The sequence below is a fragment of the Pyrgilauda ruficollis genome, unplaced genomic scaffold (genome assembly GCF_017590135.1).
Source record: "Pyrgilauda ruficollis isolate IOZ18807 unplaced genomic scaffold, ASM1759013v1 scaffold64, whole genome shotgun sequence".
In the NCBI taxonomy this organism is placed as follows: Eukaryota; Metazoa; Chordata; class Aves; order Passeriformes; family Passeridae; genus Pyrgilauda; species Pyrgilauda ruficollis.
In genome coordinates, this window is record NW_024528155.1 from 3,171,446 (window position 1) to 3,243,534 (window position 72,089).

The following is a 72,089-nucleotide window of genomic DNA, read 5'->3' on the forward strand; positions in this document are numbered from 1 at the left end:
TGGGACCTGTTTTTCTGCCACAGTTGTATATAGGCACGTTGTATCCATCTCATCCCCAAAAGTTTCATCAGGCCTGGGATGAAGGAGATGACAGGAAGATTTCCTCCTGTTTGAGTTACCCCGCAAACACATCACCAGTCAAGTGCAAACACACGAGAGAGATCATGTATGCAATTATGCACACTAGTAGGTGTTCTCTGTTTAGACACGATTTGTCATTTAAACATAAGCTTAGAATTTAAGAAAACCAGATGGACCCTGGGAACAAGTGCATCATGCTGTTCCTCAGCATACACAGACTACAAGCTGTGGTTTGAAAGGAGGCATGCCCACCTTGGGTGTTGCCCTGGGGGGCATGCACAGGCACCAGCCCAATGCCACAGGCTCAGCGACTGCTGCAGCATCGCTCAGTTTTGATGAGACCTCCAGGAGGTGTAACTTTAACACAGCACCTGAGCAGAGGCGGTGCTCCTGGGCACCTCCAGGTGCCTGGCAGTCCTGCCGCGACGCTCCGGGATGCGACATTCCCACGAGCATCCCGAGTGCCGGCAGCGGGTGGGCGGGCGGAGCACCAGTGGCCCCAGGGCGGCCCTCCCCCGCAGAGCACCGGGAGCGCGGGGGCGGCCTGATCCCGCCGGGAGCGCTGGGCCATGGAGGCGGCCGCGGTCAGCGCCCGGTTCGACTACATCTTGGAGCTGCTGAAGCGGGGCAAGGTAGGGACGGCGAGCGGCACCCGGACACCGCGGGGCGGGCGGGCAGAGCCCGCGGGGAGAGACGGCTCCCTTCGCAAGCGGTTTGTCGCGGTTTTTTAGGGGAATGTTGGGGCAGGAATGACTCGTCGTTACAGCTAATGCACTCTGGAGGTTCGACTAATACTTGCCACACGCTTCCGAGGCTGCGAGGTGAAAAAGTTCAACAATAATTTCCAGGCGAAGTGTCCCCCCGCCCAGCAGAGCTGCGGCGTCTGCAGCCCGGCGCCCGCTCCGAGCGCGGCGGGATGCCCCGCTCCAGGGGATGGGATGCGCCCTGCCCGGGGGCTGTGCTGCTAGCCACCGGCTGCGGGCAACGCTGGAGAGCGAGCTGTCTTCCCCAGGCACTGATTCAGTTGGCAAGTGTTTTGAGGAAAAGTTGTGCATGAGACCACCTTCCAAAGTCATTAACTTAAATTAAAAAAAAAAAAAAGAAAAAAGGAGGAAATCCAACTTGTTGTACTTTTGAGCTGCTGATGTGTGTTTAAAACCAGGGAGTACCAAAGATTCACGGGTAGCATGCTTTTTTCAAAAAATGAAGCGGCCACAATATTTTTAAACTTAAAAATAATTGTGGCAAACAATGGCGCTATCAGAAATATTGCTTGTTCCAGACTCATGTTGATGGCTTTCCGGCATATCTCCAAACGCTGCCTTCACAGCCAGTTCTTTGTGCACATCCTTCTCCCCCTCCCTCTCCTCCACTCCCTCTTCTAAAAGTTCTGGAAGAACCTTTAAAGCAGGTGAATGAGGAGTTTCCTGGGTGATTTTCTGCTTCTCCTTGCCTGAGTATAATCATGCCAGGGCTGTAAAGGAAAATTCAGTCTTGTTCTGTCCATTTTACACACCAAAGAAAATCATAAAATGTTTCAGGCCAGAAACTCCTTGTGCCTGGAATGTCCCTGTCATGGGGGGCTACATCTGTCCCTTATCCCACAGTTAAGCAGTTTGTGCTTAATTCAGACACCCTCTGCAACAGCATATGGCTCGATAGACAGCAGAGTTGGCACAGTAGTGTGAAATATGCATGTTTATTACAAACAGTGCTGTTGTTTATACATAGACAATGACATTGCCAAGACCCATCATCACAGACACTTGATGTACACGAAGAAAAGGGGAGCAACACCAGTTGTGTGACCGCCACAGACTTCCCGTAGTGACAGTCACTGCTTGAGCTTCTCCAGCTCCCTGCTCTGAGACCTTTTGCTCTCCACATTTTCCTTTTGCATTTTTTGAACCTTCAGACCAGGGTTTTAGATTACAACCTCTTTGTAATTTATTGATGCTATCCAGCAGCTTGGAGATATTCTGCTGGGATAATTAAACTGCTTTCTCAGATGACATAAATCATGCCAGCAACAGGACTCTTCTCCATGCTAAACTGTATTTGCTTGGGGTCAGGGTATTGCTGCTTAGAGGTTTCAGCACTCCAGTCTTCCTGTTCCCACTTCCCTCCCCATCAATAAAGCTTTTTCAATAAAGCCTGGAAGCACTAGCATTAACATTCTCTGAGTTAACTGCTAAGCATCTGGCTTTCACAAAGGTCTGAACAAAGACCTATGAGAAAATCAGGACACAATAAGAATACTTTACACTTGCACACTCACCTCTCAATAGACAGGGTCCCAGCAGGTAGGATGCATCAGCTCTTGAACCCTGGGCACATGACCCCTTTTGGCAAGCACGCTGTTTTTCCACTTAGCTGGCAACCTCCATCAGACCTCTCAAACAGGGCAAATCATTATATATCACTTTTCCCCGGGGGAATGTCACTTCAAAAACCTGTTATCTCTTTTAATGATCTGTACTCGTTATTCTCCTGCCACTCCCCTTCACACGTACAACTTGCACGTAGCACCTAGAACAGAAAGATGCATGTAGCACTTTTAGTTCCAATAAGACACTCCTTGTGTAATCCATATATCCACAACATCTGTTTAGGCTCACTACAATACTCTCTGAGATATTCTGGGCCTCCGTGGCACCTGTCACAAATGTCACAGTAGCATCTGAGAACTTCAAAATACCCCTGAGAGACAGATTAACAACTAGCTGCATTTTGTATCAGAGGCACTGGTGCAGAAGGAGATTGTATGACCTTCTTTCAGTCTCTGAAATCTCAGTTCAAACCGCAGCAAGGACACTCATCTCTCTCAAAATGATGTATCATTCCAGAAATGGTCTCGGGCTTCTTCCAATCCTGCCCCAGATTATTACCAAAAGTTTACTTTTGCAGTAGTCAAAACACACACACTCCTACCCCAGTTATTTACCCAAACTCCAAATTGTTTTACTTTCATAGGCGTATGTTTTCTTCTTTTGAAATGCATAGGATTCTCTTGTAGTATTAACTCCAAAGAATTTTTGGATGCTGTAAAGAAACAATCATATCTTATGGGCTAAATGATACCAATACTTGCCATTTTTTCCGTAAAACCATTTTTGAGCATTTTTCTGTAAGCGGAATAAAATCAATAAGCTGATACAAACCAATGGGAGCTTCAGAGGGAAGCTAACAACACCAACACTGTCACTGAAATCTCCTTATTTAATTGAAATAAGGATCTTAGCATGCTCTATTTTTTAATCAAGGTTCTCACTCTCTCTTTTTTTCCTCGCTTGTTTGCTTTGTTTTGCCATCTATTCCAACACTCTGCATGGTTTGCAGAAACCGACAGTTTGTGGTTTATAAGAAACAGCTTTATTCTCCAGAAAAAGCATTTAGAGAAATAGATACTGCTGAAAACAAGCTGCAAACCCCATATGATATGAATATGAGAAATACATAAAAATAATTTTAAGAACATTTCAAGTTCTGCATGCTCTCTACCTGCAACCTGCAGGTGACACTGATTTCTTTCCCTGCCTTCTGCCTGGTTTCATGAAATACTAATGTAAAATTTTCTTGTGGTAGCATTTCAGCTTTTGTCCAGGCAACAAAAAGAGATAGAGCTATACAGGGATTCAAACTGAAATCACAATGAGGAGCCAGAGAGGAGAAATGCAACATTTACAAGTGGCTGTGGTGGCTGGCAGGTGTCTCTGGGCTGCCTGACTCAGCCAAACTGGCGCTCTGCTCCTCGTGCGAAAGAAGATCAGGCTTCACATATTTCTTGCTTATGTGCAGGAAAGTGCTTCTTTGGGGTTTGGGTCCCTATCAGGAGGGATCAGTTTTAATCCGTTACTTGGCTGGTTTAGTCAGCCTGTATGACAAAGGTGTGTTTCCACATCTTAGACATGTCCTCATCTCTCCAACAGTTTCCCTGAAGCACCTAGAAGCACATGGGATGTGACATGGCAGGGGTGAGCTGACAGCTTTTGCTTCTGTGAGAGGGTATCTGAAGTCTGAAGTGAAGGAGAGAAGCTCCCTTTGTGTTCCATGTCTACTGTACTATTTATTGTGTCATACCCTTATAGTGTCACAAGCTGAGCCTATTTTTTTTAATGTAAATGGTTTATATTCTAAATCCTTTTCAAAAATAACCTTACATTTTCTTTCTGCTAAACAGTAATAATTTCTTTAGAGGTAGGACTGTCTCTTAATTAAGAGCTGGGAGATATTTTGATTTGAATGTATTTTATTTTTGGAAAGCTTTTTCATTTGAATTCTTCCATTTGCTTGGCAAGTGATTGCAATATATGGAGGGAAAGAGCAGAGTCCTGTGTGTGGACTATTGTATGTAGCTGCTCCTTGGATCCTCTGCTGCTTTCCAGGTGTCCTGGAAGTGAAGCAGAGTACTGTACCTTTGGCAATAAGTTAAAAAGTAAAGACACACTGAACCAGTTTAGCACACTTTGAAACAAGCTAGCTACAAATCCTACCCAAAGCTAATTGCAGACCCAGTATTCTGGCAGTTCAATGAGTACAGTCTTTACTGACTCAGTGCTCTGTGCATAGCAGTGGCACATGAGACCTTCTCAACCTGTCCAGTCCTGCTGATCAGGTTATGGGATCTGTTAGGAAACCTGTCCTGCCTTGAGGATTATGGACCTGTGGCACTTCTGTGCAGAGAAGACAAACAACCCTGAACTAAGGGATTAGGGACTGATATTTTTGTTTTATGACAAGATACTCAGGCCATAGTTATGTTCACTTTGAAACACCCAAGGTCTACAGATCCTTGCTAGCTCTTCAAGTCACACAGTTGAAGGGCAGCCGTTGTGAAGACAAAACTGAGCCTCTGCTCCTGAGCCAAAACAGGCACATTTCTCTCAGGCAGAATAAATTCCTGCCTTATTGATGCCTCATTTTTTAGCCTGCATGACTGGAAGAATCCTGTGGGTAAAAGTGATCCTCATTAGGTTCAACTCTTTAGAAATAAGTAGAGAAGCAAATTGCATCACTGACAATTTACAGAGAGCAGGATGAGGGTTAACGCCCCTCTGAATTCATCCTGGAAGAAAACACATTGCACAGGGAGAAAAATGTTTATGTGACAGCTCAGTCCCCAGGTCAGTCATACTAGCTCAGGAAAAGTTCTATTCTCATCCTGCAAATCTCCACAGTGATGCAGTGGCTCTAATATTTCAGAAGAAGAGAGACCAGCAGAAAACTGATTCAGTCTCAAGCTGTGGTTGCAAAAACAGCACGAAAATATCTTGAAAATCTTCGGTTTGAGGACCTACTGAAGGCAGGGGAGGTGTTGGCAGAACCTTTCTGGTGCTTTGGGCCAGGCTTGTGTTTTTTCCTGCAGTAGGACTTCAGCTGCACTGTTTAATAAGTGTAGGACTTTACAGCTTGTTGGAAAGCAGTGCTGCATCCTTCTTGAAACTACCTTAATAGTTAATGCAAATGAGCACTTGGGAGATTTCTGCATATCAATTATTTAATTAACAAGCATATTTAAACTGAGGTAGGGCAGAAAAGAGCATGGCAATGTCCATCCATCCTAGTTACTGTTTTCTTCTGCTTACTTGGGAGTTCATGGCATGCTGTAAATCCTGGTCAGACCCTGTCTGCTGAAGCAACTGGGCTGAATTTTGAAGGACGCGTAGAGCTACTTAAACAGTACCCAGGCATTGCTCCATGCAAAAAGAGTCCCTTGTGAGCACAACGGGTGTCCAGTTGATGCACATTTTTGGCTGGAAACAAAGCAGAAGGGTGGGTCGGACTTCTGTAGTCATACTGATCTTATTAACACCCTTTTCAGAAGCAAGGACAGGAGTCTTTTCTGACATTGGTTTGTGCTCTTATTTTTTAATGTATCAGTCATTCCTAGCTGTTGCTTTTCCTCCCAGTACTTGAAGCTGATGAGAATTTTGGCAGGGCAAATTTAGTAATCCTGAGTTGGGGGAGGATCAAAAGACTAGTAAAAAGGTGAGAGTGCAGAAGAGGGAGTTTTGCCCCTTGGAGACCTTCAAGGACATTTTCTTCGATGTAATAACTTAATGTGATGGAGGTGGTAATTAAAATCTTGCTCCAAACTACCCTGAAGCCAGAGCAAACAGGTACACAAACAAGATAATACCTTAACAATCTATTAAGAGATTGAACAAAGAATAATTCACAAGTCCTGGCAGTAACAGTAGCTGGCACTGTGGTCCATGTGAAGACCTCAGGAGGACAGGGGAAAATGTGTGCTCCGTGTTTGCCCGCACTGGCAATATCCACCTGCACGGCCATCTACACCTTTGGCATGGAGTGCAGAACGGTTTTCCTTGCTGAGGCACCAAAGACAAAAGTTCTTCCGACTGTTTCAAAGGCCTTAGAGCCCAGGGGTCTTTGTTCTAGTCTGAGGCTGATTGTTTATTTGGCCCGGCATCAACCACAATCCAGCGTCGGTGGTGGGTAGCGTGCTAGTGCAGACAAGTGCTTATTAAAAGCTGCCTGCTGGTAAGGAAAGATGGAATCAGGAAAGCTGGGGAATAGCAGAGGCGGGTAAGAGATAATATCCTTATTCAGAGGCTTGCAAATCATTATTCAAAGCATAGTTGGAAGGCTGACAACATATGACCTTACCAACCTGTTCTCCCCACGCCCAGTTAAGTGACATGTTTCAGTTTGAATACACATACTGTACATTTACTGGCATTATCAGAATAATTTCAACCAGAGCACTTTGTATTTTTATGACACTAGTTACTAAAGTAAATGCTAAATAATATCTTTATAAGTCTTCTGTAGAAAGTTCTTCTTTGTTGTACTGGACATATAAAAAAATCACCTCTGTCTTCATGATTTCTGAGTGTAAATTTCCATTCAAGTTTCACATCCAGGCCCTGAAACCCAGGTGTAAATAATGCCCAAGCAAGGCATTTCAACAGTGTTTGTTTTATTGACTCATATGAAAACTAGTTTTCAGGGGAAAAGGGAACTCCTTATCCTGGTGTTTTTCTTCAAATAAGCAAGTAGGTCAAATTTGGTGTTTGTCAAACTGACAACATTTCATCATTCACATAAGCCAGGTTTCATGTATTTTAATTAACTAAACCTCCTTCCCCTGTGTAATGTGAGGACAGTGCATGCTTTCACTCGAAGCTTGCTAACTGGTTCTTTCTCCCCTAGCTTAAGCTATGTTAACTATTGCCACTGCAATGGTTCTGTGTGCACCCTTTCCAAAACCTGAAGGTGCTGGAAATTTAAAAGTATTTTTACCTTGTTCTGGTGGATGGTGAAAAGGGTATTTACTATCCCTTTTCCAATGGAAATGTGCTGTAAGGGAAGGGTAGGAGGTGCTGGCCATCATAACCACTTCCCCACCTCTTTTTCAGCCTAGCTGCCACAAAAGCAGCCTGGTGCATGCCTCCTGCATGATATTTGAGAACACATGGCAGTCAGGCAAAGCCCCTAGTGACAGGAAAAGGGGAAACACCATACCTGATTTTGATTAGGGGAAGAAAGAAGGTCTGGGTAATTATGGACTTGTGAGCCCTACCTCAGTGCCTGGGAAGATCATCGAACAGGTCCTCATGGAAAAAAGTTGAGGCACATGAAAAACAAGGAGGTAGTCTGAGACAGCCAGCACAGCTTCAATAAGGGCAAATTGTGCCTGACCAAACTGGTCACCTTCTGTGATGGGGTGACTGTAAAAGTTTACAAGGCAAGACCAAGAGATGACCTCTCTAAGGTCTTTGACAAAGTCCCACATGGCATCCTTATCTCCAAATTGGAGAGACATGGATTTCATTGATGGACTATTCAGTGGATAAGGAATTGGCCGGAGAGTTGTGGTCAATGGCTCTGTGTCCAGATGAAGGCCAGTGATGAGTGGTTTTCCTTAGGGTTCTCTCTTGGGACTGGTGTTCTTCAGTATCTTTATAAATGACATGAGCACTGAGATCCAGGACAGCCTCAGCAAATCTGCATATGGCAACAGAGCTGAGCAGGGCAGCTGACACAAAAGAAGGAAGGAATGGCATCCAGGGGGACCTGGACAAACCAGGGAAGTGGGCCTACAAGAATCTTATGAAGTTCAACAAGTGCAAGTGCAAGGAGCTGCACCTGGATTGAGGCAATTCCAAATGTGAGGACAGACTGGGAGAAGGAGTCATTGAGAGCAGCCCTGAGGAGAAGGACTTGGGGGTTCTCATGGAAGAAAAGTTGGATATCAGGCAGCAGTGTGCACTTGCAGCCCAGAGAGCCAATTGTATCCTGGGCTGCATCAAAAGAAGTGTGGCCAGCAGCTTGAGGGAGGAGACTGTCCCCTCTACTCTGCCCTTACTCTATCCACCCGGAGCACTGCATCCAGGTCTGCAATTCTCAGCACAAGACAGACACAGATCTGTTGGAGTGAGTCCAAAAGAGGGCCATAAAAATGATCAGAAGGCTATAGCACCTCTCCTGTGAAGACAGGCTGAGAGGGTTGGGACTATTGAGCATGGAGAAGAGAAGGTTCCATGGAAACCTTATTGCGGTCTTTCAGTACGTAAAGGGGGCTTATGAAAAAGAGGGAGAGGGAAGCCAGGTAGTGTAAAAAGGCATAATTGATATAAACTTAAGGCAGGTTTAGATTGTATATTAGGAAGAAATTCTTGACTGAAAGGGTGATGAGACACTGGCACAGGCTGCACAGGTTGTTGGTGCTCCAGTCCTCGAGTAAGGCCAGGTTGAAGAAGGCTTGAGCAATCCATTCTGGAAGATGTCCCGGGCCACAGTGGGGGGGCATTGGAATTAGATGTTTAGGATGAGAGGACACCATCTGAAGCTGCATCAGGGGAAATTTAGGTTGGACATGAAAGAGAATTTTTTCAAAGCCCAGGGAGGTGGTGAAGGTATTTCAGGAAAGACTGGATGTTGCTCTTAGTACCAAGGTCTAGTTGACAAGATGGCTCTAGGACACAGAGTGGACTCGATGGTCTCAGAGGTCTTTTCCAACCTGACTGATCCTGTGATTCTGTGATCTTCGAGATCCCTTCCAACCCAAACCGTTCTACGACTCAGCCATTCAATCACACGGATACCACGGGAGGTGATCAATGGCAGGGGCTGAGCGGGAAAGACTCAATACTGCCGGCCGCCGGGACGGGCGGCATTTCCGGTACCGCGTGGCGAAAGAGAAGGACCAAAACAATAGCAGAGCGAGGCAGCCGGTGTCCCGTCCCTCGCCCGCTCGCCATTTTGCGCCGGGCGCCGCCGCGGGCGCTGCACGGTCCGCGTCCCGGCCGGGCTGACGGCGCCCCGGCGCAGGAGGAGGAAGAGGAAGAGGAGGAAGGGGCGCAGGGATGGAGAGCGATCGTCTGGAGAGCCCGGTGAGCGCGGGGGGAGCCGGCGGGGCGCGGCCGCCGGGGCGGGGTGCGTCGCTCCTCTTCTTGTGCTGCGGGGGGCTGTAGGGTGTGTGCCTGCCTGCCTGTCCGTCTGCCTGCCTGCCTGTCAGTCAGTCTGTCCGTCCCCCGCGGTGTGCGCCGACAGGTTCGTCGCTGGGCGGCTGTCGGCGCAGCCGGGACGGCGGGCAGGGCTCGCAGGGAGCTCCGACGGCGCGGGGCGCGGAGGGGAAGCGCTCCGGAGGGCGCCGGGCGGAGCGGGCGCTGCCGCTGCCGCTGCCTGCGCCCGCCCCACAGCCGCTGCTCGGCGGGGCGCGCTGCCAGGGCCGGCCGCGGGGGTCGCGGAATTGCTGGAGAGCCGCACCGATCCACAGGCGGCTCTTTGTGCGACAGATGAAAGACGTAAATAAGCATGTAAATTAATTAATAAATGATGTTCCTGACTCGGAACTATTGCCCTAATGAAGTCAAGACAGTTTCAGCCCTTAAACGTGAATTACACGTCAGGAAAGCCTGTTGTTTGACCAGTCTGACACTTAAATTTCTCTTTTTTTTTCCCCTTCTCCCTCTTCGTAAGCCAGCGAGCAAGCTAAACATATGGACTCCTATTGTTAAGAAGTACGGTTGCGTTCGGTTGCATTTCACTAGGTCCTTGAGTGGAATTAAGACTACTCCCCTCCTTTCCTCCCCTGCAATGCAGACATGACCTAAAGATGAACTGAGTTTGCCTAGTGGCAATGTTCACTTCAGTTGAAATGAATGCTGTCAGTACTTTCATAAATGTTAATTGATATTTGTTTTAGCCAAAGAAGTGCCTCAAACCAGATAAAATTGTGTGCATTTATTCTGCAGAGCTGAATATTCATAGAGCGGTAAGAGCCATAAATCTTGGTGGCTCCTGTTTTCCTGCGCTTACACTTGTTTCTCCCTCTTTCTCTCATGAAGGTTGCCATCAAGGGTATTGAAAGAGAGCTTATCTGCCCAGCATGCAAGGAATTGTTTACCCATCCACTGATCCTTCCCTGCCAGCACAATGTCTGTCACAAATGTGTGAAAGAAATACTTTTTGCATTTGAAGACTCCTTTGCTGATGGAGGCTCTGAATCCTCTAATCAGAGTAGCCCTCGAATTAGAATCTCTGCTTCTAGCATGGACAGAATTGACAGGATTAATAGATCAGGTATGTATCAGAAATTGTGCATGTTTTCCTAATTTTATTATTAGATTGGCTTGAGCTGAATAGTGTCTACATTGGTAAAAGATCTTCCTGGTACTCCTGATGTGGTTATAGGGATAACTTAGGGATAGTGCTACTCTTGTTAATTTTGTGTCAAGAACAATGGGAATATTTTTAAGGACAATGCACTCTGTTCCATCTATAATAGATTGGCCTTTGTGGCATTCTGTAAATCTCTATAACCATTGTGTTTGATTATTTCTGTATTTCAGTTACATGGTGATGTAGTAGCATCATGTTCAGCAACACGGAGATGTAGATTTTGGCGTTTTCATTGCCATCCAGTGGTTTGCTCTGGTTTCAGCCCGCCCCAGCGCATTAGTTCTGACTTCCTTCTGAGCCTGTGTAGACTTTGCAAGCTAGTTTTGTCCTGCCCACTTCATTATGCATACAGTAAATAATTTTCCATTGGTTATCGTATTGGTTATGATTATTGCACAGTTGCAGATTTAAAGGGCAGATGACTGGAAGCAGACAGCCCTAACAGCCTCCTTCGTTGTGGTCTGCTTGAAGATTTAAGGAGTGCTTAGCTTTAGGACTCCCCATGCTCTTTGTGGTATTGCTAGAAAGATTCTTGCAGTCTTTGTAATCCAGGGATGAATTGGTCTGCTCTCCTACAGATGCACTGAAAGTGCTTTGTGCATGCTTTACTTCTTGAAAGATATCTGATCTTGGCTTTCAGGCTTTTTTTCTGACATAATTATCCACTTTAAAACCACGCTCCTTTGTGCTCAGGAAGAGCTACCAACAAGACAAATTCTAAAGCTTTATCTTGAATTTCGTGTTACTAAAGTTCATCCTTCCCAGTTTTTGCATATCAAATGTGCGATTTCAGCAGCTTCTTTTAAACAACTTTTTAGTACTGTTTAGTACTGAATTGCTAGTACCAGTACTCTTTCAAATCAGTTTGTTAAGCAAAAAGCCACTAGTTCTTGGTACTTCTCCTGCCACCACCACCCTGTCCTGAGATACATGTACACAAGTTGTTGCAGGAGTTGTAAATCTTTAAATTCACTGTGGTCTGCCACCATCTCAGCCAAGTGTTGGGAATGTATTTCCTCATCTGACCTGCTAACAGAGAGCTGATTGCTTTCCTAAAGACCTATTTGATGAGTAGCAAGAGAAGGTTGAGATTTGGAAGTAATGAGCATGCCCCCTCTTACCTCAACGAGCGTTGGGCAGATGCACATCACAGGAAAATTATCATCTCAGACAGTTCCAATGTGCAGAATGAAAAGCATATGGAAATTGAAGCATTAAAGAATAGATGTTTAAATTCAGATTATACTGTCTTTGCTTCTAATGTTACAGGCATTATAGCTTCATTGCTATATCGAGTGTGAGATTTGCTCTCAGACCAGTTTGGTACCAGCAATGGTTGCCAGCTTGCAATTTACATTTGCATACTTGTTGTCTTGTATCTGAAGTACTCACACTGTGCATTGCCTTGCTAAATTGGCTTTGTGATCTGTAGGGGAATTTGCAGGAAAACAGCTCCATAAGAGAGATAATGTAAGGAAGACATCCAAAGTGGGGTCTCACATGCATAAGAAAAATCCACTGGAACTTCTGGGAGGCTTGTGCAGGGTATGTCAGTGTCAAGACCTTAAGTGTCATATTTCAAAATGCATATGACACCTTCTTCCCACTATGGGTTCCCCCCCCACCCCCAACTTAAAGAATCCCTGATGTCTCCATAAGGAATATAATCTATTTTAAATGGGTTGGCATTTGAATTCTTGGTATGCCAGAAGGAGCTGGTCTGTATTTGGTCATATTCTGTATTTGCTGTGCACACAGAGCTTGCATTTACAAGTACAATTTATCTTAATGTAAAAACTACAGAACTCATTGAAATGGAGTGTATGTGCTGCTTAAAAACCAGTGTGTTGGTTTAAAAATACTCCTTTGTTTGTATTGTATTTAAAATAATTTTTAATTAACAAAGTCTTGCTGTATATAACATGAAAATGAAGGCTATTTCTTATTGCTTTTCAATTATCTCTAATGTTACTGTAATTACAGTGTTGGTGCAATTAAAGTGTGTAATGCGGTTATGTTGACACTTGTTCAAATGTTTGAAATATCTCTCCCTGTGCCACTCCCTCCCGCCCCCCCCCAATGCCTTCTTTCTCCCTTTTCCTGTTCTGCTTAAATCTTACTGTTGTTTGATATGCTAGGAAATTAAACATTCTTGCCTTTCAACCCTGCAGGAGTTAAAGAGCCACAGGAGAGAAAAGAGTTGGTGCTTTTCATTTGAACCATTGTAAACCAATGGTATACCTCATTTTTTGATGTCTAAACAGCTCTCTGTTCATTGTTCGCAGCCTCACAGAGGAGGTCTTTTGGGTGCAGAGGTAGAAATGCTTCACTTCTTGTGTTGGCTAGAGATAGTCTAGCATTTAGATCTCGAGTTAAATATTGTCAATTAGTATATAGCTTTTTGTCAGTGGTCAAGTCCACAAAAATTCGTTTGCAGTGAGCAAAGATACAGCAAAGAAGTTCTGTAAGGACAGCTTTTCATTCTGTGCAAGACTGATTTAAAGGTCAACTGGACTGGAATTCAGTTAAGGATTGGATTATATTTTTTTCCTTGTGTGTATATGACTGAATATACATTGGCAGGTACAAAAATGCACACAGAACCCCAGCAATCACCACACCACCTTCTCTGCCCTCTGCTTTTTGATTTTCAGGAGTTGACATGCTCAAGTTTCAATGAAACTGCTGTCTTACTGGTAATGAAGTGTGATTATTGGATTGTTCTTCCTTACATTTACAGGTCGTGTTTGGCCATCATTGCTACATGGAATGTAATATTGGTTCATTATTGTATTTAAGCCTGCTTAAGTTAATGAAGAACAGATTGAAATTTGCACGATGTTTATATGAGTAGGTAGTTCTGAATCTCACAGTTTATCACAGCACATGAATATGTGAGGAAAATGAAACATTTTACACTTAGACTTGTAATATTTGGTGTGTCTAATGACACAATCAGATTGAAGGATAGTCAGTCTTTTAATTATATCTTATTTCCAAAATTGAGCTTTGTCTGAGCAGCTCAGTCACTGTGTGGACTCATTTAATACTGATTACATTTTTTTAAATGTAATTGCCAGTCAAAAATGGAAGAAAAAGTCCCCAAATTCCTTGTTGCCACAGTACTGGCAGACACATGAGTAATCCGTAGAATATGGTGTCCTTCAAGAAAAATGAACTGAGCTAAACACAAATCTGAATTTCACACTCAGTGGAGGACAAAGCAGCTGATCAGAAGACGAAGTTTAAATTGCCCCAGCTGAAGGCTGAAAGTGTCATTAAACAGAGATACTGTACAAAACCACCACACCTCTTGGAAAGCTGTCTATGTCTGCTCTTTTTGCAGAAAGCTCTTTTGATTTGTGAAAGACTAAAGTATCTGAAAGTAACATTTTAGCTCTGCTGGCTTCTCTTAGGCGGCCCCTCCCCTCTCCACTTTCCCCTTTCTCTCTCCCCTTCCCTCTTTATCCCTTCCCCTTGTTATCCCTATCCCCTTTTTTCCCTTCCTTTTTTCCTTCCCCCTAAAAGCCCATCCAAAAACATTAACTGAGTTATAGGGTGGCAATATACATTTCTATTTGAAAAAAACCCCTAACCTTGCAAGAGAATCCAGTTGACTTTTAAATCTTTTTTATTAGACTTTCACACATTTAATGTCCATGTCCTCCACAACCATAGAATTCTGGTAATACTGTTTACTTGAAAAACACAACTTTAAGATGTCTTATCCCTTTGCAAACCATTCACTGTAGCTTGGACTTTTCAACATTTTAAGTATTGGTATCTCTCCTTGGGAAGATGACGTTTAAACATTGTCTTTAAAGGACATACTTAAAATTGCTTTTTGGCTTGAATCTTTGCAATCTGTATGGTAATATTTGTGAGTCTATGTTGTGATTTTTATTTTTTTGTAACTGATTGAGCAACTTATTGCAAGTGGAGCAATCAGTTTACAAATCACAGTGGAAAATTTTGTATGATGATTTCTGATATTTCATATTTGAAAATACATATTTGCTTGTTGTAAACTGAATTGGCAAAGTGTAAAAGAGAATGTGGGTAGGAGCTAAGTTTCTCTGAGCTGCACATCTAAATATGTCTACAAAATCTAAGAACTTTTTTGCTCTTTTTTTTTTTTTTTTTTTTTTTTTTTTTTTTTTTGTTTTGTGTGTGTGCTTTTTGTTTGTTTGGTTTTTTTTAATATAACCAGAATTTAGTTCCAGCAAATTGGACACCATACAGATAGGAAAGACAGTGTCCAATGTAATTCATTACTTCATCAGTGCTTTCTTCTTAAAATATGAGTGTAGAAATGCTTTAAGCAGAAAGCAAATTAGAGTGTTGGTATTTTAACAGTCACGAGGCAAAAAGAGGATGTATCTCCTTATTTTTTAGTATTGAAGTGGCAGAACACGCCAAGCAGCTTAGCAAATAAATTTCCAAAAACAGGAAAAAAACAGGATTTAAAACAGGAAAAAAACTCCAACCTAGATTCTCAGAGTGCTGTCAATGAAAAGGGATGAGACATCTGAAGGTGTGCAGGAGTTCCTTGATACTGGATTGCTTTCTGTAGAGAATGTCACCAGTCTTTGCAGAGCATGGCTCATGATGACAGTCTCATTTCAGTCCACCACAGGCAGAATGAAAGGCCTCTATTGGGATGGATAAGAATTTCAGATTGTATTTTTAAACTTGACCACTGCACCATGTTTTTTTTTCCTTGTTATCTTGCTTTGTCATTGCTCTGTGCTCTAGCATACTACTTGTAGGCAGTCCCAATATGTGCTGCATTGTATGATTATTTTCTTAGTTTCAGCAAATGTGTGTAATCTAGATCACTTTTTGTAGCTGTTGTCTGCATGGCACTGCATGTGAAGTCATCTTTTTGTCTAGGACATTGTGGAAGTCTGTGTAGAAGATTTCTCTGTGTTCCTTTGTGCAGTGCTAGCTTGGAGCCTACACTGAAATTACAAGTTTGTGTTTCACGGTTGTTGCTGTGCTTTGCATGTGTGTGTTGCTGTGTATGCCAAGTTATAGGTACTGCAGGATGTGCAGTAATTAATTCATTTCAAGTAAATATGAAAAAAAACCCGTGAAATCGGACAACAATCTCTGCTCCCTTAGGTGGAGAGTTGCATACCTGTGCCTTGTGTCACCCATCCTGTTCTGTAAATGCAGCCTAGTTGTTCTGCTCAGAACTTACAGAAAAGCATGGGACCAAGCTGGGTGGGAGACTGTCAGTGCATGCACACTTATCCATGCTCTGATTGTGACTTCTTAGCTGACAGTCATGCATAACTGTCACGGGTTAAATTTCAGAGATATTTAAAGGAACTGATTCTTCATAGGAGTGTTGGCTTGGTGTTTTATTGGAAGAGACTGGAAAGGGCATGATAGGAATGGAGGTTTTAGATTGTTAGGTAAAGGAGCAGCAGGAGAGCAGCCCAAGGCAAGTGTATTTTGTGTAACATCACAGGACACTTCAGAAAGAAATAAAGCATTAGCAATTTTGATGGGAAAATACTGATTAAATACAGAGAAGAACAAATTTCCCTTTCTGAAGAAGACCAATTTCAACACCGAGAATTCAGCTTTAAGTCATATCTCCATTTACAAATTTGTTAGTGTTCTGGTTTCAGCTGGAATAGAGTTAATTAAATACTGGAGTATAAATTGCAGGGGTAACAAAAATAAAAAAATAGTAATACAAAAGAGAGAGAGGAATAAAATCCAAGAGAAACAAGTGATGCACAATAAAATTGTTCACCCAGTGCCCACCCTGTCACACCTGACTGCCCCTAGTTTATGTCATGTCCAGGACATGTTATAGTTTGGAATATCCCTTTGGCTGTTTGGCTCAGGTGTCCTGGCTGTTCTCCCTCCCGGGTTTTCATGCACCTGCTCTCTGGTGAAGCATGGAAAACTGGAAACTCCTGGATTTAGGGTAAGGACTACTTAGCAACAGCCAAAACATCAGTGTGCAATAACCTAATACTGAATCTAAACCACAGCACTGTACCAGCTACTAAGAAAATGATCTCTAACCCAGATGAAATCAGGACAGTTAGTCCTAATTTCAATATGCAGTGCTCTCAAAGAGATCTTAAAGAAATATATCAGCACTACAGAATATGTTTTTTTTTTTTTTTTTGTTTCTTTGTAAGGGAAAGCTGAGAGAATACAAGTTAAGACTGAAGACTGGCTTAGCCTGTTTTTGAAATACATAAAGGATTCTTTCTGGTAGTTGCAGCCTGTGGGTTCATGAGTGAGACAGGATGCACTCCTGGTTTGATAACCTCAGGAGTATTACCTTGTCAATAACCTCTGAGTCTGTGTGAGCCATCTTCTTACAGACTCAAAAGGCTTGTTAAGTTAGTGGCTTTTCTTGAGCCTGTGATTTTACTTGGGGGTGAGAACGGGAAATTTGTGTGTAGCTGTTTGGTAGGAGTGCAGCATCTCTACAGCTCTCCCTTTAGAAATTAACAGAGGTAGATTTATGCTGTTTAACATCCCTATTGGGATCTGTGGTTCCTCAGTTCAGGGTAGAGTTACCTGAAGATATAATTACCTCAGATTCCCCTTTGGTGTGCAGGGCTTATTTAGCAGCCCTCCTTTATTAAGGCCTTTCAGGAGGGGCCAAGTGAGCCTCAGCATTTTTTGACTAAATTATTTGGTGATGTCGCTGTTGAGTAAGAAACGCCACAGACTCACCAAAAGGCTGGTTTGCACAGCATAGCAGCTTTACTTCGGATTCTCCTTTTTATACATTGTTCCAATACAGCTAGACCTGATTGGTCAATAATCAATACATTTCACCTGACTGGCTAATTAACAAAACGCCTTTCCTATAAACAGTCTGAGAAAAACAAGGAAACAGAAAGTAGGAAAGCAACAGCTGCAGGTTGTTTATAATAACAAGCTATCATTTATCTTCAACTCCCTAAAGTCTCACAGGCCAATTCTGGGAAAACTTACCTAGTTTTCTTGCTCTCTGACCAGACTGTCACATCCACAAGATATCACACTGTTCCCTCGCTTTCCTGGGGTTTTTTTGTGATGTCTCTTGGGATGAGTAAAGTAAGTTTGAACTTGGCCAAAGCAAATTTCAGGGAGCTCAAGGTTGGCTATGTATTTCTGTTGCTCTGGGAGTAAGCATCTTTCACTTCAATACATTAGGAAACTGTTGCTCTCTGTACAGGTAACCAGTTAGTCTAAAACCACTTGGCTTCCACAAAGTTTTGTGTTTACTGCTTCAAAAGGTTACAGCTTGAGTGCATCCAAAACTAGATAAGTGAATGGAATTGGAAGAGCTAAATTTATCTTAACATAAAATTAAGTTTTCAAGTAGTAGGTTGTAGTGTTCTTTAGAGTCAGACATTACACTACCTTGTCAGGGCAATTTTATTCTCTTTGGCTTGGCAGACTGCGTATGAATTGGTGTTGTACTGGTTTGGATGATGTGCTGCAGTCTGGAATTGGTTCGTAAATTCCTGTGCTTCTTTTAAAATCTAAACCAGTTTGGTTTATGCTCATCCTGAATTGGGTTTTGGTGTCTACACAGGCAGAAAACGCAATTCACTGACTCCTAGATCGACTCTGTTTCCTTGTCCGAGTTGCCAGCGGGATATTGATCTTGGGGAGCGTGGCATCAATGGCTTATTTCGCAACTTCACTTTGGAAACCATTGTGGAAAGATACAGACAGGCAGCCAGGGCAGCCATTGCTATTATGTGTGATTTCTGCAAACCTCCACCTCAGGAGTCCACAAAGAGTTGCATGGACTGCAGTGCAAGCTATTGCAATGAATGTTTCAAAATTCACCATCCTTGGGGAACTGTGAAAGCCCAGCATGAATATGTAGGACCAACCACCAACTTCAGACCCAAGGTAAGTATACTGTACCTTACAGAATTCAGGTTGCAGCATTCTCGTGTAGCTGCAGACATATCTGTGTAATGATAGTTGCTTTTCAGGACCATGATTGCTTTATTGACAATTGCTGTTATTTATTGAGTGAACCACAAGCTTGGTGGTCTTTGATGTCATTGAAGGGGACATTGAGAACATACTTGAAGGGTCCTGTAAAAATAAGGGTTTTTACTTTGTGGAATGGATTGCGTTACTTGTGATTTGAGTCTTTCTTTCCTTGTCTTTTTTTTTAAATTTATTTTCTTTTTTTAGGCTTAATGATCACAAATAACAGAATATTCTAAGTAGAAAGGGACCCACAAGGATCATCAAGTCAGCTTTTAAGTGAATGATTCGTACAGGGATTGAATCCATATGCTTGGTGTTATTGGCACCTTGCTTTTGAGCATCTAGGACTGCCTAGGGAGGATGACTGTGTGTGGTAAACTTAAAAACCTCAACACACCTGGCCTCTTCCAGCCCCCTTTAGGTGCATCCCCTTTGGATGCTTTGTGCTTGAATTTGATCCATCACAAAGCATCTTCTTTCTCTCCTTCCTTGCATCTAACAAGAGCAAAAGGTGGAGTTATGGAGACCATAACTGCTGTTACTGCATTCAGGCAAAACAGTGATAACAAAATACCACTACCTTTGTGTCTCATGCTGAGCATGGTGCAGTACGTGGCACTGCCTTATAGAATTTATTAGATCACAGATGTTACATGTCACAGATGCTGTCTTGCTAACCAGGGACCACAACAAGGGCCTTAACGTCCAACACATGCTGCGTGCCTGTGCCTCCTTGCAGGACGTCCCACAGGTGCCAGAAATGCTGATGGTCAAGGAGTCCTGATTAATTATGATTAAATTAAGTAAATTTGATTAATGTGCAATGTGTAAGAAGCTCTTGACTGCTGGTGTACTTTCCTTCTGAGACTGGAAAAATTTGAGCCTCTAAAGTTAGCAGGCTGGGAGATACTGAACGTCCAAAAGTCCACTCGGTGGTGTTTTCCTTGAGTCTAAAACATAATTCCAGTTAAAAGTGAGCACGTGCTTCGTATGCTTTTAAATGTGCTTGCACACACATTGTGTGAAATGTCCCTCTATTGGATAAATGAGAAAGTATGCAAACTTTCACCTATCTTCTAGCTCTTCCTTTAAAATGCTATACAGCTCCTTAAAAGCTTCTCTCCTGTGGCATCTAAACCCTCACAGCTGCAACATTGTTATTGGAAAATACCAAAGGCATCTTGTGATCCCTGTGCGCTCCCAAAAGTGCCCCGTGGTGTTACACTACATGCGGACTGAATTCAAGGATTAAAAGTCTGTAGCTGAATTCTCTTGAAGCAGAGCAAAATGGGGTGAAGTGGTTTAGATTATTCTGACACTGATGTATTGAGTATGTGTGCACATGTGGGATTTAGCATTTCTAATTATATGTGAAGAAGGAAGAGGAGAAAAAAGGAGAAAAGCATAGTGTAGTTAACTTTAGTTACATATACTTGTTTTGAAAAACTTCCCAACTGCGGTAAGCTGATCTTTACTGTGCTCTTATAGAAACTTTTCTGAGGACTGTTTGAGCTTAATGCAAAGAAAGAAAAGTGCATTTTTCGTTGCACTGCATTTTTAAGACCTGAGCTGAAAGCATGAAGTATTTGTTAATTTCCTAAACAATGTTCTCAGTCACCACTTTAATTTACAACCAGGCTGGAGAGCACTTTCTAGCGTGTGTGGTGGGGATGGGAGAAGCACATACTGGGCTGATTGTTCTTGAGTTTTGAGAGAAGACAAGGCAGTCTGCTGACCTCTGCTGTCTCTTGCTTGCAGGCTGTAGTTCTTGCTTATGTGAGGAGATGAATAAGAATAATGATTTTCTGTGAGGTGTGACTACACACTGCTGGAAAAATTGCTTCCACAGACTAACTGAATGACTGTAGCTTTTGGAGATGTTTGCCTGCACAGCTGATTTTCTTGGCAGCTTCCTTTTTTCCGTTTTTTATTTCCTTCCAAATCTAGTTGTCAATCCAAATGGGATCACTAACTGCATATTTGGTTTAATGATAGTCTTAGGGTGATGGTGAGACTGGTATGTCTTTGGGCTTTTCACCTTACCTTAAGATAACATTTGATACTTGAGGGCTGGTTTCAGGTTTTAGCTTATTGTGTTCATATTTATGCCGCTCACAATTTTCTATTTTTATGCTCTTTTCTGACCTTTCTTGAGTGGGGGCATATTGAAACTGAAAAGCTTCCTCAAAAGCTCCTCTGTGGTAACTTCTATGGAATAGATGACCCAAACGTTGTCTTTCAGTGCTCTAGAATGAGGCAAAGCAAGCATTGTTTATTTTTTTAAACAAACACTCATTTATACATATACACACACACACGCACACACACATGCTTTATATGGTTTAATCTGTTGCCTGAGTTTGGACTTGAGCAGCACTTTTTTAACTCTGAGCATTTATTTCAACAAGTTTTGTTTTTGAAAGGTGATTTTTAGCCAACACAAGCTTTCTTGCAATGCTGTTTGAGATAATCCTGGAATTAGAAGCCAGTGTGAACAGCTTGTAACTGGAGTCAGACAGAAAGATTGAAACATTGGAGTCTTTTGTCTTTGAAATTACTGTACTTGTGGGTGGTGGCTGCCCTTCGCAGCTCCAAGAGCAATGGCTATGTGGTTTATCAAAATCCAGCTTGGACTTAAATTGCTACAATGTTATGTCAGCTCTCGCTTTAAGAAACTGTTCATAGCTGTTGCAAGAGATGCTGGCAAGAGCATGGTTAAGTTTGACAGGCTGGGTGTGCCATATATTGCATTTACAGCTCTGAGCTGGAGTGTAGGGTGCTGGAGGCATTGCAAACAACATGAGCAGGGTTTAGCAAAAGATTGGTTGCTGTATGGAGGCTACACAGACACTGCTAGAGTCTTACTTACTGTAAACCTTGTGAAACTGTGTGTGTTCATCTGCTGGCTTTCAATAGCATTGACAAATATAAAAGGTAGAAGATAAACTGACTGTAAAAAATTCACTGATGAAGTCACATGTTGCTTTGGGTTCATTGGGTGTTTTGATTTTTTGTTGAGAACCTCCATTTTTGGAAGTACACCTGTATTGTCTCTGCTCTTTTTTTTTTCCCCCCCACAGATTTTGATGTGTCCAGAACATGAAATGGAGAGAGTAAACATGTACTGTGAAATCTGCAGAAGGCCTGTTTGTCATCTTTGCAAACTGGGTGGAGGTCATGCAAACCATAGAGTAACAAGCATGAGCATTGCCTACAAAACCCTTAAGGTAAAAGAAAATATCATTGGACCTGGCCTTAAGAAGGGAAAGAGTACTTCTGATGTGAGGGCAAACTCCCACTGGATAGAAGCCAGGATGTGTGTTTAGGAGACCCTGAACTAGTTTTGAGCCCTGTGATTGTGCAACATTTGTTAATGTATATATTAATGTGATATAGGGCATATTTTAGAAACTAAACTGTTTGCTATGAAACATAATCCCAGAAAAGTGCTGTCATCTTATTTCAGCTAATTTTACAGCAATACAGACAACACAGAAGGTTTAAGTAGTTAATCAACTTTACAATCAATTTTTTTTTAATATAAGTGTTCAGGTAGCTTATGGTAGAGGACACTTGAGAAGCCCATCTGAGAAATTTGCATCTGAAATATCTGTTGATATCTTTGTATGTTTCTGAAGTGGCATAGCTGTTAATTTCCTAAGCAAAGCACAACAGTAAAGACTTGCAAACATGAGATTGTTATTGAAGACAGTACCTACTTCCTCTTCTTCCTCTTCTTCCTCTCTTGCTCTCAGGAGAAAAAAAAAAGGGAAGCTAAGGAAGCACAGGGACAAATCTGTGATTTGAACTATTAATTTTTCTAGCAACTCTTACTACAAATGAGTTAATAACTATCAGCTCCTTTCTGTAAGTTTTAATGTCTTGAAGCCTCTTTTTCACAGTCTAAGAGAGGGTGATTCCTGGGTGACTGGGAGCCAGCTGACACTGTTACCTCTGATCCTTAGAGCCTGTGCCAGCAGTTTCACTCACAGTTGCTTTGCAATCACTGCAGGTCACCAAACAAGTCTCCACAGGACTGCTGCTCACAACTGGTGCCATGCTGTTGTCCTTGTGGCTAGATAAACTGAGGACAAAACAGGATGACCTGTCTGTGCTGGTTGTCACTTTGTGTGAGATGCCCCATTCTTGCTGTTTTACTTTAACAGGAGAAGCTTTCAAAAGATATCGAGTACCTCATCAGTAAGGAGAGCCAGGTGAAAGCGCGCATTACTCAGCTGGATCTGCTGCTGAAAGAAACAGAGGTAAGAGTGGCTTGAAGATTGTCTGGGGTTGGCCTTTGTACAGACATAGGAAGGATTCAAAACTGTTTTTAGTGAAATTGCGTTTTTCAGTTAAGTAGTAAAACAATTTTTGAACAGTTTGTGGGAGACTAAATCACACATGGTAAGACCTAGTCCTGCCAGTATGGGAAGCAGACAAAGGGAAGTGGTTTTTTTTTTTGTGTGTGCTACTGTAAATTTAAATACAATAAAGATTCCTTGATACCTTAACCAAAGTGGATTAAACACAGGGTATTTGTGTGATGTGATGGTGCACTATTTACACTGTCTGTTTACCTTGAGAAAGTCAGAATTAAGGACAAAACCTTCCTGCAGAAGAGTCACATACAAGCTGAAAAACACAAAGGCAGAAAGTAAAGAAGCTCCTAGTACTTCAAGACAAGTACTTGATTACAGACTGCCTCTGTGTTTTGCAGTTTCTTTTATCCAGGGCAGTATTCAGAGGTGGCACTATGGTTCAGAGGGCATACACGAGAAGCTGGGCTGGACCCTCAGGTCAGGGTGGTTGGGAAAGGTGGAAGAGCATTTAGCTCTTGGGCATGAAGACTTCAGAGCCTAACATGTTTTTACAGTGCTTTTTCATGAGCTATCTAGACAAATGTAATGCGTAACTCAAGGCGTGATCAGAGGAATACTTTCCTGCTTTTCATTCTTGTTAAAGACATCAAATGCTGACAAGCTTGGGTGGTGTGCTGATCTCATTTTCAGTGCTGAATAGCATAACAAAGTTTATTAGTCTTACCTGTCAAATGGATGACTAGATTACTGTGATGTCTTGAACAACCTTAAGTATGTTTCTTAAGTAAGAGTCACACTGATGTAGAATCTGTCTGAAATGTCTTTTGTTTGCTCCTAGTGCAACAGTGAAAGAGCTAAACAAGAAGCATCTCAGAGTTTTGAGAAATTATATTGTGTCCTGGAAGAGAAGAAATCTGCAGCTCTTAGGGCAATTGAAACTTCTAAGAATAGAAGGTTGGAAAAATTGCAAACACAAGTGGAAGAATACCAAGGGCTCCTGGAAAATAATGGCCTTGTAGGATATGCTCAAGAAGTGCTTAAAGAAACGGATCCCTCCTGTTTTGTTCAAACAGCAAAACAGCTTCATGTCAGGTATCTTAAATATCTTCTGTTTGAGGTGCAAGTACTGTTCCAGGATGTCTGTGCAGTTGCATTCTTGGGAGATGGTCCTGGTCATGTTCAGCTGGAATTCCTGCATTAGAGTGTGCCCTAGGAAACAACACTTAGGAGAGGAGTGCTCTTGTCCTGCCACAATGCCTAGCCTTGTTCAGTGGGACTGCAGTGGGAGGGTAGTCTGTTTAGCTCCCTGACAAATTCCTTGTCTCAGAGATTTTATCAGGTATTTGCAAGTTAATCTAACAGGTTTCTTCTGGCTTTAGGCTCTTTGATCTTGGTGTTCTCTACTAGCACCCTACATCAGTTTTTTTTTTTGAACATAATGCCCCAAATTGTTTAAATGGTTTGCCAAATGAATGACTACCTGGTCGTTATCTTTACACTGATGTACAAAAGGCCTTTAAATTTGGCATTTGAGAATCTTTCTAGAGATTCTAGAGAAAATTTCTGGGAGACATCAGTAAGTACATGAAAGCAGAATTTTTTTTTAAAGCAAAACCTAGCATTTTTACTGTAACAAATGGCCCACTTGAATTGCCTTTTTTTTTGTTGTGTTATCCCACTTTTGTGTTTTCAGAATCCAAAAAGCCACTGAGTATCTGAAGAGCTTTAGGCCAGCAGCTGAAACTACTTTTGAAGACTTTGTGGTGGACACTGCCAAGCAAGAAGACATCCTTGGTGACTTGTCCTTCCATTCCAATGGTAAATTCTGAGAGCATTAGGTCTTTCTCAAGTTTTAGGTGTAAGGGCTTCTCTGGAGAAAGGCAGAACTGAACAGGGCTGTAGTTGCAGAGCTCAGTGTTGTGACTTGCATTGTTCCTTCTGTCTGCACGATTCAGAAGGCATTACCTGGCAGCAGTGTTAGCTTCAGCTTTCATAAAGAAGCTAAAAAGACATTTCCTTCAGTACCAGTTTGCACTGGCTTCCAAAATATTGTATTTACATCACACTCAGTCTTTCTAAAAGCTTTTTTTTTGCATGACAGAAAGTAATAGTTTTTAAAGCTGCCAGAAAATAAAAGGCTCAAAGGAAAAACAGAAAATAGGGGATTTATTTAAGTGTATGAACAGAAAACCATCTTCATCTACTCCTTTTAACTGAGAGAGTCAGATTCCCCCCTTTAACAGTGCTATAGCTCAACAAAGGGGTTATCTCTTGGTTTAAGACAGTTTTAAGAGGTGGATGCTTTAAAATTAATTTCCTCCCAATATAGTTTTAACCAATCCCTTTCCACCAATAAGGAAAAACAAATATGAGTAGATAGAAGTGAAAAAAACAACAGTTTACTGAAAAACCAAAATAGCAATGGGCCAAAAATAACTGTAACAGTCCCTAGTTATAAAGTGGCTGAAATCTCACAGGGGCACAGACAGAGTTGGAATACAGTAACAGTTTGGGTTACCCAGGACTGGTTGTATGGTTAACTCCAAAACAACATGTATCTAAATTTCAGAGCTTTTTTTCTCATGTGTTTCAGGTCTAGAAATACCAGAAATCAATGAAGAGCAGAGCAGGATGTACAACAAAGCTCTGATCAGCTGGGAATGCCCTGGGAAGACAGATTCAGCTGATATCTATGTTCTTGAATATCATAAACTTAATAAAGAAGAGGAGAGTGTGACATGGCAGAAGACTGAAGTTTGTGGCAAAAGCAAAGTATTATCTGATCTTGATGATGACAGCAGCTATGCCTTTAGAGTTCGAGGTTACAAAGGGTCCATCTGTAGCCCTTGGAGCAGAGAAGTTATTATGCGTACTCCTCCGGCTCCAGGTATGGGGTTTTCTTATGTCCGTCCGTGTTAAGAGCTGAAAGTAGTTTCCAGTAGCTCCCAGATGTCTCCTACACTGTTATCAGTTTCATAAATGTTTAGAAGCACTGTTAAGTCAGTAACATACAGAGACTGTTAGCTTGCATGACATTCCTGGTAGCCTTTAAAAGTGGCAAATTCTAATGCCTGTATGACTTAAAATGTAGTTTATAAGCACGGAAGGCCAAATACGTAACTAAGCAGATTTTTTTTTTTTTTTGGGATGCTGCTTTTCAGTTTTCAGTTTTCTTTTCGATGACAAATGTGGGTACAACAATGATCACCTCCAGCTGAACCCAAGAAGAACCTCTGTGGAAAGTAGGGCTGGATTTCCTCTGCTTCTGGGATCTGAGCGCTTGCACGTTGGATGCTTCACAACCCTGGATTACATCATTGGCGACACTGGGATTGCCAATGGGAAGCACTTTTGGGCTTTTAACGTGGAAACCTATTCATACCTGGTGAAAGTAGGAGTTGTTCCTAGCAACAAGATACAGAAATTGTTCCACAATACTCCTGATGTTATCAGTCCAAGGTAAATTGCATACTCTTGCTTTAATGCATGTTTCACATAAGGGGATGGTTTTTTGAAAAGGTAAATGAAGAGCAAGTCTGTTCTCAGTACGCAAGGTGAACCTAACCAGTGAAAAGTTTGAAGGATATGGTGTAAGCAGGTTGTCTCATTATAAGCAGAAAGATGCCCTGATTATCCAGAGTCCCATTTTCTTTCTTTTTGGGAAAGAAGTCAGGTTCCTGTATATGTCAGGGAATGTCAGTTAAAGCAAGAAGGTTAAAAATAAGTGTAAGTTTTAAGATTGAAGCAATGCTTGATTATCAGTGGTAAGGCTCTGCCTTAATTCCCTTGGCATACAAGGTCTGGCAGCCTTTCAGAGGAACAGTGTTCACTGTACATATTTGTATGTTTTTGCAGTAGCTGTGTCACAGTGGATTCCGAGTCACTGGCTTACCCCAGGCTACATGCTTGCATACTGTATTGGAGCGCTACTGAGCACAAGCCAAAGTACAGTGGACAAACCAATAAAAAGATTTCCATCTCACAATTACAGTAGTAGCAAGCCTGGATGTGTGTGGGAACTGCAGGCGGGGAGGCTATCTCCTGGGGACTCTTATTCAGAAATTTAATTAATGTTTGGCTTTTTCCTGTATAGCACAGGAAAATGTGTCAGCACAATCTTGAGCTGCTTAAAGCCAGATGGATGCATTTGCAAAGTGAGAAATTAGATCTAAATTTCCTGATTTCTTTTTCCTTCTCCATGTAGATATCTGTAAAATTTTAGCTGACACAGAAACAACTGCCCCCACAAGCATCCCAAAACTGAAATCCAAAGTAGGGAATGTCTCTACTGAAGAATGTGTGCTTCTCCATGTGTCTTTATCTGAGGACAGAGATGGAGTGAAAAGCATGTAGACTGACCAAATATGTCTGCAGACACTCCAGTAACCATCTGGGAAGCTGTTCAGGGAAGTCTTCAGACAGAGTACTTTAAAAAAAGCCCCCACTTAAACCACTAAAACACTACCTTTTGTTTTGTGAATTTTACAGATACTGTAACATAGCAGCATCATGGAAAACTCACAGGACATGTTCTTGTCTGTAAGGATTGGTCATATTTGCTAAGTTACTTCTCAAGTTAACTAATTTACTGTACCTGTAGGTTCATTAATGATTGCCTAGCATAAGCACATTTAGATACATCCACTCCTTAGTAAAGCCTTCTGTGGTCTTGTCCTTATTGGAGTTCAGCTGTTATAAATTGTTTGAAGTAACGCAAGTGAAATCCCACCTACTAAATGCCTCTTCTTTCCTGGCTAAGGTATGTATCACTGGTGTAAGCAAAGCCTGGTGGGATGAGTGCTGTGACTGGAATGCCCTTTTAGTTACAGGCTCTTCAGGGGGACAGATGAGGTGGGGGGTGGCACTGTCTGTAACATAGTGTCTGGAATGTATGGAGCCTGCAGCTGGCAATGCCGCAGTTTAGAACCTCCGGGTAAGGATTAAGGGACAAACAAAGTGGATGTCATTGTGGGAATCTACTACAGCCAAGATGAGGACTGATGAATTATTCCTTAAGGAGCTAAGGAATATCTCTACATCAACCACCCTTGTCTTTGTAGGGCACTTCAGCTTGGCACATGTTAACTGAGAGCACCACAGAGATGATACAAACAGGTCCAGAGGAGTCCTAAAACACCTGGATGATAAGTTCTTGGTATAGGTACTAAGGGAGCCAGCTGAGAAAGGTGCTCTCCTTGATTTTTTTCCTTGTCAACAGAGAGGATCTTGTGAGCCAAGTGGAGATGAGCAGCCATCTTGGCCACAGCAACCATGAAGCAACTAAATTTAAAATCTCTGTTGTCAGGAACAGAAGTGCCAGCAAAACTTCAACTGAGGAGAACAAACTTCAGGCTGCTGAGGTTACTAATCAGGAAAGTCCCCTGGAAGACCACTATTGAAGGTGCTAAGGTCCATCAGTGCTGGTCACTTTTTAAGGACCACCTCCTAAGGGCACAGGAGCAGGCAATTCCAAAATGTCATAAGTCAAGCAGGCAAGACAGAAGGCTGGCATGGGTGAGCAGAGAACTTCTAGAGCTAAGGCAAAAAAAAAAAAAAAAAAGGGTACGGCCAATAGCAGCAAAGTTGGGCAACGTGGGAGAAACAGAGATGCTGCTTGACATTTGAGGGAGAAAATTCATGTGGTCAAAGCCCAACTAGAGTTGAAGCTGGCCAGAACTGTAGGAAACAATAAGAAGAGTTTTTAAAAAATACATTAATAGCAAAAGGGAGTCAGAAATACCATTGGCCTGTTACAGGAGGAGGATGGTCACCTCACTAAAAGGGACAGAGACAAGACAGGGATGTTTGATGCTTTATTGACCTCGGTTTTCAACACCAGTGGTGGCCTTTGGGGGTCCCAGACTTCAAGGACCACAACTGTGAGAATGATAAACTCCCAGCCAATCCCAAATTTGTTCAGGATTTGGTGTTCCACCCGAATCCCCATAAGTCCGTGGGGCTTGATGGGATTCATCCTAGGGTACTGAGCTGGCTGATGTTATTGTGAGACCTCTCTGATGTTTCAATGGTCTTTGGAGGTGCTAGTCAACTGGAAACTGGCAAATGTCCCAATTTTCAACACTGGCAGGGAAGATGATCTTGGTAACTACAGGCCTGTCGGTCTCACTTCAGTGACTGGTAAATTTATGGAGATGATTATTCTGGGAATTACTAAACAACACCTGAAGGACAGTGCAGCCATCAGGCGAAAGTCCTGCTTGAAAAACTTATTTTCCTTTCATGACACATGTAACCCACTGAGCTGACCAAGGGAAGCCAGTTGGTGTAATCTCTTTTGATTTCAGTAAAGCTTTTGATGCTGTGTCTCCCAGGATCCTGAAGACACTGAGCTGCTAGAGAGTGTCCAAAGGAGGGTAACAAGGATGGTGAAGGGTCTGGAGGGAAAGCCTTTTAAGGAGCAACTGAAGTCACTTGGATTGCACAATCTGGGGACGAGGAAATTGAGGGGAGCAGAGAGGCAGACACTGATCTCATCCCTTAGGTGACCATTGATAGGACCCAAGGGAACAACATAAAACTGTCATGAGAGGCTTAGGCTGTATATTAGAAAAAGGTTTTTCACCCAGAGGGTGGTTGGACTCTAGAGCAGGCTCCCCAGGGAAGTGGTCCCAGCACCAAGCCTGCCAGTGCTTAAGAGGCATTTGGACAATGCTCTCAGGCACACTGTGTAACTCTTGGGGTTGTCCTGTGCTGGACCAGGACGTGGAATACAATGTTTTTTGTGGTTTCCTTCTAATTCAGAATATTCTATGAGTCTATGATTTTTTTACCACCCAAGATTTTTGGGTGATCATGTGGTGTTGCCTGTCTTACAGAAATGTTCTTCTCCTGTTCACATCACTGATCCCACTTCAGCATTTGACAAAAGCACGTGGGGTTTTTTGTGTTCCAGATATGAGCAAGACAGCGGTCATGACAGTGGGAGTGAAGACGCCTGCTTGGACTCATCGCAGCCTTGCACACTGGTCACTTTAGGCATGAAGAAGTTCTTTATCCCTGCCACACCTGCTGCTCCCAAGGATCCAGCCAGCAGAATCCTTCCCCTGCCGTCGTGCTTGGGCATTTGCCTGGACTGTGACAGAGGCAGGGTAGAGTTTTACGATGCAGGCCGTATGAAGTGCCTGTACGAATGTGAGGTGGATTGCTCTGGCTTGATGTATCCAGCGTTTGCTTTAATGGGCGGTGCAGCAGTGCACCTTGAGGAAGCTGTCACAGCCAAGGACAGGGAGTACCACGATGACATCTAGTGTAGCAATCTCTTCCTGTTGCTGTTCTGAGACAGAAAATGAAAGCAGAAGAATTCTACCTTAGCTTTTAGTCCTGGTAAATTATATTCTACCTGCGTGTTGCTCACAAGCCTCTGGCTGTGATTTTTTAAAATAAATGGTCCAGGCACTTCCTGCACCAGAGGAATTCTCCTGCCTTTCTTGTGATCTGTGCAATGCTGTTCTCCACAGACTTCTTTTCCTGGGGGGAGCAGGGAAGAAGTCTGACTAGCAACCAAAATTTACTTTTCAGGACTAGTAACCAAAACTTACTCTTCAGGGTAGAAATCTGCCTTTTATTTAACTTACATCCTTACACAGTCAGTTTTGTATTTAATGAAGTCAAAGCTGACAGTGTGTGATTGCCATTCTCCTTTTAAGAAATCTGCCTAAATGCCTCTGCAGGGTTAAATGCTTTCCAGTTAAACCCTGAGCACCAGTTGGGCCTTTCAGCACAGAATAGCATATAAAAAATATAATATGAAAGAGTAAGAAATTAGAAATGGTGTTGAATGTTTAACTTATACTTGGAATGATGAAGGTAAACTTGAATCTGATTGCATGTTGTATACCCTTAATGTGATTGTAAGTTAAAACTCAAGTTCTGACACTCAGTGTCATATAGTTGGTGGCATAATGGTAAGTTTCTTTATTTTTCCAGGCTTTTACTCTAAGCTATCTAAAATAAAGTGCAATTGTACCTTAAATGTCAGAATTTGGAGTCAAAAATCAGAAATGTTTGCATGTGTGAATAATGGTACCTGGTATTTAGGCAAAAGCAAGTGAGTTGCTGACATGAGTAATTATATGTGAATTTAAAAAAATTAACCTATAAAAGCAAGTATTAAAGAAATTTCTGATTTAATTTTTTTTAATCTAGTAGCAACTTGGATTTTTCTTAGTAAGAATGTTAAAAATGCACTGGTTAAGTTTTGAGACCTAATTTCTGCCTTAAAGGATGTCTCCCTTCAAATTTCAGTTCCTCTAATGTTAAAAACTGTATCACATTTGCAGAATCGTAGAACCATGGGAACAGCTTGAGTTGGAAGAGACTTTTAAAGCCCATCTAGTTCCAACCCCCCTTGCCATGAGCAGGGACATCTTCCACTAACCAGGCTGCTCAAAACTGCATGCAACCTGACCTTGAACTCTTTCAGGGATGGGACATCCACCGCTTCTCTGGGAAACCTTCTCCAATGTCTCACCACCCTCACTGTTAGAAATCTCTTCCTTATGTCCGACATAAATCTATCATCTTTTAGTTTAAAACCATTGCCCCTTGTCCTGTCTCTCCAGGCCTTGGTAAAAACACTTCCTCCATATTTTTAAAAAATTCTTTTTATATATTAAAAGGCCATAATAAGGTCTTTCTGGAGCATTCTCTATGCTGAAAAACTCCATCTCTTACAGCGTCTTTACAGGAGAGGTGTTAACAGCCCTCTGACAATTTTTGTGCCTCTCCTCTGGAACCACTCTGTACTGGGGGTCTCAGAGCTGAAGGCAGTGTGTGCAAGCACACATTGCTGGTTCATGGTCAGTTTTTCATCCATCAGGATGCCCAAGTCCTTCTCTGCAGAGCTGCTCTCCATCTCCCAGTCTGTATGGATAGTGGAGATTTCCTGGATCCAGGTGCATTACCCTGTACTTGGTGAACTTGATGAGATCCGCATCAACACTGGTGCCAGGACAGACCCTTGAGGGATACTGCTCATTACTGGTTTCTGCTTGGACATTAAGCTGTTGACTGTGGTTCTTTGGGTATAGCTATCCAGCCAATTTCTTATTCACTGAACAGTCCATCTGCTTAAACCCTTCTTTCAAGTTTAGAGGTAAGAATGTTGTGGGGAATCTTATCAAAGGCCTTACAGAAGTCCAGGTACATGTTATCTCTTAGCTGTTCCGTTATCCAATACTGCAGACAATGGGTCACAGAAGACCACTAGGTGAGTCAGGCAGTTTTTGCCCTTGGTGAACTCTTCTGGCTGTCCCTGATCACTTTCTTGTCTTCCATAAGTTTTGACCTATCTTCCAGGAGGATATGTTACATGATCTTACTGAGAATGGAGGTGGACTGCCTCTCTTTATAGAAACCCATGTATAAAAAAAAAGTAGGATGTGTGAACTGTTGACTTGTGGAAAAATAAGGATCTAAAGTGAAGGATGTTTCTAGTAAGTACTTGGTGCTTTCTAATTTGGGGATATGCTTTCTAATTTGGGGATATGCTTTGTAATTTGGGGATAGTGTTGCATCTTGATGAATGTGTGTGAAGTATGCTTACTAAGTACATCTATACAGCTATAGAGCTGTGAAATGGGACCTGAAAATCACAATACAGTTAAGTGAATGTAGGTCATAATGCAAAACTTTTGCAGGCTTTGCTATGTGAACTGTTGTACTGATCTGACCTGGAGTCCACCTCTCCCAGTGTCTTCTCTCCTAAGCCTCTGACTGTGGCCACTGTTGGAAAAAAGTGTCAGAAACAGTTGTCTATGCCATCATGAGCATGACAGCCAGAAAGGCCCAGCAAGTGCAACTTCTTGTCTGGATCTCACCTGCAAATGTTCTGTCTTGATAAGGCTGTCTGAAAGTGCACTCCACAGATTCAGTGTGAGTTGTGTGAGAAACACTTTGATGTCCCAGCAAGAGGTGTGAAGTATGGGGTAACTTTTGGAATTCTCTGCTGCAGGAGAAAAGACAAACTGTCTCTTACTAGTTAGCCTTCTTAGTAATTTCTTCTGTTTTAGATGGTTATCATTATAGCCTTTAATTTCTGTCATTCCCTCCCTTTCATCTTCCCTCTTACTGGATTGAAGCCATTGCTCTCTTGCCTGCTGATGCTGACTGAACAGTCTGTCCATAAGGCACTCTGTTGCTGTGAAGGATTACAAAGTTTTGTGTTTTCCTCCTTCTTGTAGTCCTAAAACCATAATTGTCTTTTATTTGGTTGATAACCAATATCATGTTCATGACAAAGCTTCTTCTGCAGCATTTTTCATGCAGTCCTGACGGTTAGCTCTGCATGCAGGGTTTTCCCCACCTGGTGTGCTGCTTTGCATTTGTTTATGTTGATAATGCTTGCTTACCTAGTCACTAAGTTCTGAGGGCCTTTTGCAGCTCTTCAGTCACTTTTAGACTTGGATATTCCTGAGTAGCTTAAGTGGAAACACAAACATGCCCATGTTTTTGTTTGTTTGCTTTTCCAGGTCTTGGAGCAAAGTAAGTTGTAGTGAGACTCAGAATATCTCTCTGCTGTTAAGATTTTTTGTTCCTTCTACTTCTTTTCCCCCCTCCAATATTTATTAAACCCCAAGCCAAGCACTGAAAACTCTTACATTAGTATACTCTGTTGAGTATGTGAGTCATGATCTTACGTGTGAGTGCAGCAGTCAGAGAGAGCCGGGAGCAAGGATTCTCACTTCAGTAGCTGTGACTTCTCCCCTTGTATAACTGGCAATGGTCAGTTCATCTACCACACCAAGAATCAGCTTAGAGCTGTAAGTTGTAGGGCTGAACTTTCTTTTCCAGACCAAATCTTCTTCCACAGACAAATGTTTCATTTTTGATTCCTTTGTTTCAGAAACTGGTCTAAATTAGAGGCTTTATGTCATGCTTAGCATTCCACATTTCCACATTTAGATTTTTTATAAGCATCTAGGTTTGTATCATCGAACCTTCTGTTACTTTATGGAAATATTTGTAAATGGAACACTCTATTGCAGATATGAAGACCGCGTCTTAGACTCAATGATCTATAAAAAAGATTATTGGTTTGAGACTGTAGAAGTAAGAAATTCAAAATTTAGGGGCTTTTTTTATTAGAGTGTCGAATTCATTTAACATGTGTTCTGCTATGCAATTACTTACTCTACTGGACAGAGACTGATGCTACTTTAAACATTTATCTACCTTTTGATATAACTATTTGTATTTATCTCACTCTGAATTTAAAAACTGATTTGGCTTTTGGTGTTACTTGAATACTTAGTATGCATTCCAGAAGTACTCTTTGGTGCTTACTCCAGCTTATTAAATAAAACACACACTGTCATGAGGCACTGACAACATGCTGTGATATTTTTTCCACTACCATGGAAGTGTCAACTTTCAGAAATACAGTTCAGCAGTACTTGCCTATCCAGATAATTATTTTTTCAAGTTTCTCCCTACAAAACAGCACTTTACAATGCAGACTAAGCTAAAAATGGTGTGGTATTGTGTGGATCTTTGTGCAATATAGCTGTTTGGTGACTATGGTGTGACTTGCAAAGCTTCATACAGGTGTGAATCATGTAGACACTTTTTAGATACCTAAAGCTTTAAAAGAAAGGCCTTGTTTGAAAATATTCTGAAATGTAAAAGTGATGTCTTGTTTTTTTTTTTAATAAAAGCTGAAATACATTATCTTAGTCATTCACATTATTACATCCCAGCTCCTAAGTATCCTGGTTGAAATAATTTTTCCTACAAAACATGACAATAGGTGACCTGTGGGGAGGAAGCATTGCTTTGGTTCTCAAGTGTGCTCATATACCAGTACTTCTGATTTTAGGAGGACTAAAGAGTAGTTTGGACTGACTGCCAGGCTTTTACTTAAGATGCACCTCTCATGGGGGCACTGGCACTGTGCCAGTGTCAATCCATGACAATGCTGATGTTAGGAACTTGAGTACCTGAGCCTTCCTCCCTAGAGCGTGAAGGAAAATGCGCATCCAGAAGGAAATTGGCTCTTGAGCATTTTCAAGGGAACCTACCCCTTCCCTAGCAGAGGAAGCAGATCCTGCTTAGCTCTTCAACCTGTACAGCTCTGCCAGAAGACCTCAGGTTGGGTGGACCTGCCTGGTTCTTCAGTTCTGAAACTTGGTGCCACTGCTTAAATCTGCATTCCTTGTTCCATTCAATGTTTACATTAGTTGATGCTGTTGTTTGCAGGACGTTTTAAAATTCCTGCTTCCAGTGGTTGCTGCCTTCAGGCCAGCTGTGTGTGCATGTGGAAGAAAGAGAGGCTGTATCCACAGGGAATCTCCTGTGAGCTGTGCCAGTGCAGTTAAAGCAGCCAATATGTAGATGTGTATGCTTTAGGAGAGGCAGACTGATGCTCCTGTGAAAGCAGGAGTACTGAAACCAAGAGCAGTATTCTGCTGAATTTTCACAGAATCACAGAACAGTTAAGGTGCGTAGGGACCTCTGGAAATCATCTAGTCCAACACCCCTGCCAAGGCAGGGTTACTGTCATTGTTTAGGAATGGTATTCCTCACTTAAGTGTTCCCAAGGAAACAGTCCATACATGTGTTGTTTTTTCCCTTCCTTCCCCACTGTGGCTGGAGAAGAAGGATGGAGAGGAGAATTGGAGGCACAAACAGGTAAAGATCACAGGTTGAGATAAGGAGAATTTACTAGAAAAAAACAAATAAGAAAATGAACAGCAACAACAGCAACACTAATAAGAGAGTATACAAGGCAGGTGGATAAATGACAAGGGATTGCTCAGCACATGGAACCTGGTGCCACCTGAAGGCGCACCCGGCACACCTCGGTGAAAAACCACACACTCTTCTATCCCCACTGTGCAGGGCGTGAGCTGGTATAGAATAACCTGGCTGTGCCACCCATGGCTTCTGCAAAAGTTAACTGCCCTGGGTGGAACCAGGACCTTCACCCAGAGCCAGGGAGAATGGGAGCACTTCCAGATGGGTTTTGAATGTCTCCAGTGATGGAGACTCCACAACCTCCCTGGGCTTTCCCAGTCTCAGTTGAAGTTTTTCCTCATGTTAACATGGAACTTCTTGTGTTTGATTTTATGGCCATCACTTCTTGTCCTGTCACTGGGCACCACTGAAAAGAGTTTGGCACCATCCTTTTGGCTCCCACATCTGAGATGTTTGTATTTATGAGGTCCCTTCTCAGTCTTCTCTGCTCTGGACTAAACAGGCCCAGCTCATGCAGTCTCTCCTTGTGAGAGAGATGCTCCAGACCCTCAATCATCTTTGTGGCCCCTACTGAATACTCACCACTAACCCCTTGTTCTTTTTGTACTGAGAAACTGACACAGCACTGCAGATATGGCCTCACTAGGGCTGAGGAGAGGGGCAGGAACACCTCCCTGTTGACATGCTGGCAGCGCTCTTCCTGAGGCAGGATGCCATGAGCCCTCCAGACCACAAGGGCACTGCCGGCTCACGGTCAGCTTGTCATTCATGAAGACTCCCAGGTGCTTCCCCACAGGGCTGCCACCCAGTAGGTCAGTCCCCAACCTGTGCTGGTACTTGGGCTTATTTCCCCCCTGTTGTAGTATACTTGCCATTGCTGAACCTCACTTGGTTTCTCTCCACCCAACTCTCCAACCTACAAAGGACTCAATGAATGGCAGCACAGCCTTCTGATACATCAGCCCCAGTTTCATATCATCAGCAAACTTGTTGAGGGTGCCTTATACACCTTTGTCCAGATCATTGATAACAAGGCTGGATCCAGTACTGACCCCTGGGGAATGCTACAGACCACTGGCTTCCAACTGAATTCTACTCCACTGACCCTCTGAGCTCTGACATTCAGCCAGTTTTCCTTCACTGTCCAGTCGCCCCATGCACATTTCCTGAGCTTACCTACAAGGATGTTATAGGAGACAGTGTCAAAAGCCCTGAAGCCAAGGTAGACAACATCCATGGTTCTCCTCACCAACTCATCCTGCCATGCCATCTCAGAAGGCCATCATACTTGTCAAGCATGATTTCCCCTTGATATATCCAAACTGATTACTCTTGGTCACCTTTTCTTTTACATGCTTGGTGATGAAACACCAGTCTTCTAGAAAGATCTGTTCCATCACCTTTTCAGGGAGGGAGGTGAAGCTGACTGGCTGGTAAGTTTCCTGTGTACTCCCTTTTTGAAGATGGGGTAACATTGGTCTTTCTCCACTTATTAGGGACCATTCCTGTTCTCCATCATTTTTCAAAGATGATGGAGGGTATCTTAACAGCGATATCTGCAAGCTCCCTCAGCTACCCTCTTTGACCATGGGGAAATCTTCCTTTTTCCAGCATTCCTCTCTTAACTCTGAGGTCTGGGATTTCTAAGAGCTGGCCTCAGCAGTAAAGATGGAGACAAAGAAGACATGCAGTAATTCTTCCTGACCTGTGTCTTCTGTCACTAGGACACCCATCTGGTTCAGCAGCGGCCCCACATTTTCCATCATGTTCTTTTTGCTGCTGATGTACTTGCAGAAGCCCTTCTTGTTGTCCTTGATATCCCTTGCCAGATTCAATTTCAAGTGGACCTTTTCTTATTGCGTCCCTGCATATTCTAATAATGTTCCTATAATTTTCTCACATAGCCTGTCCCTTTTTCTACATCCCATAAATGTTGTGGTGTGTTTTTGTTATATTATTGTTTTCAAAATTGTTGGTATTGTACCCCTTCCCCTCCCCATAAGCGTTGGTTTAGTCCCAGCTGTCAGTCCTCCCTCATACCTACCCCTTTTTCCAGAGATTTCCCTGTCAATTTTGCATCCTTCGATGCCTCATTGGTTTAGTTAAAGTGTTCCCCTCCCCTGTAACTCCCTATTGGCTTAAACATTGCAATCCCTGCCTTGTATTCCACCCAAATCCCTTTTTTATTGGTTCCTTACCCTAAACTCCACCCCTGTCCTGTCCCTTAAAACCCACTGCCCTGCCCTTCTGTGTGGTCCTTGCGTCTGTTTTATGTTGGGGTTGTGGAAGCTTTTGTTTTAACCCTTATGGTTTAATAAACAATCCTCGGATAAACAAGCAAGGCCTATCTTGCTTTTCTATGCTGATCCTTTGGCGACTGCTTAGGAGGTTCAGGGTCCTGGGGGAGGTGTCGCGCCCCCGTCAAGCGCATAACACTGAGCGCACCGCGACACATAAACTGCTGTCTTCTGTTTGAGATCAGCTAGAAGCTTCTTGCTCATCCATTCAGGTCTCTTGCCCACTTTGCTTGAATTTTTTATCATGGGGACATAAGTCTGCTTGGAGGAAGTGATGCTTGAGTATTGACCAGTTCTTTGGACCCCCTTATCTTCCAGAGCCCTAACCTGTGCTGCTTTTTGAAGAGGCTGAAGTTAGCTCTCTAGAAGTTCAGGGTTCTAGTCCTTAGTGTTTTGCTTGCTCCATGAAGGATCCTGAGTTCCACCATCACATGGCCATTATAGCCAAAACTGTTCCCAGCCTTCTTATCTGTGACTAGTCCCTCCTGATTTGTTAGTACCAGGTCCAGCAACATGCTTTTCCTTCTTGGGTCCTCTTTCACTTCCATCAAAAAGTTACTGGGTGGGTGTGCTGAGCCATGTTGCCTTTCCAACAGTATCAAGGTGTTTGAAGTCCCCCAGGAAAACCAGGGTCTGTGACTGTGAGGCTGCTTCCAGCTGCCCACAGAAAGCCTCATCAACTTCCTTCTGATCAGGTGGTGTGCAGCAACCACCCACAACAGTGTCACCCTTGTCAGCCTGTCCCTTAATTCTTACCCATAAACTCTGAACTCGTTTATCTGCCCCTGGAAAGTGCTCAATACATTCCTGGTGCTCCCTCACTTAAGGAGCAATGCCATCACCTTGCCACGCTGAGCTGTCCTTTCTATAAAGTACACAGCCATCCATGACAACGTTAAAGTAATGAGAGCAATGACATCAAGGCCCTGTTTAGGTTTCTAGTTCTTTTTTACTCTCCATGCTGTGTGCATTTGGCTACAGGCATTTCAGAGATGTGGCACACCATCCAGGTTCCCTAGAAGGGATTTACCAAAGCCATACACACCTTGATGTGGTTAGCCCTATGGTTCTCATCTTCAGAGAGGATCTCATCTTCAGCCAAGGGAGATTTGTCACTGCACTGGCTCCCTAGGAGGAAGCAGTGGCAGGAGCATTGCCACTTCAGACAGAACACATCCCTGCCCTCAGTCCTTCCATTTAAAGCCTGTCTCACCAAACTGGCCAGCCTGCAGCCAAAGATTCTCTTGCCCCTTTTAGACAGGTGGTTCCTGTTCCTCCCTGATAGGTTGTCATCGTTAAAGTACAGCCCATTGCCATAAAACCCAAAAACACTTTGATGGTACCAGTTATGAAGCCAGATCAGCACTATGGGTCTACTTCTTCGTCTCTGTTTCTTTCTCTGTGTCTCTCTATTTATTTCTCTTCTGTCTCTATTTCTCCAACTGCTAGCATAGATGAGAAGAGGACTTGAGCCCTAATATTTTTCACCTGCCTCACGAGGACTTCACAGTCTTCCTTGATCCTGGCTATTTTTTGGCTTGCAGTGTCATTTGCATCCACATGAAATAGTAGTGGCTACTTGGCAAGTTGGGCTGCTTTCTAGGCAACATCGCAGATCTTAGCCCCTAGCAGGTAGCACAGCTCTTCTGTCTCTCCATCAGACTGGCAGATGGGGCCTGCAGTGCCCCCTAATAGAGAGCTGCCCACCTAGAGTAAGCTTTTTATTTGACTGCTATTCTCCAGTAGGTTGTTCAAAGGCATAAATGACACGTTTGTTTTTTTGACTGAAATGTTGTAAAAACAGACAGAAGGGTGTCTGAGGAAGCATTTGAAAAGAGCTGTGGAGAATATTTTGAGAATCCCACCACCATATGAATGCAGAGCTGTATGGTGCTTTCCACGGTGTTTGCCATCAGGGGAAACCTGAGATGGTTCGTGGTCTTTGGCTCAGTTCCTGCTCAGAACCAAGTGTCTGAAAGCCTATTTTGAGGTTCAGAAAAACAAATGATGCGTCTGTGTGAGAGAGAATTTCAGTTTGCACTAGAGTCTCAAATTAGAAAGAAGTGGCTTTGATTTGGCCTGAAGGATATTTCTAGCTCCTTGGTAAAATAGTAAGGCTTTTTATGTATTTATTCTCCAACTATAAACATTGTACTGAGAAAATCCAAGTTAACCTGAAAGAATCCATTTGTTTTAGCAAGCCTGCCTGGTTGGATAGGGTTAGTCCTTGTTCTTAACCCTTTTATTCCTCCTGTCTCCCATAAGACATTTGCATGGCAGAAGTGGGGGGCTAAAAACACTATTAAAAATACTTCTCTCAAAAATTATTTTTTTTCCTGTTTGTTAAATTCTTCCTCTCGTTTGCTCTATCATAGCTGGTTTCCTGTTCTTTTCTCAGACCTGAAAACAACTAAAACAGCAGTATTCTGCTCCTTTGTTCACTCTGACTGATGAAGAAAAGAAAGAAAAATACAGAGCTATATTTAAACTAGATGAAGGTGGGGAGAAAGTGCCCTAGGTAGAACAGAAAACTTTCAGTTTGGTAGGAAAAAAAAAAAAAAGCAAGAAAGGACAAGTATTTTCAGAAGACATGAAAAATAATTATTTTCTACCTTGGACTCTCTATGAGTGACCATTCTGCATGGGTGTTTGAGCAAGGAAGGGAATCATGCAGGCAGAGGAGGCTCCCACTGGTGCTGCTAAACATGGACAGCCCACAGAACAGCTTGGCATATTGTCCAGAAGTGTTTCTGGGACTGGTCAGGCACTGCAGCCTGGTGGGCTAAAACAGGGGAACATTAAGTTTCTTCCTATGTGGTATAATGTGCAAGTGTCTTTGCTTATGTCTGAACTTGAATAAAAAGATTATATTTAGACTGTCTGTGTGTCAGTTGATTTAAAAGATAGCCATCTCCAACAAAAATATTGTCTCCATATCTATCCATCCTTTCTTAAAAAGAGAACTGTGGTATAACTTTTAAGTAGTAGTATTTATAGCAATCTAATTTAAGTGAGTCATCATGCTTCGCTATATAGCATGCCAAAAAACCACTATAACTAAACTGGTGGAAGAAAAAAGCTTGAGAAATAATCTCATAAATACTCCTTCGAAACCAAGGTAAGCAATAAATGAAGGCTGAAAAGTGAGAATTCATTTAAGAAGTCATTTCATAACATAATTGCAGGGATTTAAATGAAGTACTTGGCTAGGAAAAGCTAATATCATTTCTCATAGAACCTGCCTCTATATATATATCTTGGGTAAATGTGCTTGTATTTGTGCTTAAGTGCATATATCTTTTTTTCTGGAAAGTTACTTGACTACTCACAACATTTTTAGGAAAGTCAGAAGACAGCGGGACTTATTCAAATAATCCTGATAATTGTTCTTAGGCCTATCTTACTCAAAATTGTGCATATTGCTTGGCTAAGTGTGCTCACTGCAGCCAGGTATTTACATAATCAAGATGACAGAGCATGTTCCTTTTCTTTCCTCACCTGGGAGTGAACAGGGTGAAGGGACAGTCTACTTGAGATGCACCTGGGTCAGTGCATCCCCTCCACCTGTGAACATTAAACCTAAAGAAGGTGTGAAGATGCGGCATTGTACCCCAGTGGAGCTGACAGGGTTACTTTTTCTCACTTTTTTTCTCGCCAAACCTATAGACAACACAGACACTTTCAGCTCCCTCCCTGCCATTTCGTGGGAGTAATAAGACTCTAGAGTTGGGAGTGATGTTAGGGAGCCCAGTTCCTGTGTATCTCTAACCTGGTAGAAATTCTCTGTGGCCATCTCCACAGGATGGCCATTCAGGCTCTGGAAGAAACCTTCTTTGTGGACTGCGTGGGAGTCACAGGTTTCCCACAGGCATTCCACACTTAAGCTGAATTTGTCACTTCTTTCCCTATTTAGAAGATGCTATAAATCAGATGCCTCCTCATACTCCAGGGTATTTATGCAGGTGTGAATTCATTCATGCCTGTTTTATTGTGACTTTTTCCTGCTTCCACAGAGAAACAGGAAAACAAACCCTTACACAAAGTAAATGTAACCCAAAGTGTTGATTTATCTTTTTTTACAATGACAATAGAGATCATTTTAGAGACTCACTGAAACAGAAAAATAAGGATGAAAAAGGCTAAGACTGGACTTACTATGAGAAAAAAAATCACATACAGTACCAGGTTTGTACTATTTTAATTTTATTTCAGAGCATCTCATTTTTTTCCAGACATAAAAGAGGATAAGAAATGTATTTCCAAGACACTAGAGAGAAAAGTAAGATTTTTCTGTGTAAATTCTATTTGTTGTCCAAATACCACAAATCCCTTGCAAACTCAGATTTTTTGGTTTTATTTATTTATTTATTTTATTTTATTTTTTTTTTTACTTTGTGCAGTTTGTATTTTGTGAGGCTGCGTGGAGGCAGGCTGGCCAGCTCTAAGTCCCATCGAGTTCCTCCATGCACTAGCCAGGCACCTGTGCACCTGGCAGGCACAGCACCCACAATGGTGCCTTACTGCTCCAAATCAAGGGGCAATAACATCCAGCATACAGATTCGTGGTGTAACTGTATTCATAGAGTAACTGAGTATGAGTTTATCTTCCAGCAACCCTTTTGTGAGTTGCTGTGAGAGCAGTGAGTACAACAGGATACACTGTCTTGTGGAGCCTTTCCACAGAGCCCTGGCGTGGTTTTTTTTTGGGTCTTGGATGCGGGTTTTGGAGCAGAGTGAGCCCTGGCCTCTTATCCTGGTTGCTTGTGCTCTGCTGTCCATGTGGAGGGATGGCCACTGTCCCTCAGAGTTTCAGCTCTCCCTGCTCAGGGGTCTGGGATCCCTCTGTTGTTACTAACACTGAGGTTTTGCCAGTTTATGAAAACTTCCCAAGGGCCCTGGTGTGATCCTCTACTCCAGGACATGCCTGCCTGGGCTAGCTCCAAGTTCACCCTAATAAAGCCGATTGTGTGTACTGGTGAGCCTGGAACACATAACAGGGCAGCAAAGAAGAATGTTGAAATATTTTTAAGAATGCATAGTCAAAACACATTGATGGATAAGCAGAAACAAAAATAGTTAGGAGATATGAGCTATCTGTTTTCACAGCAGCCATCAGCAGTTTTTCCTGGGAGACAGGCTGACCCTTCTTTGTTCTGCTTCATGTACAATCAGTGTGAGCTTTACTTTGTACAATCTGCAATCTCACAAGTACCCATTTACTTCTCAAGGGAGAGGCGAAAGATGTAGAGCTGTGTGAAGTGCTCTTTGACTTGGACCAAACGAGGCTTTAGTGTATTTTCCAGTGCTGCTGGTAGCACTGGGTTGTCCTCAACAGACCACACAAGAAAGGCAAAGGCACAAGAGCCTTTACTGCTTTGAAGTAAATCTGGGAAATTGTTCTTCTCCTTTGAAATGCAAACCCAATGGCAAAGCCATTGCTCCAGTGACTGCCTCTCTGCTGCCTTTGATATGGCACAATACAATGCAAATGTATTCTAGAGAGTGACTATCAAAAGGTTTTGAGAAGCAAAGGAAGAGAGAAATCATATTCTTATTTTCCACAGCTATTATGCTAAGCAATAGTTGGCCTGTTGAAATAAGAGTTCAACAAGTAGGTTTGCAGAGACCAACTTGTAGAAAATGAAGTTAAAATCTTGCCCTTCCCCAGAGTGACTCAGTGGATGATTGTACTGTGTTTCTCTGTTCACATCAATATTGTTCCCATTTGCAATGTTTTTGCCAGAAGAAATTTAGGTTCGGTTTCTACACTGAGAAATCTGCTTGAAGTCCTTATGCCATCACTAGGGAATTTGAAAACAATATTCTTTATCAATACAAGAAAGATTTCTTAGTCACTAAGTTGATTTCTTAGTTGCCATTTGTTCCTGCTGTGGAATTAGCAGAAAGTGATTTTTTTACACTTGATTATTTATTTTTAAAACTATACAGTACTTTTTTCTCCTCCTGGTTCCCTCATTTGTTGAGGATAACAAAAAGAAAAGCAGGTTCTATTGAGAAAAAAACAAATGGACAAACCTACAATTTTTTTCTAATTTCAAAACAAAATTATATTTTATTTAAAAAAGGACAAAACTCTTAAGTGATCTATTGATTACATCTTCCTGAACTGAGACTAAGGAAGTAGATATCTGATGCAGACATGATTGATTCTCCTTTTCAGTGCAGACAGGATTTTAACCATTTTCTTCAACTCTGCATATCTGTCTTTCTGGTCTGAATTTTCCCAGTTTCCAAAGCAAGTTTAGGTTTCATTCACTCATTTACTTTGTGTGTGACTAAGATGTTCAGTTCAAAACTGGTTGAAGCTATGAAATGGGCTTTGTTCCATGGCTTGCTCAAGCAAGTAATAGATTGGAAGAAAACAGCTTTAAGCCAAGATACTGAAAATGAATAAAGGATATGATTATTAATACTGCAGAAAGATTAGGTAATATTATGACTTCGAAATACAAGAACCTGCCAATTCTACTTCTCTTTTCTGTAATTTTAAGTTACCAGAACATTTTTATCTCTCTGCCCTTCCCCTTCTTCTAAAACATTTAGTATAAATGCCTTTCAAAATACTGTATATGTTGACATAAATAGCAGTAGAAATACTTAATGGATAATTAATGTTAGTTTCCTTTGTTTAACAGCTAGGGCTTCCTATCTTAGCAAAGTGCTAAGACTACAATACTGCAAGTTACCATCCCATTGAAGAGGAAGAGCAACCCTGTTTTACACCTTAATTAACAAGCTCTGATCTGATCCTTGGGTAGTTCATTTGACACAGTTAACATCAACAAGCTTCCAATTATTTTTGTGTTAAATTTTTTTCATATTTAATTATTAAAAAACATTGCTGGATTCAACAGAAGAAAAAAATCCATGTGTTGAGCCTCAGCAGTGAAATACTAAATAATCTTTCTCATGTTGAAACACAGCTGTGTTTCAAAAGTAGTCTTTACTTAAGAAAGTACTTATTGACAAAATACTGACTGATCCTTTCCTTTTGCAAAAACTGCTCCACACAGCAAGGCTGTCAAAAACAAAGCCAAGCAAATGGAACAAAAACAGCTCTGAGAAAGTAATTTAAACCCGTCTTGATTGTATTAGTTTCAAGACTTTACCACTGAGCTTTCATAGCTTCATAAATTCCTGAATAGACCCCAGAAAAGGAGAAGAACAACACATTTCATTAAACTCCAAACTAGTTTTCTGCTGGAGAGATGCAAGTGTATGCCCACATGGATGTCACAGAATGGTGAAGTTCTTAACAACAGACATGAAAGCATATCATATTAAAAAGACAACCTAGGTTCTTGCAAATAAATAGTCTTGGGTTTCTTTGTGTATCAAAAAAAAAAAAAAATCTCTGCTGTTTTCCCTTCTCCTTCATGTTTCACTTTTCATACCATGACTATTTTTACACACAGTTATGACAGGTGGCTGGAGCTTTAACCTCTGAAATCATGGCAGTTAGCAGGACCATCTCTTCTACTGAAACACTCAGGTTTAGTTTTAAACAGGTATTTCTTCAGCCCAAAAGCCTGGCACTGTGCTGTATGCAGTCTTCCAGGTCTGACAATTAATATAATTTAATAGCGAGCTTAGTTCCATTAAGTTGTTGTCATTAAACCATCTGCATGGTGATCACAGCAACTCTTGTGAAATATTGTGGGTATAGCCCAGAGAGAAGCCTTCTCAAACAGTGTTTTTAGTGAAGTAAAGTATTTAGTCCCTTACTCTTCAAAATGGTTATATTTTCATTAGATACTGTAAATAAACAGGTAGAAGCTGTAAGATAGTGCCTTCCCTTGTTTTTGTAAGGTAGTGCCCTGCACTTTTCCTGAGGGAGCCAAGCAGTGAAGTCTGCTACAGGAGGACCAGAGTCCATTTTCTGGGCTACTGGCAGGGTTGTTGCCCACCGCATGTTGCACACAAAAGTTGCAGACCTTTGCCTGGTTGGTTTGTCACTACCATTTTCACTACCAGGCTGAAGTTAGTAGGGGGCAGAGTGGTCCATGGTGGGCAAGAGGGATTATACTGGTTGCCGTCCCAGAGTGTCTATGGAGCAGATGCCTGGAATGAATTATGAGAGAAAGATTTGGCAAGAGTATGTGGGAAACTCTTCTGCAACTGTACCAGTGGCGCCCTGCCTGTGTCCTGGACACGGCATGGCTGGCCAGCAGCCATGGAGCACTGCTGGACCAGGGCCAGTGACCCCTTCTCAAGGGTCACCTGGAGATCCAGAGGAAGGTTGTGGATTTGTGCAGAGAAGCAGCTGTGTTTAGATGTGTCTTCTTTCTGCTTGACCTCATGATAGACCATAATGCCACAAAGAGAAATCTGTAAATGCCAAGGAACATGTATTTCTACTTGGAGTGCAATGAAAGGCAAGGAAACTGGGATAAGAAGGGGGAAGTTGGAAATAGGATACCTGCTTAAACATAAAACCTACAGGTGAAATTAATATACTGCTCAAAGTGAGTTATGGGACTGCTGCAGGTGGTAGAGATACAGATGTATTAATTTGTGCTGTAGGAATAGAGGAAGCTCTCTGTTAGGGTGTATTTCAATGCAGACAAATATAAATTTGCTGCTATAAAGGCAAAACATTTCTAAATGTCAGTGAGGGAAAAAAAAAAAAAAAGTACTGAGAAGGTCAAAACTGATTATCTCAATAGACTGTGCCAAACAATGTCTGGTCCACAGCACCCACAGTACCAATCAGTTAAAAACTCTGTTGCTTTACAGCAGAAGATATTTGCTTCAATTTCAGTGTGTTTGGCTGTCCATTTGATGAGACGTGGGGTTTTAGGGATGTGGCCTTTCCAGTGACCTTGGAAGGAGTCACGTGAACAAGGCTTGTGGCCCCAAACAGCTCTTGCTGAGTAGCACCCGAAATTAAATCCTACCATAACCAGAACCAGCTGTTCCAAACTGTGATTCAAGGGACCCAGCCAAAGACCAGGAATGCCCAGTAGCAGGTCTGTAAGCATAGCAGGACCTCTGTCTAGCAGCAAGGGGTGGCAGCTGTGCCTATTGACTCAAACCCCCGTGCCTAAAAAACGCCCACCACCCAAACCACAACACGAAACAAACAAAACCAGAACAAACCAAACGAAAACAAAATAAACCAAACGAACGAAACCCCCAAGCAACAAACACCGTCCAAAACATAAACAAGCAAACCCAACAGCATCAATGAACGCACCGCAAAGCTGCCGGCCCGGCGCGCTGTGCCGCGGCGCTGCCGGCAGAGGGCAGCACTGCCCCGAGCCGGCACCCGCGGAGCTCCGCGGCCGCGGGGCCAGCGCGGGCCCGGGAACAGCTCCCGGGGCGGGAACAGCTCCCGGGGCGGGAACAGCTCCCGGGGCGGGAACGCGGAGCGCTCCCACGGGCTGCTCTGACACCGGGAAATAGGCGCCCCCACTTCCCAGGGATACAGCCGGAGCACCCCAGCCCGCAGAGCAGCTGCAGGGTGCTAGCGAGCGGCAGCAGAGGCGCTGGCTGCCAAGTTTCACCTGTGTGCTCACTGGTTGCCTTGGCCGGATGCCCGGGGAGATCCCCAGCCCTGTAGGAAGCACCTGGGAGTCCTGCAGCCCCTCCAAGAGCTGAGAAATAGAGGAGGAGTGCTTTGCCAGCAGGCTCCCAGAGCGGAAGACAGCAAAAGCCAAGTCGATTGCCAAATAGCTGCCGAGTCTTTGCTTACCGGGTTCCCCATGCAGAAGTGGGACAGGTGATCTGTGTCGCTGTCAGAGCCAGACACTGTCGTGGTCTGGGCCATCTGTGGGCCATCTAGGTGAGACAGAAGATGCAGGACTACCACCCGTGCACTGTGTCTGCTCTTGTTGCACTGGTGCTAACAGAACTGCTGCAAAGACCAAGAACAAATTGTAGGATGCATGCACCAGGTATGCATTAGGTACTAGGCAGGATATATACATTAGGCATACATCTTAGAGTGGTAAAAATCTTCTGTGCCCTACTAGTTGATATCTATAGGAGACTTCAAATGCAAGCCAACAGGCAAAAACCTAAGACAGATATAGTGAAATAAAATTGAGGAAAAAACATATGTGTTCACTTGGCAGTGCTGAGGGTAAGGCCTATGTACACAAAAAGACGTTTCTATCTGCACTTGGTTAATGCATCTACCAAACATGCTTCAGACTTACAGTTCTGATCTCTTTAGAAATGCCAGAAGACTCAGCTTTGTGCCACCATCGCAGGAACAGCTACAATGGAGTCCTGCACTGGGCACTAGGTACATTTTCTTGACTGCTGGATCAGCAGGTGGTCGGGGGTTGCTTGTGTGAGTGCATGTGCCAGCCAAAAAGATTACACACCTTTTCATTTCCGGAAAGAGTGCTGAGTTCCGGGCATGCTTTTGAAACACCATTTTTTTTTTCACTCAGGATTAAATTTGAATAGATGCCAACTACCTTCCCTTCCACATGCTTCCCACACTGGTAGTTGAGTGGCAGTGTCCCGTTCACAGTGCCTAGGCAATGCCTGCACACTGCTTTTGGTCCCCCAGCCCTGTGCAGGGGAACAATATGGCCTGTGGGCAGCAAGTCGCCCCAGGTGAGGTGAAGCAGAGCCTTCCTCTGGCTGAGCTCCGGTTGTCACAGCTGGAGGCTGTTTTTGGCATATGTTCACTACATTCCCAGAAGGACATACAGCTTGTTCTAATACTGAACACTCAATTTGCAGGCACTGTGCGCCTGAGACTATAAATAATTTTAAAACCAAAAGACTTGGAGAAGATCACACTACCATTTCTTAATCTGGTAATGAATCCATAGGTGAAAAGAGGACACGATGACCATTTACACAACAGACTTCTCAGTCCAGAGGACATTTTAAAAAATTTGTTGTTGTTAGGGGTTAGGTTTCTTTCCTTTTGTCCTTTTTACATATAGAAATTTTTCCCATAAGCTGCTGGGAAACTCTAACAACTGAGTACTTAAGAAAAGCAAAAGAAGTGGCCTCCTCAGGGGAGGAGGGTCTCTGGTTGCACTTTTCTTATCTGGGAGTTTCTCTCCGAGGGGCAGAGATACCGCGGGAATTGGGCGGTAAAGGACGGGCTGGGGCAGCTGCTGGCTCTCTCTGTCTCTCTCTCGGCTTCAGAGGAGGATGGTTGGATTGGGAAAGGGAATTGGCTGCTGCCGCCAGACTCCAGCCCAGAGCTGCTTCTTCTGCCGTGGGGCGAGCCTCTGCTGGTGAGAGCAGCCACTGGACTGGGCCCTCATTACCACCGACCTCACTAAAAGAGGGACCTGTCCCACCTGCTCAGGGCCCGGGGATCCCGAGCTCGGCTCTCCCTGCCCTGCTGGGAGCCAGGCTGCTGCTCCCCCACCCTCGCCGCTTCTTCAGCGCTGCTCCGAGCTTTCTCTGCACCCCCTGCCTGCTGAGACATCCTGCCAGCCCAGCCCGGTGCTCCCGAGAGTCCTGCTGGGGCACCGGGATGGGCTGCCATGGGCTTTGTGGAGCACAGCCTCTCCTCCGCCCCTTCCCACCCGGGCCCAGCCGCCATTGCCGCGCGCTGCCCGCGCCACAGCGCCCCCTGCCGGCGCGGGGGACTCAGCGCGGCCGCCCCGCCCCGCGGGAGCAGCAGCGCCCCCTGCCGGCCGTGCCGGGGCTGCGGAGGCCGGGAGCGGCTCCGGCTCCGCTGGGCTCGGGGCCGCGGGGCGCTGCGTGTGTGTTTGCTTTATCGCTTGCTTCATTGTTCGCTTTGTGGTACTCCCTAGCCGAGAACTGTAAGTCCTCTGCCCGTGTCTTTGCCTGAGAGCCCCTGAGTTTCAAAATCACAGTAATTCAGAGGGAAGTGGGTTACATTCTCCTGCCTTCCTTAGCAGACGCCTGCCTTTCAAACCTAGACAAACTTGTCTGGATGGGGCTGTAGCCATCTAAAGCAGTTTCTTGGGAATCTAAATATCTGGATCTCTTACTAAGCAGTGCAACTATTCAGCTTTGGAAAGGCTCTCTACTGACAAGTATATCAGAAAGAGTATCTTTCACTTTTTTTTGCTTTCTTTTATGCAACACATAGGAGATAATTTTTTCCTATGATCAGCTCACTAAATAATTCCTTCATAATAAAAAACCAAATACCAGAATAATTGATGCAGAAGAGTCTCAGCCGTGGTGTGAGTAGATCACTGATAACAATGTCCTGACATGGAGTAACCTAACATGTCCTTACCCATTCCCCACATGGGAGTTTCCACAGATTCCCAGGATGGCACTGGTAGTGTACCACTCTCCTGCAGCAACATAGCTTGCCTGGTTGAATTTTTTGTATAATCATCCTCTTTCCTAGGCAGAAGTTTCTTGAAGTCTTAAAGATCCTTATTACACTACTTCCTTTTTTGTTCTTTCTTTCTAAGTACAAACTCTCTGCCAAATTCTTTAATCTGTCTTTAAAAGTCCTGCCTTCTGGCTTGCTGATTGCTTCCTGCACCCTCACCATGCTTCTAGTTCCCCTCAATTGGCTCCTATTTTTATGGAAAGACAGGTCCAAAACTGAACACAGAGCCAGGGAGAGCAGGCAAGTGCTTCACGTCTCATATTTGCAAGCATGCCATGTAGAGTCTGAATTACATATATCTGTTTTCTCATAGTCTTATTAGCTTCTTGCCTGTAAGTTTCAGCAGATTTTTTTTTTCTCAAAGAGGAAAAAAAAAAAATTAATTCAAGAAGGGCGCTGCTTCTCTAGGGCAGTCCAGAAACCTTCTAGCTAATTAAACATATTAAAGTTATAAAATTACTGTTTTTGAAGGTGTCAACCAGAAGACTGTTTGTTTGCCTGGTACTGCTAAACTAGTTTCACAACATCTAGGGCGTGATATCTGCTGGTTTTATAAACTGTGAGCTCAAAGATGGCCCTGGGAGAGAAATGGAATGTTTTGGCTTGTTCAGCTACTGCAGTGTCCCTGAGTATTTCCTGGCTCGTATTTCCAAGGGATCCAGCATCCTGAATCTCTGTATCTCATGTGTTTTATCTGCTGTTTGCGTCTTTGTGCTTTTTTTTCATGGCTTATTACCTCAGCCTCACCTAGTAGCATCACGAGTTTATCCTACAATTAGCCCAACAATTGTAATAATTTTCCCCTCTCTGACACATGGACACTGACTTCTCTGAATCATCTGTGCCTTGCTGAAGGGCACAGTGCCATGCTTATGCCATCAGCGCTGTGTCATGATTAAGTGAAGAAGCGATCTGTTTCAGGCCAAGGCTTCTAAGTCACATTTTCTCTAAAGAGCAGTGATGTAATTCTGTATCACAGTTTTAAGCAGCAAAGCTGATTTAAGATGCTTCTGACCACACTGCCACCGGCTGCCTGACTGCTTTTTTCACACCCCCAGCAGACGTTTTTTAAAAGAGCAGTGGTACTGCATGGGTGAGAATGAGCAACATGCCATGGGAAAGGGTGAACATCTTTGGCAATTAAACCACATTATGAAAATGTAACATGGAATAATGAGCTAGATACTCTGTAGCCAAGTGCCAGAAGAGGCATGCGGTGATTTTTTCTTTTTAATTTTTTTTTTTTTTTGTTTTTCTATAGTTTATTTTTATTCAGATTATTCTGGTTTTCTTTGATAAATAAACTGTCACGTTTTTGGAATTCTCTCCATTATTATGCTGTAATTTAACTAGATATGCAGTTTTCTGATAGTCACACTAGGAAGTCTCCTGGGAGCCTGAGCACTAGTGATCAGCACTGACTTCTAGAGTAGAGTCCCCTCTAAAGTCTGGAAGCCTTATTTTATTAAAAATAGGTATTTCTATATTGCTCAATTTATATATTGACTGGGAATAATTTTATTACCAAAACAGATTTGATAGGTGCTTTGAAAGTTTTCTCTGGCAGTGATTTTTAGCAACGTGTTACTTACTCTTTTGATCTGCTGATGCCAGCCCACCAAGCAGTGGAGGGCTTGGTTACAGTTTTGTGCCTGCCTCTGAATCAGGCTTCAGCAGAGGATTTCCTCCACACATGGCTGAGTAGTTATTTTGTGTTGGGAAGTACAAATAAAATAATCCTGATAGGGTGGCAAGAGAGCAAACAAGCCTCTGCAGGCTTCTCTGTAAGGAATCCTGCCTATTCATGGAAATACTGGTAAACTGAGGCAGCTGGTTCCTGGGAGCAGCAGTAGTGGAGTGGCTGTGTGAGTCCTGGCTGGTCAAGTGTGGCTGCAGGAGGCCACCCTGTCAGGAAGCACAAGGCAGTGACAGTCGTGTAGAAGGGCTCTAGGGTACCTGGCAGTGACAGTCAATGTTGTACAGCAGAGATTTTTCACTTTCCTTAGAGGGGAAGGTTCATTTAGTGTATGTGTATGTGATGGAGGGGTAAACAACAGAAAGATCCAGTCAACTTGACCTTAACATCCCAGTCTGTGACTTTGCATAGAAATGTGGGGTTTGTTTTCAGGGCAGTTCTGAGATCCACATATTTTCACATGCGTGAATCACACAAATGGGACCTTGCAGTCAGAAAACAGCAGGAAACAACAAAATGCTGCTCAGGTTCCAAATTTGCACATTACAGAGGTTGCACATGTTTAATATATGCTTTTGTGTGAGGGCAAGAACATATCACTTAATACATCTCATTCTGTGAGATGTATTTTTTTTCTTGGATGTTTATAAAAATTCCTTCATAATGGTCCTTTTAAAATAAATCCTTCCTTTAACAATTAGGGCTGTTTGCTATCATTCACTTACCTTTGGAAAATTCTAATTCCAGACTGATAGGCAAAGGAAATGAAAAAAATTACATTATTTCCCTGCTTTGGGAGTTACTATTAAGGTGATACCACATTTACTGCTCTGTGAAGAATGCTCTGTATTCTGTAAGAGGAATAAAAATAGGTATTTTTAAAAAAGTTCTTGCATTGTGGAACTTTGGTCTTTGCTTGAATTGCAATGAAGTGTTTTAACATCAGTCAGTATTGTTTCCACAAAAAATGATTTCATGAAGCTGTTGCTTTTCTTGAAGGACTAACACACAACTGATTCCAATCAGTTTCTTAATGGGTGTATTCACAGTCCAAATACAAGATGCAGTATTTCAGGTTACACAAATACTAATTTGTAATCCCATAATCAAGTACCTCTGTGCCAGGCAGATGCCTAATTGTGCTCAGAAACAGATTGCTTCAGTGCTTTTCAATCACTGTATCTTAGCCACTTAGTGTTTTGCTGATGAACTTAGCAAGGTTGGTACCTTTTTAGTAAGACCTTTTTAATGGATAAAGCAAGATGCATGGGATGGGGACACTTGCTTTGCTAAACTGTCTTTTAAATATTTAGTGTCCTGGGATGATTTTTCTTAGTAAAAAACTCTTCTGGAGGCTGAAGTGCTTCATCTTGCTATACTTCCAGCTTGGATAATAACTGTGTAAGGTTCTCTGTCTGTCATGGCCTTAACTAATGCCTTCTTCATGAGGAGTGATGGAAAAAATTGCTGTACTTTCATGATCAGGCTTGTTCCTTTATTTCTCCATCTTGGAGGGTCCTGTGATATCATTCCATAGTAAGTTTCCCCTGGCAGTGGAAGTGATATAAACCCTTTCTCCCTTGTTGCTAGTAGCTGTCCATGCAGTGCTTACTCAGGTCATTGTGCAGTTCCAATGTGTCCTGACTTAAGACTGATCTATGAAGATTTCTGTAATGTTCAGAATATGCCTAAAATTCAGTACCTGCAGTCATAATGGCCAAATAAATCTGATGATGGTGTCTCCAGCTCACCTGAGTTTTTACTGCTAACTGTGGAGGAAATTCTCCCATAGAAGTAGAGGGTACTGTAGTGAGGAAGGGAAGTGCTCCCTATTGCTCTTGATGTAGTCCAGGAGTTCCAGGGAGCTCAGGCCTCAGGTCTAGCAGCAGGCCTGTCGGCCAGAAGGGGTTAGTCAAGGGGTGAGACCAAAGGATTTGGCTCAACACTCCCATTAGAAGGGGCAGAGTCCACCAGTGCGCACAGATGAGTCACCCTCTCCATTTGAGTGAAGACACCCTGATTTGTTTACTTTGATTACTCTCTGAAAGATGATTTGAACACACAAAGGGTCCTCGGGGCAATGGCAGTTTTGTAGGCTGGGTATTTGTGCTGTGACACTGAGAAGTAGCGTTTACTTTGATGGTTAAAAGAGAAGTAACTCCATGAGATATAAAGGGCTGTGTCCACTTACAACAATGAACTTGTGTGAACTTGTCCCTGTTTTCTTGATGAGTGTGCACCTCTGCATGGCAGATCTTCAGCTTGGATGCTGGTGTTTTCTTTAGATTTGTCAGTACTCTGGGGGCTCTTTTCTAAGTGCAGAAAAAAAATTAGGTTCTTTTCTTACTCCCCATTCTGCCTAAAGTGAAATTCCATGCTCAGGTCTCCTATTTCTGAATTTAGGAACTAGGTCAATCCATTATCAGCAAATGTCATTTCCCTCAAACAATCTTGTCAAAATTCAACTGGCCAAGACAAGCATGTCTGTCTGTACAGCCAACCTGACCAACGTTGATACTTTTGCTCCTTATCTTGCTTCCAGGCACAGTCTGATTATGTGAAATTCATTATCCTGGCATTCCATACATTTCCTTGATGTTTGAGAACACAGGAATGATTATTAACTAGGGAAGGAGGAGGCCTCCTGCAACTGGGATCAGAGCCATTAAGTTAGCAGACAGAACCAGTCACTGGTGTTTCACCTTTCAGTCTCCCTATATTGTTAGGATTATATTTAAAGATTGATGGAAGGTGGAAATAGATCTTTTTCAAGACCCAGTCCTACTGTACACTTGTCCATTGTCCTACAAACTACATGAACAGCATAGTGGCCCATTTGATAAACTAAAAAGAAGTTAAAAAGCAATGTTCAGCCATTCAGATTGAAGAGAGAACCTCTGCAGTCTGAAAGGCTGCCTGTACCATGATGTTTAAACAGATGTTTAGTGTATTGTAGTCAATACTGTCCATGTCTTTAAATAGAGATTGAAAACAAAATAAAACCGTTGAACCAGGTACCATTAACAAAGATGCTGGAGCATGAAGGAGAAAGTGCTGAGCATGCAGCAAGTAATGATTTACCATGAAAAATACATTTATTAGCAGTTACCAGAAACTGACAAAATAAACATGAAGTTTGGGCCTTAAAGGCCTCAGCAGGGAGTTTCAGCTCTGACTTTACTGTGAATGAGATGTTCCTCACTGTTCTCCCTCTGGCCTTACTGGGTGAAATGAGACATACCACACCATGGCCTTGGGACCTTGGTGCAGGGCTTAATTCATGTCTTAGCATGCCTTTGCTGGAAATGCTGCATGACTATGTGTAGTTTTGCTTTCATGTTATGTAACAAAGTTAGTCTGACTTGTGAAATGCTCTCTGAACATGTCAGTAACATGCTCAGTTTTCTGAAAGTTAGAGATAAGTCTAGCATGAGGAATCACTGCATAGGGAAACATAGCAGCTAGGCGTACCTGAGTATACCTGTGTCTCTTACTTTCAGTCACTTTCATTTAATGGTTGAGATTTTGAAGCCTTCTGACATGCATTTTATCATAAGTGCTAATTATTTTAAAGGGACTAGTTGCTACCCCAGTTTGTTTTTCCCTTCCCCAATCTTCTTCCTATACACTGATTTTTTTTTAATTAATGCTGTCATACTGTTAAATCTGGAGAAAGAATAGTTTTAGTGGCAGTGGTTGTTGAGGTATTCATTATAAGAAAGGCTCTTTTGAAAGAAATGAGATGGTGTTCAAAATCAAGCAAAGACAAAGCCTCAGGGTCCTGAGGAGAAAATTATCTTAGAAGAAGTCAGAAATTTAGTACTACTTCAGCCAGAACGAGGATGTGTGGAGAGAGGTGAATTCAAGAACAAACAGCCTGATAATGCTATAAGATGTTAAGATTCAAGTGTTGGTTCAGAAGGGTAATATGATGTAAGCAGTATGTAATCCAGAGTCATGGCCAATTATATTTGAGAGGGACTTGCTTATTTTACTCAGTGGTAGTACATTTCCCTTAATCCACAGCACATCTTAAGGGACAAATCCTCTTCTCCCAGCAGGGTATATTGATTCACACTGCTTTCCTGACGTTCGCACTCTTCTTCACAGGGACAGGTGACAAGCCTGAGGAATTTTGCAGAAGTGCAGGTTGCAAATTCCTTAGCACAGACTGACTGTGTCCTAATATGCATTAAGATTTTGAGGAGAGAATGGCCAAGCGGGGTGTATGATGAGAGTAGGGACTAATGAGATACCACCTCTATCTGCATCAGGCAACACAAGTTGGAGGCCTGAGTTCTGCCAGTCTCTCCCACCCAAAAAGGGTACCAAGATGACAAGAAAATGCTTGTATTTGTAGTAGACATAGAGCTGTGTCTGCAATTTCTTGTAAAGTTATAACAGTGTGTGTTCCAGGAGACAAGGGAGAGTATGAAAGCCATAATATTTTTAGAAAGGTAAGTGAAACGACCTGAGTAATTTTAGGTCAGTCTTGCATTGATTTGTGGCCAGAAGATGGAATGTTTAAAAGATTGAAGCAGAATTAATGACAGTTGATAGGGCTTAAAATAAAATAGGGTTTGTCAAATGTACTTCATTTAATTGCTTTAGATCATGGATTTGATTGATTAGAAGTATACTGGTTTACTTGGACTTCACTTTTTTGGACACATGACAGTCTGCTATGTTGCTTCCACAGTCTTGACCATTGTCTGCTTTAGGATTTTGTGGAGATTTCAGGTATTGTCTGTAGTTTGGTAGCCTTTATTTGCAGCTGCCTGAGCCTTGGCATGCAGCTGAGAGGGCAGCCTTGCCTGTAAGTCACTGATGAGAACCCCAGCTAGCTGGGCAGCCCTTTGGAGTACAGCAAATCACAGCAAATTTTTCTTTTGCAACTATTATTCATGAAATTGAGGTATATTCTTCTGTCATCTAGTGTGGATGCAGTTACTCATATTGGTTGTTCTGATGACTCAGGTTGCATTGAATTTAGGTGCTATCACAATGAAATGGATGCTGACAATATGTGAGGTTAGCAAAGCACCATGAGAACATTTTGGAGTCTGTTCAATGGCCCTACCAAGGGAGATTTATCAGCTTGGTATCTAGACTACTTTCATGGTATAAAAGTCCTTTCTGGGATATTGTAGCTTGTCGCTATTGAGTAAGAAAATGACACCAGAAGGCTGGTTTGCATAGAGCACGTGTCCTTACTTTGGATGCTCTTTTTATACATTGTTCCAGTACAGATAGACCTGGTTGGTCAATTAATCGATACATTTCACCTGATTGGCTAATTAACAAGATGCCTTTCTTATAAACAATCTTTGAAAAAAACAAGAAAACATAGAGTAGGTAAACAGCACCTACAGGTTGTTTATAATAATAAGCTATCATTGTTTATATTCAACTCCCTAAAGTCTCTCAAGCCGATTCTGGGAAAACGTACATAGTTTTCTCACTCTCTGACGAGGCTGTCACATCCACAGTATCTAACTGTTTATTTTCTTCTAAGCTATTAATGAAAATCCTAATGAGAGAGCACAAAAGTCAAAGTGAGAAAATGTATGCTTTGAATAATCCTATCAAGGGTTAGGGTAAGTAGAAGGTCAGTATTTTAAGAGGAGTATGCCATTTGGCTGGTGTCTTTCTCCAGGATCTATGTAGACTGGCCTCAATTCTTAGGTTTCTGGCAGAAGATACTTGGTGTCCTTTCATAGCTTCTGCTATTTTTGACTTGAACAGACTTATGAATTGATCAAACCTACACCAATAATTACAGAAGAACTCATCTTAGGTGTGATTCTTGACTGAAATGCTTAAACTCATACTAAGATATGCATTATGTTAGATCCTCAGCTGTTAAGGTTTTATTTAGCACCATTAGCTTATCTGGGGCTACAGTCATTAACACCAGTTTGATTTTGCTTATGAGATGCCAGTTCATGTCATTTCAAGGCAAGAACTCGAAATTCACTTATCTCTGATATCTATATTGAGCATCAAATGGAAATTTTTTTAAAAGCTGACATGTCATCTCTGGGGAACAAAAAAAAATCCTTGACTTCCCTATAACTTCAGTAAACTATTCAATTCTCTTTTCATAATATGGCTGACTAGATTTATTTGTCATGTGCTCCAGTAATTCAATGTTCAAATCCAAACATGACAAAAGGGAAATAAATAATGGGACCTTTGTTATAACCCTAATCCTCCAAAGTGTTTTTTAAAACCGATACTTTGACTATACCTAATGCTTTAGTATAGAATAGAAAGAAATAAAGACATGTGAGGACAGTAAGCTGTTTTGTCAGCTCCACAAGGCCAATATTTGACACAGAGGAGTACAAACACACAGAAAATACAACTATTTGAAAGAATAATCCTTTTGGAAGTGCAACTTGCAACATCTATCTAGAGCATGAGAAGTGCTATATTCCAGCGAGTTTCCTATAGATACTGATAGAACTGATAGATTGACTACAGTTTTTTAAGCAGTAAGAAATAAGCATATGCCTAGAGGTTTTGCTGACTACAAATTTATTTGAAAACATACCTGAATAGAAATAGCCAACCAAATCAAGTGCCTATAAGATTTTTGCTGGTATTGCAACCATGTCAAAATATTATGTGGAAGACTGTGTGATTTATCATGACACTTTCCTCTGTTCAGCATCTCTAAATCCTTTCTTATTTTTACTCTCTGTCATCTCATACTGCAGTAACAAAGAACAGATAGCTGAATCTGTTTAATAAATTATAGTCTGCGTTTTTTACCTATATTGACTAGATATGCAAATTGCATATTCATTTCTCTAGACAAAAAGAAAACCAAAAGTAGAAAATTGTGCATAGTCACACTATCATAAAATTTAGTAATAGTTTGCTTTAAAGAGCATAAAATTTTGCACTTCTAAGATCATCACATGTATTATCACTAGTCAATCTTGCAAGATGCATCTTCATTCATTATACTCAGCAGTGTCTGATTTCATTATGATAATTTTCTAACACAGAACATATTTTATATCTAAGCACTTTTCCTGGATAGTTATAGTATCTACTTATTTTGATCAGTGTCTGTGTTTACAGAGAGAAGAGGACACCACAAACGGCAGAGATTTATCATTCAGTACTCCACAGAGTGATTGCACAAGGCTTCTGTGTTCTTTTCTCCTGAAAACGCATTTGTCTGCTTGTCATGGCTAACAGTCGTGGTCTTTCTGCCAGTGAGCTCAATGCATAGTTCAGAGGCATGTTTTATTTCTTCAAAGCTGTTAAAAGAACTTGCAGTGGTCAGTGATCTACATGTGTGTCACAGTCAGGTTCCTGATGGACAGGCCAAATGAAAAAAAGCCACTGGGAAGAGCTCTGCTGAACCCAGAAGTCTTTGGATTCAAATCTTCAGTGAGGGGAATGGCAAGAAAAGAGAAATGGCATACTAGTTCTAACTTTGAGTGAAGAAAGCAGGTTACTAGGTCATGCTAGTTATCTGTCTGATGGGAATTGCTCTTTCATGCTTTTTGGAGTTTCACACAGCTTTTTATCTAGGGCGTATGCACAATTCATGAGCAGCTGAAACAAATAAAGACAAAATTTAACACATAAAATAAAAAAGACATCCAAATATAAAAGAATATAACACAGTAATAAGTGAAAAATAATAAATGAATACTATCATAGCAGAGGCAGTCGTTCACAGCTATTATTCATGGCTGTAGTTATGAATATTAATAAACCCAAGTAGCTGCATCTGTAAGTCAGACTATCTTCTAGAAAGGGATTTCTGTCATCAAAGACTAAATAAGTATTCAGATATTGTAGGGTGGAATCAGTGAGACAATAACCGGTGAACCCTCTTCAGGGTTCCTGAATTTTCACCTGGTGGTGGTGAAACATATCTTGATTTGTCAGGTCTTGGCTTATAAAAGTGGTATTAGAGGAGGAAGGAGAAAAATAATAGTCTGTGAAAATCTGAGCTTTCAAAAAACATTCCATTACAGCAGAGGGAGAGAGGGAGAAAGTAGGGGATGGGACAGGACTGTGGGTTTTGAGATACCCCCATGTTGATTGTTGCAGAGATCAGGGTCCTCTGGGAGATTGACAGCCAAAAAAATTGCTCCTCTCTCCTCAGGAGAGGCTGTGTCAGTATGTGTCTGTGTGGAGCAGCTCAGGCGAGGAGCTAAAACATAGATATGACAAATTATAGCAGAGTTGTGGGGAAATAAAGCAGCAATGCTCCACAGACAGCCCAGTTCTGCACACATATCAGGCTTTGAATTTTTACAGATCCAAAACCAGCCCAACCCCATCCCATTGTCTGCTTTAGATTAATATTTGTGGTTAGAGGCCTCTTTAACTAATAATTTGATGGGCATCAAATAGTAATGGAACAGAACTCTATCTTTCATTTCAGAGTGAGCCTTTATAGCTGGGGAAAAAGAAAAGACCAGAATTGCAACCTAAAAATGAACACTTAAATCTTTGGAACTGTAAGCCAGCCACTTCAATGAGGGAAGCATTCATCTCCAGGCAAAATTTCCAAGATCATAGAACCTCTGCTTCTTTTCCCAAACTACTGCTCCATTACAACTGTTATATATTAAAAGAGAGATCTGCAGGGACCTCCCAGTCAAAAATGAGGGTACAGAGCAAAGCAGTAATTGAACAGGAATGCTGTGCTGTGAGCTGAAAAACCCAGGTGATGAACAGTGCCTCATGTCTCTGCCAACCCAGGAGATGTGGCAGCTGCCTGTTCTTGCTGCAGTTATCTAAATTTACTTCATGGACTTCGTATACAGCTTTTGATTTTTAACTCATTGTCCTGGTTCTGGCCAGGACAGTCATAATTTTTGCTGTAGCCACGAGGGGGAACGGCCAGGACCTGGAGGTTATTCTTTACCACCTCACATCATTGTCAGAGGCAGGGGAAAGGGAGTGTGTTTTGAGGAGAAGGGGTTCCTGACAGGAGAGTGAGGCAGGCAGGCTCCAAACTGAGAATTTTGCACGTGAATCACTCTCTCTTTTGTTTAACGCTTTTGTTATTAATATTGTTGCTGTTACCATTTGTGTTGTTATCTCATTGCTGTTTCCAGTAAATTGTTCTTGTCTCAACTTGTGATCTTCACCTTTTGTGCCTCCATTTCTCCTGCCAGTCACCAGAAGAGGGAGGAGAAGGGAGAGGGGGAGCAGGTGGGTTGCAGCATGGTTTTAGTGGGAGCATGAAAGTGGAGAACACCATTCCTAAAACACAGCACTTCTCAACAAGCTAAATGTGTTGGGAATATGCCTAGTAAAAGACACATAAAAGTTTGAGAGTCTACTTTGCAAACTATTACAATCAATTTATTATTGATTCTTCCAAAGTGAATTAGTTTTTTAGGTATTTTCCTTCTTCACAAATGAATGATAAATTTGTTGTTATCATTCAGATTGTTTCTCCCAAGAAAAGGATGCTAAAACAGTATATAAACATTAACATTTGCATATAACATGCATATCCTACTGTGAAACATAAGCCAACCACAGAAACATTTCAGGCCTGTCCCTTGGTCCACAAGTAATCCCCTTCATAAAAAGGTCCGCAAGTAATCCCCTTCACCTGACAAAAAGGATGCCAATTTAATACTAAATATTTGCTACTTAAGGGTTTTTTTTTGGCATAAAACCTTGCTTTATTGCCATTTTAAAAGATGCTACTTTAGGAAATGGACTAAAGCAAAAGTGTCACATTTTCAACTGTTTTATGAGTGTTTATTTTTGTAACTCTGTTCTGCTGATGCTTTGTTGATTTATGCTGTAACTTAGATATGAACGCAGCAGTGCTGAGGCAGTACAGTACAGGACAAAGGATCAACAAAGACTAGAAGTATTTCAGCATAATTTTCATGCTGTGAAATGAGATAGTACTAGCCTGAAAGACTAGGCAAAAAATATTTTCTGAATATCTCTTTCATGTTTTAAGAGCTATATGCTATTAAATATTTTCTTAAGGATATTTTGTCAAGGATATTTTCTCAATTTTTTGGCATTTGCTATTGAAATATTCTGTATTTTCTTAAGCCTCTCAAAGCTTTAGGCAGAGAAACACAAGAGGGCACTTGAGTCCATTTATTTATTCAAGCTGGTGTCAAGGAGAATCTGCTCCACTACTCTAACCCCTTGAAGAGATAAACCAACAAAAAGGTATTTTTAGCACTCACCTTCTTTGCCCAACAGAACAAAACTGAGGACCATTTGTAAAACTACTAGAGGTGGTGAACTAGAAAAGAGAGAGAATTGAAGAAAATGTGTTCTGTGCCTTGGGAACGGAATTTGCCTCTTGTTGAACAATTGGTGGTCACCCCTATTTAAACTGAAATACTGGAATTAAGCACAGGTATAGGCAACTTATAAAAAACATCTTAAAGAAGGTTTTAGAAAATGATGCTGCTGACTAGGTGACTTGCTTCCCATTAGCTCTAAATCAGGTTGTGAGTATTAAAGTTCTGGAAATGTAAGCACATGAAATACAAAATAATTTTTTTTTCTTAGACCTTTTTAATGAAATTTTCCTTAGGAACAAAGTTGAAGCCAAAGGTCCAGTAACAGTCACTCTGCAGTGGAAGTTGTTCTTAACTTCTGAATTGGACTGCCATTATAAAAATGGTTTTATTCCAGCCAGCGAGGCTATATTCAGCTACAGGATGTCTGCCACAGTCATCAGTTGATGCATTAGGAAAAAAAAAAAAAAAAAAACCCTGGAAGAGGGTGCAAGGATAATGGCAATAACCTATTTTCTCAAGGACCAAAAGTTTCATTATTCTGCTTGTAATGAGGTATAGCCAACAGCACCACACAACCAGAAAATACCTTTAATGCACCAGAAAGCTTTATTATCTTTGCTGGTTTTCAGTGCAGTGGATTTCACATGTATTTAAATTTTTTTCTCTTTCTCATGCCCATTTTCAGTCTCCATTGTTTTGGAGCAAAGGGGGATATTTCAGGCCCCCTGAGGTTCAATTGTCCTTCATTATGATTCTGTGTGGCCGGGGACATTTTGCTGATAGCAATATCACAAGTGCACTTCCTTTCTGTGTCTTCTGTGTCTCACTATAAAGACATGCTTTTCAGGTTAGCAGCTGGGCAGACTCACCTTAAGTATTGCTGTTGTTTTTAGCCCAGCTGGAAAATAAACACCACGCAAACACTCCTCAAGTTCCCTCATTTCTTCTGCACCATCCCAGTGGAATAGAAAGGAGAATCAACATAAAACTTGTATGTTGAGAAAAGAACAATTTAATAATTAAAATAAAATAAAATAAAATAATAATAATAATAATAATAATGGAAAAAACCCAAGTGATGCACAATGTATTTCCTCACTGCCCACTGACAGATGGCAGACCCTCCTCCTGAACCCAGACTGGCCGAGTTTCTGGGTGACTCCCCCCAGTTTATGTACTGGGCATGACGTTCTGTGGTGTGGAATATCCCTTTGGCCAGTTCAGGTCACCTGCCCAGGTATGCTCCCTCCCAGTTTGTTGGGTTTTTTGCACACATCCTCACTGGCAGAGCATGAGAGACAAGGAAAAAAAAAACAGTCCTTGACTTTGGATAAGCAGATCAGTGAGTTATCATCACCATTCTCATTCTGAATCCAAAGCAAGCACTGTAACAGCTACTGAGAGAAGTTCTGTACCTGAAACCAGGACAGGTATTTAGTTGCATAGCTACCTGCCACAATGTGTTGCGAGCCTTGTTAGGCCATTCTGCTGAGGGCTTTTCACCTGTCACCAAAATCCCTGGGCTCAGGCCTCCCTCAGTTAGGGTGCTTTTCTGTCCGGGTAATAGCACTTACTCCTTGTAGACATACCACTGTTTCTCAGTTTGACTAGATTTATTGACAAGGAAGCACTGAGTGTTTGCAGAATAATTTCATCCTTTTGTTTTGGCTTGTCAGAATTACCACACAGTCAAAGGTTATTTTTAGGACCAGGAGGGAAGACAATTTGACAGGAGCTCAAAGGACCAAGAGACTCAGTTGCATGGGATGCAGTGGATTGTCTCTCATCTGTTCTCATTGGTATTGCTAGTTGCTTGGCAATGGGTGAACAGATATGAAAGTGATATAACACAAGCTCTTACCAGTTTAAATTCCCTAACATTGTACTTACCTAATTTGTTGGACATGTGCTTGATGTATCTGGAATATGAGTCTACTCAATAAGAAGTTTGTTTCCTTAGTTCAAGCTGTAGAGACACATAAAGAGAGTGTGTGAATGATAAAGGCTGCCACTTCAATTCCTAGTGTCAGCTGTGTTGAAGGTGCATCATATATCACAACAGCAGAACAACATGTACTGTATATGACTGAAGAATTCCTTGAATATTAAGCAGTGCATAGTAAAGTGAAAGAAAAATAAAAGACAATTTTTTCATTATCACACCGGAAACACAAATAACAGGCATAACATGCAAGGTACCAAGTATTATATTTTTCACAGATGAAAATTTCAGAAAAACTGTCATAATTTTTTTACTAATAATTAGCTCTCACATGTAGTAAATGGTCTCTTGTATATATTTTTAATCATCTGTAGAAAAGGTGCTAAATTTCCTAAGGCACATCATTGACATGAAAAATTCTTTTTAGCCTGTGAGATTCAATCTAGTTTCATTTTCATTGTTTATGAAGTGAGTGGCCAAGACAAAGTTTTTAATGAAACCTCACAAAGATTATAAATGTACACTTTAGGAAGGGAATAATTTTAAAATCTGTGTTATTGAAATTAATTAGAGTGCCCATGGTACTTGGGTTGTTTTTTAAGCATTCTGAACTTGGCTGAGAATCTCCTAGTGAGTTAATTAGGACTGAGTTGCCAGAGTGAGTGCAACAGAGGCATGACCCCTAGCTTTGAAAGGCAAGGTCATGTATGTTACTATGGAATATTTCTCAGTATACAGTTAGGTTGAAAACCAGTTAATATAACAAAAGTATTGCATATATAATACAAAGATATACACTGTATATCACAGACACACAGAATATACAGTAGTGCATATATATACTATATATGATACAATATTTTAGCTGTCATTTCACTGTGCTATTTTAGTGTCAGGCGAACATAAAGCAAAAAACAAAAATAATTTTGTAAATGATGCTCTGGTTGTTAACAGCTTTTGTAATGCAACATATTTATTTGGCTCACAGACCATCTCAGTCAACTCTGCACAGCTGTAGGGGATTAAGAGAAGATGTGAATCTAGGAAAACACTGTTGTAGCAGGGTGTATTCACAGATTGTATTAACAGCAGACATATGTCTGAATGTGTTCACATTTTAATGCTGGCATTAAGAATGGCTGCTATGTATTAGTTATTAAAATGGTCTTATTTGTCTTGCAGAATAAACTATAAAAGATTAATTGTGGTTCCATTATGAAAAGGTATATATGAAGAGTTTATGAGCAGAGGTTTAACTTGAATCACCAGTAAAATATTTGCATTTAGATAAAGCTGCTTTCCATTTTCCTTTGAAAAGAGGATGGGATTGCTTTTCTCCAGACTTTACTAGAAGATGGACTCTCATTCATACAAAATGCTCATGCTTTGAGATCTAACAGAGTAATGGGATATTTGCAAGTGATGAGGGCAATGCTTGCTGATGCCTGCCTGCCATGCAAACCTGTGTTTTGCTGCTCCTCTGCTGTATTACCAGCTGAACTGATGCTGGCCTTTCCCTGGGGCTTTTCTCCACCTCCGGGGGCTTTTACAGCTACTCTGCAGGAGAACTTGAGGCCAGCATGGCCAGCAATTGCAAAAAACTAATTTATTTCTCTGACTCTGTCACCAGTGAGCTATGTAACCTTGAGGAGGTGGTTTTTATCACATAGCCTCTGAGACAAAGAAAAAGCGAAGGGGGCTGCAGAGCTGCTGGCTCAAGAGATGTGGCAGCACAAACCCCTGAGCAGAGCAATGTGATTTTTGTCACCGCACTCCTCGGCAGCACAGACGCCCCTGCTGACTGCTGCAGTCGGGGGTGGGAGGCGAGGAGCTCAGAGCAGGCTCCTGTTGGTGGCTGCAGCTTGCAGCAGTGCAGGCCTGGCAGGTCACCTGCAGCGAGCAGCTTCCCTTGCTGAGGAGGTGTTCTGCAGCTGGTGCAATTAATTATGTCCAGGCTGATTGCCACAAAGCAATAGGTTTAAAAAGGAAACCACTGACGTGTGCTAGCATTCCAACAGCTTTGTCACATCACATCTGAGAGTTGCCTTTAGTTGGCACAAGTGCCAAGGGTAACAAGCTGACAATTACTGCAGACATTTTCTTCCTTTCCTTCACTGTAACATATGATCCTCTAAAAGCTGCAGTAGCAATGTGTTTTGCTGCTGCTTTGCACTTTCACTGGGGTGCCCCTGAGCAAGGATGGCTGTTAAGACAGTCATCGCCTTTTTTGAGTTGCCTCCCTGTGAGACCTGGGGAACAGGGGGGCTTTCCTCTGCCTGGCCCAGCAGCCGTGCCCCACTTTGTGAACCCTCTGGTCCTGACACGACAGCCAGCAGAGGTTTGCTTCCTCTGGAGAAAAGCCATAACCATAGCATCTTGGCACACTCCTTTAGGATTCCCTGGAAGACTGAATTTGGTTAGATAAGATGACACTGCCATTAGCTTTTAGCTAACAAAATCAAAGTGCTCATGTATTACCTTCTTGGTAGCAAAGCCATATGAATGAATTCATGTATCAGAGTGTCTGAGCTACAGTTTTTATAAAACCCAGAGGAGGAATCAAAACCACACTGAGCTCTTCCTCTGGGTGCCAGGAGATCCAGCCAGGCTGAGGAGGGCACACCTGGCCCTGTCCCTCCCCACGGGGTAGAGGACAGAGGGGCTAGCAGAGCCAAGGGGAGGGTCGCGCCATGGTCTGAAGGTCTTTAATGGGGTTCTGGTCCTGTCTAGCAGACTGCGTTGGTGTACTTGGGTGGGGACAGCGAGGAAAGCTGTTAATGCAGGGGAAACTGAGGGGCAGGGGCTGGGGCAGCACAGTCCCTCACACCTCCTGGGTGAGGGGAAGAGGAAAGAAAATGACAGTGCTTCCTCTGTATAGAGAGACAGCTACTTCAGTCATTGCCACCAAACAGCCAGGGCCTGCTGCCTGAAAAACAGAGAGCAATTTTGCTGGTTAATGAGCTAGTAACAAAGTCCTTCAAATGCTGACTTTTCTGCTAAGGAAAAATGATAAAACAAAACATTGGAAAGAAGTAAATACCTGCTCTGAGAAGGAAGTTCTGCAGTCTTAAGGGATATCACAAAAGGAGAACAAAGGATCTTGACTGTCTTGCAGCTGTGTTAGCAATTGGGGAAACACTATGAAATCTGCAGGCACCAAGCAGTGAAATGGTCAGAGCACTGGCATTGTACACTAGACATGAATGTTGTGCTATATTTGTACAGAGAATCAGCTTTCCACAGACCTATGTGTGATGACAGCCTGTGGTTCCCAGAAGTGTAGGAAGAATTTCAAGCATTGCTCAGAAATTCAGAATAATAAGATATTTTCAATCTTTGTTTGCAGTTTCTTCCTGCTGTTTGCAGTTTCTCCCACATAATCTTCCTGATCTCTCTCCTTTTTTCTCTGCCACTGGTGGTAGGCAGGTTACATTCAGAAAAGCATTTTGCAGTAAGTAAATAATAGTTTCTTTAGCACACTACTGAGTCAAAGCAGGCACAGTAGTGTTCATTGAAAATGCTGGGGACCTTTGCTGGTTATTAAATGTATGTGCGTGCCACTCTAGTGCCAGTGGGCTGCTGCAGTGGCTGCCCAGACAATACTGTCCCACCAGGTCAGCTGGGAGCCTGGAGAGCTTTGTGGGGGCTTCGTTAGTGCTGAGCAGCACAGTGTGTGGGGAACCCTCACATTTCATTGTTGTGCTAATGATTATTTTTTTAAAAGAATAGCTTTTGAAAATTAAAATTCATAAATGGGGGTTTAATTTTGTCAGGACTGCTATTACCTTCGTGATAATCAAGTACTAACCAATTCTGAATATGATGCCTATCAACATTTATCTGCTGAGTGGCAGGGCTAGAAATGCACTGGGTTTTGGCAGGATAATAGCTGGGTTCTTGTGAGTAAACCAAAGGCTTTCCACCTGCTAGTAGGTGGTTTGTTCCAAATGGCTATTTCTCACTGACCTACCACTGAGCCATGTGGCTGGCAGTACTTAAGCACTAAAAAAACCTTTAATTTGAATAATCAGGATCCCATTCAGCTTGTACCACATGGGCAGTGAAGGTATAGAAATGCAGCTCACAAAACCTGAGTGGCCAACACTTGAAGTGGGAACTCACCACAAAGACAGATGTCCCTTCTCACATAGAACTCCCACGCATGGCTCATCTGGAGCAAATAGTCTTCAAATACACTACCTAGAGCAAAAAATAAGGTGTGGGGTGGAATGGTGCCATACTGCTGCATCACAAACCTGTACATGCAGGTTTCATCTCAGAAATTCAATTTTTCTGGCTAGTTCCCAAGTAATTGTCTTGACTGATTGTCACAGCATTGCTTTTCTCTAAATAAATGTCATCCGTAACTAAGTTAGATAAATACTCCAGGTCTTACAACTGTCAGATTCTTGAGCTTGATGTTTTCTCAGTCTCCTTGAAGTTTTGTTTATGAAGACTATCATTAACTCTTGTGATTCCTGTATATCACTGATGTTTTCAGGGCTGTCCATGTTGTTCTGGGTCAATTCCATAGATATTGCAGTGAGCTGCTCGGTGACAATACTGAGGGGTATTTAAACTTTCCATTCTATAATGAGAGAGGTACAATAGAAAGCATCCCTTTTTTTGAACACTGCTTGGTAACATTCTGAAGGACTTTTCTGCTTCGATTTGCCTCTAGGTCCAATGGTCATCTTGTCTGACACAGGTTCCTGGGAGCAAGTGGGGTTTTTTTATGATACTACCTGCAGAGAAATTATTTCTTTTAAAAGGCTCAACAAAATTATGAAGAGAATAGTTGATCAGACAAAATCACTTACTTAAATGAGCTATACCAGTGAATTTTAAAGGAAGTCTTGTGTGGAGACTGTGGTGTTCATGGTAAGAAGCACAAGGAATATTCTGTTTATGATTTGTAGCTGCATAACTCCTTCTGTTTTTCTCACCATTGATGGTGATTTAAATACAAGGAACTTGCCTTTAATGCAACCATATACTTTTGATTATGCCCTGCATAATCAAGTTCTCTTGAAGTTCTCTTACTCTTGTGGAAAATAATAGACAGATGTACCCATTGCAGCTGATGTAAGATGATACATCAGTAAAAGAAGAAAACCAACCAAAAAACCCCAACCAACCAACCAACCAAAACAAACCACAAAACCCAAAAGAAGCCATTTGACTTTGGATTCATGCAAATATTCAAAAATTATTCAGTATAAGGATATTAAAAAGGTCTTAATAAATACTAAACATCATTCCTTTGGCTAAATGTTAATGTAAGAACTTGCCTAACATACAACTTTCTGAAATCAGTGTTGTTAGGTTATTGTCTGTGGAGCAGCCTAAGAAGCAACAAGTGCAAGATAAAAACAGGACAAGAGAACTGCTTAAAAAGTCAGACTTGCATTGCAGGAAGCTGATTCAATGCATACTTTAAATTTGGAAATGTAACTTAAAATTCACAAGACAAAAGTATTCTTCAAACTGAAGGAGTCTTTATGCTTCCAACTCTGTGCACAGTACAGGAAAGAAGGATGTCTCAATTTCTCTGTCTTTTAAAGAAAATCAAACTGAAAGGGGAAATTCTGACCCTCTACAATCAGCAAGTACTCACATTTAGAGAAAAATGGAGAGCTTATATGATCTACAGTCTGCATGCCACTTGGTCAGTAGCAACTGCAGAAGATGTTGGGGTATTTATTAATGTCTTCTATTATAGTCACACCCATTTTATCTGTCTTTCTGTATTTTAAGAACCACTGTGTGGTAAAAGCTGAATGTATGTTAGCTGAAAATATGGTTAGATGTTTCATGATATGTGAAGTCCATAAGTAATTTACCAGAGTATGAGAAAGAAATCAAGATTGTATATGTAGAAATGAGAGAACATGAAGTTTAAGAAGTTGAAACAAGGGTTTCAATAAAGCAGTTACTTCAGGATGATGATTCGTAGCAGTCTGGGTGTGTTTTCTCTGTTTCATATGCCTCGAGTGCAAAAAGGACAAAAAAAAAAAAATCTATTTTTAAAAATCAGTACTGTAGGTATTATTAGTGAAATGTCTTGGCACTGTTTCAGAAACTTTAGACAGAAAACTGTAGAATAAATGCATATGTGAAGGCCATTTATTGTAGTGAACATCACTATAATCAAAGTTCATTCTCAAATTAAAATCTGAAAAGATAAAAAACAGTCTTAAAAGTACCAAGGAATACAAATCTGCATATGTTGTAAATGGTGTCAGTTCTGTGGCTATTTATAGAAAATAATTTGAAACTGTAGTAATAGTGATGAGAATGTTTGAATGTCAGAAATAAATTGTGCTGAAAAACCTTCCAATAAAAGATTGCTTTACTAAGAACTTAGTGTGATTAGGTTTCCTGTAGAAGACTGTATATTTTGTGTATTCACCAGCAGTATTCACAACATAATCACAGACTGCAGCTGTCAAGAAATTATTTGGGAGATTCTTCTGTAAACCAAGGAAGAATGGAATAGAAGGTATGACACTTCTGGATCTGCCAGGCCAGCCTTTACAGAGTATGCTTTGCCTTTGCCAAAACTTCCCTGTATCCCATGGTCCTCTTGTCAAGAGTAGAGGTTAGGCCTGAAGACTAGTCTCATCTGACTCTAGGTTAGGGCACACAGATTTTAAAACACAAATAAGAACTGTGAGTTGAAGCATAGCATTTGAAGTAAAGTTCTGCCAGTGCAGCTGTGTGCTCAAACATATTTCCTTCATTACAATTTCCCTTTGAGAATAAAATTTCAGCTGAATTACTCTGATTCAGATAAGTGACACTTGTGCTGGTCCCACAACAGGTGCTGAATAGGGGGGAAGCATGATTTGGCAGATTCAAGAGAAACCCAGCCTGTGACTTCAGACTTTGAGACCTTGACCTTTCTCATCAGTGGGTTGAACATTTGCGTGATTCCAGGGTTAGAAAGTTTGCTGTTTATCTCTCAGAGATTTCTCACTGCAGAGCTATCATTTGCTTGAGTGATCTCCTTGGTGTGAGCTCTATGTTCATAACATTGTTATGGGCACAAACAGAGACTTGCTGTTTCCCTGAAAAGAAAAATACCTCCACAAACAGAACATAATCCATCTGCCCATAACTCTTCAGCTTTCCACTTCAGTAACTACTTTTTCTAGTCTCTGTGCTTGAGTATAGCAAGTACTGGATATCCTCTACTGCCTGTCTGCCTCCTGACCCTACAGACCCTGGGCAGCTGTGTCCCATAGTATTACTATATGAATATGCAGACTTTTGGGAAAGCCTGATGATCTGTTTTCCTGTTGCAATCTGCCTGAGATCTATTTTTTCAGGAATACTTGGGGGTCAGGAAGACTGATTCATCTATAGCTGTAATTTTCTGTTTATACAGGGCTAGTACACAGAGGGCACTGGAAAATTCCAGATGTCTATCTCCTGAGCAAAGTCAAAGCCTGACTGGATGTCTCAGACAGCAACCGTAGTGCAAGCCTAACATACACAGTCCACTGTGAGTCAACTGTGTGCACAGCACAGCTTCCAATCAAAATGCTTACGGTCAATAAGTCTAATGATGATAGACTCAAGGCAGCCCATATAATATCTGGAAGTTGCCATCAGTTGCTTTCTTGTCACAAGTTGAGCTGATAGCATCCATTTTAGAAAATGTTATCACCAAACTCTGTATATCTCATTAAAACCTCATGTTATTATATAAAGAGCCATGCTCTGCTCTGTCTTTTGGCAATGATGAACAAATCTCACTCTCCAGCTGCATAGTCTTTTGGCAAATTGAGATCTCCTTCTAATTCAATCTAAATATTCAGACCTCAGAA

General features: G+C 42.0%; 1 protein-coding gene across 1 annotated transcript; it reads left to right on the forward strand.

The window, feature by feature from the left end:
• The first annotated feature begins 650 nt into the window (after nt 1-650).
• On the forward strand, nt 651-34,675 carry TRIM36 (tripartite motif containing 36). Its single transcript, XM_041484197.1, has 10 exons — nt 651-713; nt 10,398-10,632; nt 18,293-18,618; nt 21,789-21,935; nt 22,875-22,970; nt 23,866-24,119; nt 24,721-24,845; nt 25,621-25,914; nt 26,189-26,486; nt 29,941-34,675. Exons 1-10 carry the CDS (start codon nt 651-653, stop codon nt 30,293-30,295), a joined length of 2,193 nt encoding a protein of 730 aa, XP_041340131.1. The 3' UTR covers nt 30,296-34,675.
• The last annotated feature ends 37,414 nt before the right edge of the window (nt 34,676-72,089 follow it).

Bases quoted from the DNA above. Each gene is read 5' to 3' on its own strand.
- TRIM36 (XM_041484197.1), top strand. From the start codon at position 651: ATGGAGGCGGCCGCGGTCAGCGCCCGGTTCGACTACATCTTGGAGCTG. The intron at 10,633-18,292 runs GTATGTATCAGA...GTGTCTACACAG, and splicing joins TGACAGGATTAATAGATCAG to GCAGAAAACGCAATTCACTG. The intron at 24,846-25,620 runs GTAAATTCTGAG...CATGTGTTTCAG, and splicing joins CTTGTCCTTCCATTCCAATG to GTCTAGAAATACCAGAAATC.